The sequence below is a fragment of the Mercurialis annua genome, linkage group LG1-X (assembly GCF_937616625.2).
Source record: "Mercurialis annua linkage group LG1-X, ddMerAnnu1.2, whole genome shotgun sequence".
NCBI lineage: Eukaryota > Viridiplantae > Streptophyta > Magnoliopsida > Malpighiales > Euphorbiaceae > Mercurialis > Mercurialis annua.
The window spans coordinates 12986347-13058435 of NC_065570.1; the positions used below are offsets into that span (position 1 = coordinate 12986347).

At 34.4% G+C, this 72089-nt stretch overlaps 4 protein-coding genes and 1 long non-coding RNA gene across 6 annotated transcripts in view; 2 read left to right on the top strand and 3 right to left on the bottom strand.

Annotated features, from left to right (window-relative positions):
* The first annotated feature begins 14249 nt into the window (after positions 1–14249).
* On the top strand, positions 14250–19714 carry LOC126665342 (SNF1-related protein kinase regulatory subunit beta-2-like). Its single transcript, XM_050358111.2, has 4 exons — positions 14250–14875; positions 15567–15742; positions 15844–16006; positions 19137–19714. The coding sequence occupies exons 1-4, from the start codon at positions 14624–14626 to the stop codon at positions 19461–19463; spliced, it is 918 nt and encodes a 305-aa protein (XP_050214068.1). The 5' UTR covers positions 14250–14623; the 3' UTR covers positions 19464–19714.
* Positions 19715–24254: 4540 nt separating this feature from the next.
* Positions 24255–28022, bottom strand: LOC126662487 (oligopeptide transporter 3). Its single transcript, XM_050356352.1, has 6 exons — positions 27433–28022; positions 27118–27215; positions 25892–26461; positions 25556–25811; positions 25294–25476; positions 24255–25197 (listed from the first exon to the last, which is right to left on the bottom strand). Exons 1-6 carry the CDS (start codon positions 27940–27942, stop codon positions 24580–24582), a joined length of 2235 nt encoding a protein of 744 aa, XP_050212309.1. The 5' UTR covers positions 27943–28022; the 3' UTR covers positions 24255–24579.
* A 16005-nt stretch (positions 28023–44027) lies between these two features.
* Positions 44028–44957, top strand: LOC126665147 (uncharacterized). Its single transcript, XM_050357860.1, has one exon. It carries the CDS (start codon positions 44028–44030, stop codon positions 44955–44957), a length of 930 nt encoding a protein of 309 aa, XP_050213817.1.
* Positions 44958–67414: 22457 nt separating this feature from the next.
* LOC126682375 (uncharacterized) lies at positions 67415–69065 on the bottom strand. Of its 2 annotated transcripts, XR_007641442.2 has the most exons (5): positions 68972–69065; positions 68825–68890; positions 68053–68635; positions 67787–67937; positions 67415–67490 (listed from the first exon to the last, which is right to left on the bottom strand). It is a non-coding gene; the product is annotated as an uncharacterized LOC126682375 (long non-coding RNA). The 2 variants fall into 2 exon arrangements; XR_008790027.1 differs by lacking the exon at positions 67415–67490 and having other exon boundaries at positions 67528–67937; positions 68583–68635.
* Positions 69066–71023: 1958 nt separating this feature from the next.
* The window catches only part of LOC126666148 (heavy metal-associated isoprenylated plant protein 7-like), a 4687-nt gene continuing 3621 nt past the window's right edge, over positions 71024–72089 (bottom strand). Inside the window, exons 4-5 of the mRNA XM_050359139.2 lie at positions 71720–71810; positions 71024–71463 (exon numbers count right to left, since the gene is read on the bottom strand). Of these exons, the coding sequence (XP_050215096.1) occupies positions 71132–71463; positions 71720–71810 (423 nt within the window). The 3' untranslated portion in view covers positions 71024–71131. The remainder of the gene's footprint in view (positions 71464–71719; positions 71811–72089) is intronic.

Consider the following 72089-nt stretch of genomic DNA (forward strand, 5'->3'; position numbering starts at 1 on the left):
TGATCGGCACATCGTCAACTTGAACCACCTTCGTAACATGCGGATTGTCAAGCGATTTTCCGCTTCGAAACTCAATCGCTTTTACTTTATCTTTTAGATTTGATTCTGTTGTAGATGGTAGACCACCTTAAGCTATATTTTGAATCAAAATAGCCAATTGAGAAATTTGCGTTTCAAGACGGTGGTTGACGGCGGCTTGATTTTGGAAAGCGGTTCTCATCTCCTCAATTAATTCGTCAATCTTGCTTCCTTCATCCACATTCCAATTTTGCTGAAAATCCGGTGATTGTTGTGGTTTATTGTCAAAGTTGGAATTGAAATCCCATTCGTTTTGATGTGGGTGATAACTTGAATTTAAGTTCAAATTTTCATTGAAGTTCTCCTAAGTATCGTTCCAACCATAAGTTTCACTAGCTTGCCATTGATCGCCCATATAGTTGGCATGTCCATTCCAATCTGGATAGAGTACATGACAGTCAGCTCGAGTATGACCAAAATCCCCACAAATTTCACAGTTATTCTGAAAATTTTGGTACTGCATATAATTTTGATTCCATGCCATTACTCCTTCCAGAATAGGTACACAAAAAAAATTGAAGATAAACCAACAAATATCAAACTTCCTTCACACCCAAAAACAAGAACACCCCACGTAAAATCCAATAAATACAAAATAAAAAACAAAAAATAAAGGCTAACACAATCAAGAATATAATACTCTTAATTTATTAAGTACGCAATTGTCCCCGGCAACGGCGCCAAAAACTTGTTGGCAAATAATCGCAAGTGTACGATATCACGCAAGTAATATAACTTGGAAGACCAAGTATCGATCCCATAGAGACAATGCACTTAATCACTAATTTCAAATATTCTTTAATCGGCTAGCTAGAAAAATCAATAGGGTTTTGTAATCTAATTAAACTAATATAAACTGAAAACAAATAATAAAATATGATTTAAAATAATAAGATTAAAAAGTTCAAGGATTGATAGTCCCAAATAAATAAAATTATGGAATAGGATTTCTTAGTGATTTTATCGCGAATCGAGCTATTCTAAAGCACTGAATCCCGCCCTCTCAAGCCTCAAAGATCCGAATAAAATCACAACCTAATTAACTAACCAATTATTAACTCGCTCTCACGATATTAAAACTGAATTAAATAATCAAATTGTAATTATGAAGCAAACTCAACGACTACCTAAATTCCAGCCCGCTCTCACGGTGTTTTCCTCTAAGTTCTTAATTACCTATGTCTATTTAATTAACAATCTCTCAATTAGTTAATTAAACACAAACTCATGAACTAAGTAGCTAATATAATCCAAGCAATAAGATTAATAATTAAGACACGAATTAACACTAATCCAAGTAATTACCAATTTATAAGTTCATATCAACCCTCGAACAAGGGTTTTAGTTACATATATTAAAACTGAAACAAAACAAGAAGGATGATGAAGAAGAAAACATAATTAAACAATAAATACCGGAGTTGTCAATTCGGAAAGAATCGTCTTGATTAAGCTTGAAATCTTCAACAATCATCTTGCAGAAACTAATTATAAACTACTTATAAACTTCTGGAAAAAAACTAAACTAAAAGCTATTTAATAAAAACTAAATTATAACTAATGTAATCTAATGTCTAATCTATTTATCGATTGATTATCTAATGATATTAAAATGCCTTTATATAGTGGAGGTAGTCCATGAATAATAAAATAACTCCAAATACAAGTCGGAATTGGATTAGGAGTTGTGATGAAGTTGAAATAGGAGAAGAATCCAATTCAGACACTCATTCAGCCCTTTTTTGCATGTCTCGTTCGAAATAATTCATGGTACGTTCGAAATAAGTCCATTCCCGTTCGAAATAATGGTTTCTCGTTCGAGAAATTGGCAAGTTTGCCTTGGTACGTTCGTACCTCCAATTCTCGTTCGAGACACAATTTCAGCTGCAAAACTATTAACTTCAAAACTTCATAACTCGATGTAGAAAACTCCAAATGGGTCGGTTCTTGAACCGCTGGAAATTTTAGGATGTCTACTTTATTTCTTATGAAGAACATAAAGTCATTTGAAGTTATTAACTGCTCCAAAATTGCCAATGAATGCGTCGGGGTCAGATTTTTATGTGTGCAAATGTGCTCTCTTCATTCCCAAGCTTCACGACTTCGATCTAATCCACAATTTATACTCTTTATTGCTCAAAATGCTCCATAATCACTAAATAATCCTTGAAACACTAACACACACTATAAAGCATAAAAACACTAAATAATGTATGAATAATACGATAAAAGCGATTAAAGACGCTTAGAAACGACTCGTAATATAGAAGTAATTTTAGTCTTATCAGCGGGTTTTGAGAAATAGAAGCAAGGCGATAGGATGGTCGAATCATGACATCAAAGTGATTAATCCATTGATCTGCATGCATAAGATTAGATTGGAGAAGGAACATCGCCCTAGTGTTCAAGGACAAAGAAGACTCAACCCGAACATGAAGGAGGTTGTGCGGGCTGAAGTGATTATGCTTCTTGACGCAGGAATCATCTATCCTACCTCTGATAGCGCATGGGTGAGTCCTGTGCGAGTTGTACCGAAGAAAGGAGGCACAACCGTGGTCAAGAATGACAACAATGAGCTGATTCCGACAAGGATGGTCACCGTGTTGGAGGGTATGTATCGATTATCGCAAAATGAACGCGACCACATGTAAGGACCACTTTCCCTTACCTTTCATTGATCAGATGTTAGAGCGTTTAGTTGGACATCAATATTATTGCTTTCTAGATGGCTATTCGGGTTACTATCAATAGATCCTGAACATCAGGATTATACGACATTTACGTGTCCGTATGGCACTTTTGCATATCGCCGAATGCCATTTGGTTTATGTAATGCTCCAGGTACTTTTCAGAGATGCATGATGGCTATATTCTCTGACATGGTAGAGAAGATTATTGAGGTTTTTATGGACGATTTTTCTATATTTGGCTCTTCCTTTGACGTTTGTTTATCCAATTTAGACAGGGTATTAGAGCGTTGTGAAGAGACCAATTTAGTTCAGAATTGGGAAAAATGCCATTTTATGGTACAAAGTGGAATCGTCCTTGGGCATAAAATTTCAGCTGCAGGTATTGAGGTTGACTAAGTGAAAGTGGAGGTAATAGAGAAGTTGCCACCTCCAAACTCAGTGAGGGCAGTAAGGAGTTTTCTGGGTCATGCAGGTTTTTATAGACGTTTCATTAAAGACTTTTCAAAAATTGCTAAACCTCTTTGTGATTTGTTGATCAAAGATGTTACTTTTCACTTTAATGAAAGTTGTCTTGTTGCTTATAACACATTAAAGAAAGCTCTTATTTCTGCCCCTATTATTGTTTCTCCTGATTGGTCACTCCCTTTTGAATTAATGTGTGACACAAGTGACTTTGCTATTGGCGCTGTTTTAGGATAGAGAAAAGATAAAAAGTCACATGTAATATACTATGCGAGTAAGGTTCTCGATAATGCTCATATAAATTATGCCACTACTGAGAAGGAATTTTTAGCTGTGGTTTATGCATTTGACAAGTTTCGTTCTTATCTAGTAGGTTCAAAGGTGATAGTGTACACGGATCACTCCGTGATTAAGTATCTCATTTCTAAACAAGATGCTAAGCCACGATTGATTCGATGGGTTCTTCTTTTGTATGATATTTAATTTCGAAATTCGGGATAAGAAGGGCTCCGAGAATGTTGTAGCTGATCATCTCTCTAGATTGGAAAATGGGAAGCTTAGTAAGGAGGAAACGGTTAATGATGACTTTTCGGATGAACAATTATGGGCAGCCCAGGAACTTGAGGTACCATGGTTTGCTGATATTGTGAATTATTTGGTATCTAACATTGTTCCACAGGAGTTCTCCTACCATCAAAAGAAACGATTTCTAGCTGAGGTAAAATACTACATATGGGAGGAATCGTTACTTTTTCGAAGATGTGCTAATGGAATCATACAACGATGTATACCAGAGGAAGAGATGATTCCAATTCTGCAGGAATGTCATTCTTCTCCTTATGGTGGACATCATGGCGGATTTAAAACGTCAGCAAAAGTGCTACAAAGTGGATTTTATTGGCCAACACTCTTCAAGGATGGAAGGAGCTTTGTATTGGCGTGTGATAAATGTCAGAGGACTGGAAACATTGGCCGGAGAAACGAGATACCTCAGACAGGCATCGTAGAAATTTTTGACGTATGGGGTATTGATTTTATGGGTCCCTTCCCACCATCTTTTAGAAATCAATACATTCTCGTAGCAGTCGATTATGTTTCAAAATGGGTTGTTGCTGTTGCATTAAAAGATAATACTGCTAGTAGTGTAGTCAAGTTCATGAAGAAACACATCTTTTCAAACTATGGGGTTCCTAGAGTCATGATTAGCGATAATGGTGTCCATTTTCAGAATCATCAATTCAGAAATCTTATGAATAAATATGGATGCCAACATAAGACTAGTACCCCTTATCACCCACAAACTAGTGGGAAAGTAGAAATATCTAATAGGGAACTTAAGTTAATTCTTGAGAAAACTGTTAGTGCTTCTAGGAAAGATTGGTCTCTTAAGCTTGACGATGTACTATGGGCGTACCGAACAGCGTTTAAGACACCTCTAGGAATGTCACCGTATAGGCTAGTATTTAGTAAACCTTGTCATCTTCCGGTAGAGTTAGAGCACCGTGCTTATTGGGCCGTAAAAAAGCTTAATTATGACTTGAAAACTGCCGGAGAAAAACGTTTGCTACAACTTAGTGAGCTTGATGAGATTAGACGTGATTCTTTTGAGAATGCACGAATTTATAAAGAGCGAACTAGAGCGTGGCATGACAAGCATATCATTCGGAAAGAATTTAAAAGCGGGCAAAAAGTGCTTTTTATGTAACTTTCGCTTTAAGTTTTTTCCAAAAAAGTTGAAATCATGATGGTCCAGACCGTTCATTATCACCCGAGTATTCCCTCATGGTGCAATCGAGATTGAAGGTAAGGATAATCAGCTCATTAAGGTAAATGGTCAACGACTTAAACCTTATCTTGAAAGTGGGCAAATTGAAAAAGCGTTTTCTGTGCTTTTTGATGCTTGATAGGCATCTAACTGAGTCTAGCTAAAGACGTTAAACATAGCGCTAATTGGGAGGCAACCCAATATTTTCATCTGCAATTGTTTTGTTTTTGTTTTATTTTGTTTAATAAATTTCTTTTATTTAGTTGTTTTTTTTAGTGTCGTAGCCGATTGCAGGTAAGTAGCGTATTTATCCTATTACTTTTTCAATTCAGTAAACTGTAAGTGTAAGGGAATCTAACTGTTTTTGAATTCTGAATTTTTTTTTAATTTAACCCTTGACCGGACCTGTGATCGGACCTGCCAGCAGATCCGGCCACAAGACCGGCTGGTTCGTAATTGAATACAGGGAGTGAACCGGACCTGTGACCGGACCTGCCCAGCAGATCCGGCCATAGGACCGGCCCACTTCTTGCCTGTCCAGCAGGTCAGCCGGATCTCCAGCCGGACCTGCCCAGTAGGTCCAGGTCCGGTTCGTAGATCCGGTCATGACCATAATTTTTTAAAGAAAATTATCATTTCAGTTTCATTAAAACTCACAAAAACCAATTTCTCCCCTCACTCAACAGCAAAAATCTCCTCTCTTCTTCCATAAGCACTCATCTTCTTCCCTCACCCTCTAACCTCCATTCTTTTTCACAAAATAGCTTATAATCCATCCAAATTCTCGAAAGAACACCAATAAACTTAACAATTTTACCTACAACCACCTCCAATCATCCTATCTCTACCTTTTCTCCAAATTAAAAACCTTAAACCCTAATCGCATTAATCCGAAAATTTGAGAAATTTTTCTCAAATTTGGAGCTTTATTTTTCTTGTATTTTGGTTTAGGCGGAGTTTCTCTTCTTTTAAGGTATGTTGCTCTTCATGGGTTGGTGATTATTGCTCTTAATTGCATATATTGTTTATGTTATTTGGTTGTTCATGAAATTGATGCACTATTTTAGATGTTTAGGCTATTTTTGATGATTTGTAGATTGAATGATTGTTGGTTAGGATTAATCTTGCAATTGTTGTACCTTAAGTGTGAAATTTGTTTATTTTTGCTTAATTCCTAGTATTAAGTAATGTATCAAATTCAATTACATTGCATGATTAATGGTTAATTAGAGATGTTGGAATTGGTTGTTTTAATCTATTTTATTCAATTGCAATTGTTGTTGTGAATTAGAATAATCTAGTTTTGCTCAATTATGTTTTAATCTCTAGGATTAACTATTGAATGGTTTTGGTTAACACTCTAATTTGGTGCATTTGTTTAAGACTTTTCCATGAGAAATTTGTTTATTTTTTTCAGCTTAAACAATTGCACGAACTTTATTGCATTTGAGTAATTACCATTTAAAATTCATTTAGTTGAGAAGTTGTGATGGTGGTGTAATGTTGTTTTGTGCCTAGTTGCGTTGGCTTGTTTTTAATTGTCTATGCGGATAATTTTGAAATTAAGGGCTGCTGAATTTTTGGTGTTTGTGTGTTTAATATAGATGCTAATTTGAGAGTATTATTTTACTTTATGTTGGCAGCTATGAGCGGTGCTAGAAGCAAGCGTAGTGCAGCTACATCACGCGCCGGAGCTACAAAACGCCGTGTCCGTACATCAGCCACCGCATCTTATGATCAGTCAAAGTTCACATTAGCTGACAACGCAAAGTGGTATGATCAGAGGAAGGAGAACAATCTAGTGATGGAGAAAACCATATCACCGCATGTGGATAGATTGTTCCACATATCTGAAGCTTTCAGAGTTCTTGGTTGGGAAAAATTGGTTCAGTTGCAACACCCTTGCTATCCGACTTTGGTTAAAGAGTTTTATGCCAACACCACGGATAAAGAGTCAAGTAGCAATACTAGGATCTTTACTGAGGTTCGCGGAGTGGAAATTGACATAGAAGCTGCTCACATTTCTGAGCTTTTGGGCATTCCTGCACATGGTGAGGTATTTTCAGTTCTTCATCACACTGTGGAATGTGAGACAACTTGGTCAGTTAATGAAGCCGTGGATAGGCTAGGATTGCGATGGAAATCCGCGAGAGGTAAATCACTACTTTATGCTAAGTATTTGACCATTCGGCAGCGATTGATCGCATACTTACTAAGTTTCAATGTCATGCCGCGAGCTGGAGGGTAGAATGAGGTTAGACACACTGATGTCTACTTTATGGATAAAATGATCAATGGGCTAGAAAATTTATCAGGAGTTCAGCTTGGACAATTGATAATTCAAGGCATCCGTGACGTTCTCCGCTCTGATAAGCAAGATAAAGCCTTTGTGTTTCCTATTATCATTAGTATAATTATTGCTTATTACACGAAAGTTTTTCTGAGGGGGTGCAATCCATCGAGATACCGCAGTGTTTAAATTGTGAATCCTTGTACTACATGGGCTTTAGAAAATTTGAAGGTGTTTGGAGGAATTTACAGCTCAACCCGCTTCCACAAGGAGCGCAGCCAGACTCCAAAAGAGTTAGTTGTTTGGATAGCGATGAACCGGCTGCCCCGGGAAATCAATTACCGGCTGCCCCGGGAAATCAAGTGCCGGCTGCCCCGAAAATTCAAGACGAAGCAGCTCATACTGTGCTTCCACCACCTACTATTCCAGAACCCGCAGCTACTTCCTCTCGTCCTAAGCGATCCTTACTACAGAAGATTTTGGGGATTTGTAGGAATGTAGAAAAGGATGTGGTATCCATCAAGGAACAACTTAAGAGGAACACTGAAACCATCGAGAAGACCAATTTCGATGTTGCACTGATTCGAGCTCGACTTGAGGCACAGGATGCCCGCCCAACTCAGGAGCAGCCCTCTGACTAACATGCTACCTCTGCTTGATTCAGCTACTGTTTGTTTTTCTTTTCTTTTAATTTTATTTTCTTTCTTTATTTTTATTTCTGTTCATTAGTTAGTTTTTATTTTATTTTGTTTTTGACTTTTATCTTGTGGTTTGTACTAGTCTGACGTATTCACTCTGTTTGTGCGATTTTTGTTAATGACACTGTTGGACTTCTTCTTCCTTTATTTAGTTGCAGCATACATTAATAGCATACAGGAACTCTCGCCGTTAATACGCCAAGTCAGAGGAGTTTTCTGTTTTCTAGTTGCTTGAATTTAATTTCATTTATTTTGCATTTTGAGGGCAATCTGCAATTAAGTGTGGGGGAGAGTAAATTTGGCATTATTCTTTTATTTAATCTTTTAGTTAGTTTTAGCTTGTCCTTCAGATCGTATTAGTTGTACGTTCTATGATAAGTTGATTACCTTTGAATTATCACTAGAGTCAAGTGACCAAATCTCACCTACAGAATTGTTTGAGATTCACCAACTTAGGTTATTTTTGATTAATAGCTTGTGCGATGATTTACTGACATGAAGTTGTCTTTTTTTAAGGTATTGAAAGTGGTTGAAAGCTAAAAGTTTATTTATTTAATTAACCTTTGTAAATCTTTTAAACTTTAATGTGAACCGAAAGTAGATGAGAATGAGTGTTGGTATGAATTATAGTTGCTTCAGAAAGGTGAGATGGAGCGTAAAACGCACTCACCAAAAAAAAAATCTTTGAATCACTCGGACATAAAAGAAATTACTATTCCGCTAATTTTGACTCTAGGAACATAATTGTTTAAACTTTTAGTGGTCAAGGTTATGAATAGGGCTTATAGCCACTTGAAATTGTGATTAAGCAAAGTACACCGTTGATATTTGCGTTTTCTAGTTGATGTATTTTTGGTGGAAAAGCTAGATGACATTTCAAGTAGATGGAGTGTTCAATTGAAAAGAAATTAAGAGTGGAATGGAGCGTAAAACGCACCCACTAAAGAGATGGAGCGTAAAACGCACTCAAAAAGAAAAAAAATTAGAACCTTTCTTCATACTTTTACTCATGTTTTTTCAATTTTTAGTTCATATTTTAGTTTACTAGATTTACTTAGTTTAATTATTCGAATAAATAAAGGCTTGGGATATTTTCTTCAATTGTTTTAGTAGGTCATCTAATCATCGTATGTAGTGAATGATTTTTGTAATTTGGTTGGTGTTGTTAACTTTTCTTTAAGTGGTTTTTGATTACTGGATCTCTTGCTATGATTCTTAGGTGTATTGATGTGTTATAGAACGGGCTAAATTCAGTTTGCTTGAGGACAAGCAAAAGCTCAAGTGTGGGGAAAATTGATAAACTATAATTTTACGTGTTTTGTTGCGAATATTTTAATTTAATTGTTATGGGATTACGTAAATTATGGTTTGATTATACCCTGATTCGTTGAGTTTGTTAAACTTTCTTTAGGAGCAAGCAATTGCATAATAGAGAGCCGAATGGATCGAAATTGCAGCAGAATTTGTCATTTCAGAGTCGACTTTACCTCCCAGCCGGACTTAACCAGCAGAACCGGCCAAGGAGACAATTTGGAGACCCAGCCGGACCTACCGGCCGGACCTGCCCAGTAGAATCGGCTGGAGGTTCGGTCCACTCACTGCCGAGAGCCTGAAGTCAGCCGGACCTGCAGCTTGACCTGCTTGCAGAACCGGTCAGCAGGTTCGGTCATGCACTAAAAAATCAGTCCGTTTTTGTTAGGTTTCCTTGAGACTTGGGGACTATAAAAGACAAAAGGAGAAGCTGAGTTAGGGTTCGATATTTACACAACTCAGAGACCTTGGAAGCAACCACAAGGAGGAAAAAGACCGAATTGGAGATTGAAGCAAGGATTCTTAACGATCGAAGGAAGGAATCAACTGACGATTGATCTAACCTGGAATCTAAAGAGTTTTTCCTTATTCTCTTCTTAATGAACTCTTTTAATTTTTTTTTGCGTTTCAATCTCAGATTATGTGTAACTAAACTTTTACATTAGAGCTAGGGTTGTAGTTTAATTATGGGATTCATTGTTAGTTTATGTATTGAAGTTTTATATTAGCAAGAGATTGATTAATATCGTGTTTTCAGTAATTAATTCTTGTGTTCATCGTTGTTTGATTGTTTGGCCATCAATTGAACTTTATCTAGAATTTATGTGAAATATTGAGAGATGAAACATAAATTATGATCTAGAATTAATTCGCATAACTATCGCAGGATAGAGATATACCTACGGATTTGTGTATGACAAATAGGTTGTAATCCTTCATCATTCGATTAAATTAGGGTTTGGATTGAGAAATTAAACTCACTTTAATTGAATTTGCTTTCTTGATTCGAGAGAATATTAAAGCAATTTTGAATACCGTCATTGAATCACATCAATTCCATAGACGACAATGTATCTTATGATTAAGTGAAATCCCGAAACTCTAGTGTTCTTCGCCATTAATTTATCTTTATATCTTAATTTCTGTTGTTCTATTTACTTTAGTTAATTAGTTTAAACAAATTCAATTCAAATTTATAATTGTCTTAGCTATAATTAATACAAATAATAGTTGATCTGTTGTCTCTGTGGATACGACCTTATTTGCTACGATTACATTCTGTATACTTGCAGGAGTTGCATTTTTAGCTATTAGCTCACTTCCGTTTCGAGAACGAGTTCTAAACAAAAAACAATTTCGGTTAAAAATACGAAATTCACGTTTTTCATAAAAACTGCAAAAATACTTATCCGGGACGCGTCTAGACTCTAGGAAAAAATCTAAAAACTTTAAAACTCTTTTCCATCATAAAATCTTTTCAAATCAGCCCTCAAGACTCCAAAATCACTATTTGGCCAAAGTTCTAAAACCCCCTAGATTTATTGAAAATTGCCAAACACGCTCTTCAAGGCAAAACCATTTAAAAAAAAATTCAAATTCCTCTATAAAATATTCTGATAAAGCATTTTATTAAAACAGCACCCTAAGGAAAGAAAGTCAGATTTGGAAAAATTACCGTTTAGACCTTTAAATTGTCAAAAAGTGCAATTTGATCCCTAAACTCGAATTTTGTCTAAAACACACCAATTTAATCAAACATACATAGTCAGCCCTCATATAAATTCCAGCAACATAAAACATGTCAAAACGTAGGGAAACTATAATGGTCCTCAAACTTGATCAAACATGGCAATTTAGGCCTTAATCATAATTATAATGCCAAAATCATATGAACGAAGGATCAAACATGTAATTTGGCTCAAGACATGAAATTTACAAATTTAACAACATATCAACTACCACATGCATGTCCATAAAATTGACCAAAACTCACCTTAAACATACAAATTTATGAATCTATCAATTTGATCATCCATATCCATTTTAATCATCTAACAACTCTTTCTAATCATGTATGTTAATTGAAATCATGGAATCAATTATCAAACCAAAATGCATGTCAATATTTAGCTTTTCATTATCCAAAATTTCTACAAAACTCAAAAATTAAACACACTTAAGAGCCCATCATCAAGACATCACCAAAATTACAAATCCTATTAAGAGTTTGTAGACATACCTATAACCCTAACCTTGAAGAAATGAGAGAGATATTGAACTTTGAAGCTCAGACAATTTTTAAAGGGAAAATGGTCATTTATGCCCCTAACGTTTGCCTCAAGGATCAAGCAAGCTCTTAACGTTTAAAAAGGTTCAAATATGCCCCCAACGTCTTAAAAAGTGAACAACCAGACCCCCATTTTGACTTATAAATGAAACGTTGGGGGCCTGATTGTCAAAATCGGAGGGCCTGATTGTTCATTTTTCAAGACGTTGAGGGCATATTTGAACCTTTTCGGACATTGAGGGCTTGCTTGATCCTGAAGGCAAACCTTAAGGGCATAAATGACCCTTTTTCCATTTTTAAAAGGCCAACTAACTAAAAAAGGCCAAATTTTTTATGAAAGTTCCACAAAAGTCTAAGCCTTTTAATTTTATCCAATTTTTCATGAAATGCATGATTTTGTTTCAATTTTGTCCAGATATACAATTTTCCTTATGTGGCGGTGATGTGTGGCAATGCCATAGCAGCGCCACATAGGCGCCACATAAGCAAAAATTACATAATTGGACAAAATTAAAACGAAATCATGCGTTTCAGAACAAATCGGATATAATTGAAATATTTGAATTTTTGTGAAACTTTCATAAAAAATTTGGTCTTTTTTTAATCATTTGGCCTTTTTAAAATTAAAATCCCTCTTAATCTTTGGTTTAATTCAACATGCAATCACCAATTTTTGATGATGGAGATAAGGTTTGGAAGCTTTGATCATCAACTTAGGCTTATGTTTGAGGTTTTAGGGTTTTCTAGAGAGATAAGTGAAGTCTAGTGAGAGATCATAAAACATGAGTTACACTTCGAGCGGGGTGTATTTATTGACTTGACGCGACAGACAATCGTCAGTCATAGACGATCGTCTGTGACATGCAAACGGTCGTTTGCTTGCTCGTTTAGAGCACACAGAATTCAACATAATATAGAAGATCGTCTGTCCTAAATAGACGACAGTCTGTCTTCAATAGACGATCGTTTAGGACCTCCTAACGACGATCCCAACGGTCGAAAACTTAATAAACATCTTAGGAACATATTTCAAGATGAACCCGATCCAATGGTTCAATTGGGAGAAATCTAAATTTAACTAAACCATGCTAGATTCTAAAAACACACGAATAACATTCGCCGATAAAATGATTAAAAACTTACCAACTAAGTCATAACCAACACACTCACCAAACCACATCATCAAATAAACAATTACCTAAATAAAATCAAACACGTGGACAAAAAGAACACGTACACAATCAGAAATTAATCAGAAATCTCCGCGAAACTGCCGGAAAAGAACCTGGGATATTACAATGTACTTTAACGTTCGGATATAATAGGTGTTCTACCAATCTATCTACTCTTTGGAAGCAAAAAGAGAGAAAAGTATAATTAATATTAAAGAATTTATTTTTTAAAAAAATTACAAAAATTAACAAATTTGTTAATTTTGATTTAAAATACACTCCATCCAAAATAAAGACGAAAAAAACTAATCAAAAATAGTCTATTTAAAAGAAGGAATTATTTTCCAAATACCTGTTTTAGGTAAAGTATTTACACCATTTTAGCACATTTTTTCCTCTTATCCTACATTACCTAATAAACTAATTTATTTATCGAAAATCCCCACTATATAAAGAAGTCTTATCTCATTTTAGGTTAAATTTTTACATAACCACCTTTTTTTCTCTCTTCTCTCTCTTTTTCTCTCTTCTTTTATTCTTCTTTTCTTCTTCTTTTTCATTTGATTTTCAGTTTATCTCCTCCGATTACTTTTCCGTTCGTCTTTCCGGTCGCGCTTCTGTTCGTCTACTTCCGATGGATTTCTCGTCGTTTCCAGTCGTTTTTCCATTCGCGCTAGTCCGTTCGTCTTTTCAGTTCGCGCTATGGATTTCTCGACTCGTTTTTAGATTTGTGGAATTTTTTAGGTTTTTTTAATGATTTAAATATTTTGTAAATAAATTATTGTAGATCTATAATTTTTTGTTTATAAAATTGTTCTGTTATTCATATAATTATTTATTTTGTCTTCTCTTACTCATAGGTTTGTTTATTGCTACTGATTTTGTAAAAAAAATATTGATTTATTGTGCATTTGTAATAACTTTATAATATCTTTACGTTTTAGTGTAGTTTTGGTGTATTAATGGTGTATTTCTGCCGTTTTTAGTATATTTATGGTGCATATACAGTATTTATGGTGTATTTGCAGTGTTTATGGTGTATTTACAGTGTTTCATGGTTAAACCACAAAAACACTACAAAATGCCATAAATACACTACTTATATACTACTTATACACTATATATACACTTATTTTACACTATATAAACACCATAAAAGCACTATATATACACTACTGTTATACTATAAAAAATAAAATAAAAAATTTTAAGAAAAAAATCTATAAAAAATAAAAATAAACACTATATATACACTAATCTTACACAATATAAAATAACTGCCAGTCGGTTCGGTTGACCGAACCGAAAATAAAAAACGAAAAAATTATTTATGAAATTAAAAAAAAGATATTTTTCGTAAATGAAAAAAGTCAGAAAAGAAAAGTTAAAACTTGTAATGTAAAGTTGTAAATAAAATGGCACAACATATATTTCGGAAAATTATCACACAAAAAAATTAAAAAAGAAACAAATAAATATATTGAGCAATCTGATTGGCCCACCGCCACCACCACTTCCATCACCACCGCACCCCACACTCACCACCTTTCATTTCTCTCATTACATCCCATTTTCCAAACTCGTCGGAGCAAAACAAAAAACTTTATTCTTACTTTTGCATTTCTTTTTATTTCTATTAATTTTGCTATACACAATTTTTTGTTTATTTTTACCATGCTATGAATACTATCCACATATACCCATCTACACTTTCATTAGGTTTTTCCATGAATTCTCCAAATTTTTAATCCTTTTACCCGATTCATTGATGGGCGGTCACTAATTCACTCTCTCATTAATGGGTGTTGGTTAAATAATTAAACTGATTAATAATTGGAAGTGGGCGGTTTAATAATTGTTATATTTTGGAATGGGAAATGTGAGTGGAAGAGGGGGAGAGGAAGATGATGAAATAGGAATTAGTGATGATAATAGTCCATTGAGTGGTGGCGGGGGTGGAGTTTTAGTTGATGAAGAAGGCGGCGGCGGCGGCGAAGGTGGTGGTGGTGGTGGTATGGTAGTACAAGATGGGTACCTTCCACCTCCTCCTCCAGAGTTGATGGGACAGTCCCCTCCTCATAGCCCTAGAGCCACTCACTCTCCTCTCATGTTCACTCCTCAGGTGATGCTGGATTGCCTAAATTTCTTGTATTTTTATATCATGTTGTTGCTAATAGTACAGTTTTTTGATAATTTTTGTGTTGGTTGTTAATGATATGTTTGGTTCAATTAAATTTTACAAATTTTTGTGGAATTATGGTTTATTTAGCAACTCTTTTAGTTTTAAACTATGCTGAGTTTGTTGTGTTTATGTCAAATGAATTAGTTAATGACTTTCTTTGCAAATTAAATGAATTGTAGAATGTAATTGAACCAGTAAAATGTAAAGGATTCCAATCTGAGAAATCACAGTTAAAGATTTGTTATAAATGTTTGCTTATCTTGGTGTGGCATTGCCTATATGGTTTGGAGCTTCAATTTGTGGTATATAGTTGTTGATTAGATATTTGTGGTTACCTTTCTTAAGCATTTGATTGCTCTTTCCATCATTGTGGAATTGTTTTTCGAATTTTGACATTATCGGTTTTAAATTTGATGGGATAAAATCTGTCGCAGGATAGAGCTTGCTTTATTAAATGTTAATGGAATTATATCTTGAGAGTTATTTCATTTGATCTTGGTACTATCATTTGTATGCTCTGTTCACAGCTCATAATTTTCTTTTGTTAAGCTAGCTTGTTTGCCTTTTCTGTTATCAATAGATCTATGTAAATTGTTGTATTTGACGGAACTTTAGTGCTTACCTTTTTTAGGTCCCCGTGGTTCCGCTACAAAGACCGGATGAGATTCAAATACCGAGCAATTCTTGGAATGAAACGACAGGGTTCGAGGAAACATGTGATGAGCAAGGAATACCAACTATGTTTACATGGACCTATGGTGGCAAGGAAGTAGATGTTGAGGGATCGTGGGATGACTGGAAACTGAGGTAGTAGAAATTGATTGCTGCTTAACGTTTTGTCTTTGATTTTGTTGCATTAGCAACTTCTTGTCAAGTACATTGACGATATGTTTCTGTTTTGTTGTCAGGATTCCCTTGCAGAGGTCTGGTAAAGACTATACCATAATGAAAGTTCTGCCATCTGGGGTTTACCAATACAGGTTCATTGTTGATGGACAGTGGAGGTACATCCCTGACTTGCCTTGGGCCCAAGATGATACTGGAAATGCTTACAACATTTTGGATTTGCAGGTAAACATGAACTTACTTTTATATTGGATTGATGAGCCAGAATTATAGGTTTCATTTCTATATCAGAAACAAATTAATGATGATGAAAATTCTATTGATACATCATACATGTAACTGCTTCTGATTATGTTCAATTTCTTTAAGGAACCCTTGGTTTGACCTTTAGAGAGACCATAATGCTTTAGTTAATAACCATAACATAATGATGAATTTTATATTTAAAAAATGTACGAAATTGTGTGGATTTGTTGGTCATAACCTTTAAAATTATTATCACAATTGCTGATACGTCTACTATACCAACCCAACTATAAATCCTATAAACCTAAACATGTGGTTTCTAGATGGCTGAAAATCAATTGAATTTGAAAAATGGCTATAATTGAAAGCTAAAAATGCAAAATAGGGTAAAACTGACAATTTTCAAGTGTTTGGTTAGAATTGACCGCATGCACAAATGTTTTTAATTTTAATCATTTAGCCTATAGTCAACCCTATTTAATAAATTTAACTTTAACTTGCCTCGATTTCTTAAGTTAAGTTTCTTGAATATACAAATATTTACCATTTAGAGCTTGATGGAAAGTTGGCATGTATTTCCTTATAGCTTTATACATTGGCACTCTTATTTGCATTCCCTTGTTTCTAATAAGAAAAGGATTTATTTTCAGAACTATAAAATACCTGCTATTAATGCACATGTGGGCTTTAGAGTTGTCTTTTTTATATGGATATGCTGTAACTGTCTATTTAAATGATGACTTTTGGTGCTTCTTTGACTTCAACATGGTATGATTTCCAGTATGTAAATCTCTTAGTTCTGTGCTCTCGAGCTTATGTGAGAGTGACCTCACGAAAAATTATTTTGCATCTATCTAACCCATGATTTTATCTTCTTTACATACTAGTTAGAGACCTAAAGAGTGCTTAAGTATTTCTGTTGTACCGGTCAATATAAACATATGCTTTATCATGTGTAAGCTTTGTTGAAAATGGTTGTGGTTGGAAGTTGAAAATTTGTTTTATAAATTGTAGTCTGAATTTGGACAGCAGGAGCTATGTTCAGTAATAAGATAATCGTTTTGAGGCAAAGATTGCGTTTTTTTTTTCAATTATCAGTTTAAGATTGCTTTTCAATATTTCTATTAGCTTTTATAGAACTTCTGTTTATGTCACTGCATTTTATAATTCAGTTGGTCCATATTTTTGTTGCTTTTTATCGGCTAATCACCTGTAAAACTACCGACCTTTCAATTTTTTTTCAATAACACTCTCACCTTGTAAAAACTTCAATAGCACTCTATTTCGTATTTTTACGTTTCAATAGCACCCTAAATTGAAAAAAATAGATAATTTTATTATTATAAGAATTAAATTTTATAAAATAACTAAATAAAAGGATCATTTTATACTTTTTTCTAGTTGAACAAATACTAATAAATCCCCTAACTTAAAAAACATTCAAACAAACCCTCTTCTTCACTAATTTTTTTTAAATAAAAGATAAAAAAAAATATCAAAACTAATCTCTCCTAGAACCTCAATCCGCCATCTCGGACCCAATCTTCTTCCATGGGAGGACGAGCTGTTCTCGACCTCCCATGGAGGACGAGCAGATCTCGTCCTCCGTGGGAGGATGAGCTGTTCTCGTCCTCCCATGGAGGACGAGTTCTTGAGGAAGAACATCAGTTCTTCCTCAAGAACAAGGAAGAACTGCTGTTCTTCCTCAAGAACAGCTCAACAAGCTCCGCCGGCGTTGGAAACAGCGGCAACAAGCTCCAGCGAAGAAATATCGGGTCCTAATGGAGCCTGTATAATGCCATATTCAATACCCAGAAATCCTCTCCAACCCATTTATTTTGAAGACTTTGTAAATATTGTAATTTTTGTGGGTTTGATCTGAATTTATAGATGCTGGCAAACAGAGGTAGACGAAGATGAATTGTCTTCATCTGGCTGCCGCCATTCTAGTGAATAAAATATGATAATTGTAGTGATAAAATTAAATTTGTAAATCACGAACAACTTAAATGATTGATTAAGGCAAGGCAATTACAGTACAATATGCATACATATGCAATGATGAATTGGCTTAAAATAATAATATAAAAATTTTAAAAACATTATAATTTGTAAACTAATAAAAGTTTATTATAATATTATAGCAATAAATTGACTTAAAATATCGATATTTACTATATATATTTTATATATTTTTTATGTCAGAATTAAGTATAACATTTAATATTATTTAGAATATATGGTAAATATAAAGGATTTGGTTTGACTTTTATCCAAATGAAAAGAGTTCAATTTAATGCTTTAGGGTGCTATTGAAACGTAAAAATACGAAATAGAGTGCTATTGAAGTTTTTACAAGGTGAGAGTGTTATTGAAAAAAAATTGAAAGGTCGGTAGTTTTACAGGTGATTAGCCCTTTTTATCTAATCATCTAATCAATTAATTGCTCATGTAAGCTTTTGTCTACTTCGTGTAGTTTTTTGTTTCAACAGCACTTTTTCGCTACTATTGAATGTCTTTGCTCAACATAATTTTCTATGCTGCAATTCTATATAAAAAACACTTCTGTGTGTTAATTAGCATAGTATATATCGTTTCTTGGGCTCAAATGCTAATTTTATGGTCTTGAAAGAAAGAATGCTACTACTCCCCGCATATGAAACTTTATGACACCTACTTGTCATAATTTGTTTAGTTTTTGTCATTGCCTCTGTAGATTACATGAGTAGCTTGTTCGAAAAAATCGGCTAAACATTTTAGATATATGACTAGCTCGTTTTTGAATGTCTAGGAACAGTTACACGCTTGTAATTGTGCTGGTGTGTATTTAATTTGAACCAAACGAAATCGAACCAAACATTTAATTGTTTTAAACTGCACTGAACCAATTTTATACGATTTAATATGTTTCAAACCGAACCAAGTTGGTTTTGTTGGTTCAGTTTGTACGTAAAAGTGAATTGAAATTCTTTTACTTCCAAAACTATACCGAACCAAATCAACAAATATTATTATGATTCAAACCGAAATAGATGAAATTCATTGGTTCAGTCATCAATTTAGTTTATGCACATCCTAAAACAATTTAGTAAAATGATCTTTTATGCAGGACTTTGTTCCAGAGGACCTTGAGAGTATATCCGGTTTCGAACCCCCTCAGTCTCCTGAGGCGAGTTACAGCAATTTGCAGCTTGAAAACGACGATTTTGCAAAGGAGCCGCCGTTTGTTCCTCCACACTTGCAGATGACACTACTCAATATGCCATCATCTTACATGGAAATACCACCTACTTTATCAAGACCTCAACATGTGGTGCTTAACCATCTTTACATCCAGAAAGGGAAGAGCGGTCCTGCGGTGGTGGCACTTGGTTCAACACATCGGTTTGTATCCAAGTATGTGACAGTAGTGCTCTATAAGTCTTTGCAGAGGTAATTACTTACGTTTACATCTAAATGAGCTTATGGTCTATAGTCCCGGAATGTAGTAAACACGCGCAGTCGGATCGAGTAAGCGTGGGATAGTCATCCTAAAGGAACTCAAAAATAGAATGTAATTTTCACATAACATAGAGAAAATGCTTGGTAACCATTGATTAGGCATTTCTGTCTACTTGTTTTGGTTGTCATGTGTAGAAATTGTTACAAGACTGAAATGTTTAAAAGTTGATAGATTTAATTTCCTTAGTAGGCTTATCACTAGTTCTGGTAAGTTCCTTTTTAGTTTCTTTTGCTTGTTTTTATGAAACCAAAAGCATATGATAAAACTTCATTTTATCACAGTTCCTTTCCTTCTCATGTAATAAGAAATTCACTTATAAAAGAAAAAGATCACCTGGCCCTCAATGGAATCAAACAATTTATAGATGGTTTGATTTTTGTCCAAAATTCCTCTATTTTGATATGCAACTATAGCTGAAAAAAAAAAAAAACTGCTTTGTGTGCAAAATTATATAGTTTGTATTTTTTTTTCTGTTCCAACTGTTTTGTGAGTGTTCTGTTTGTCACTTTTCAATTTTTACACATTGAGGATACATTAAATGTGATATTTAAATTGTCTTTTATATCCTTTATTTTTTATTTCAAAACTATGATAGAGTCAAACACATTACTAATTTTTAGGCCAAATCCATCATAAAATCCTATGCTATTTAGTTTTTATTTCACTTGGTTCTTAATAAACTTTTTATATTTAAGTAGTCTTTTGACTATTTATTTTGTGTACTTAGTCTTTTTACAGATGAAACTAAAAAAAAATCGTTGTTTTAATTGCATGAAGCGATGGCGTTTACCTAGAAATCTCATTAATATTGAAGGTAAAAAACAATATTTGTTAATAATATTAAAATGATAATCTTTTTGAAATATTAAAAAGTATAAATGTGATAAATAGTATGGGAAAGTATTTTACTATTGAAGAAAGCATTTGTCATTAAAGTAAGTAAATAAAGTAGGGAAACCTACACAAGATCTACTTTGACGTGATCTTTTCAAAAAATACTTGTTCTAAAATAATTGTCCATTTTATTTTGTTCCAAATATTTGTATATTTTTAGTAATCCACAATTTAAAATTAAATTTTTTGTGTTGGTTTTATTTGAAATTCACTATTTACTGTAAATAAATATATTAGTCATAATAATTAATTAGGGGAAGTTTAGTAAGGGTATAATAAAAAAAATGAAAGTAATTTGTTAAAATTTAGAATATTAATTGTGTTTAAAGAGTAAAGTAGACAATTGTTTTGATACGAAAGGAGTATATGTTTTTAGACTTTCAAACATACTAACTTGTTTTCAATATTTACATTTACAACCTAAAAATTTGAACCAACGCTCTTCTTTCTCTTCTTCTTCTCCATTAATTTTATTTTTCAAAATCTCTCCCATCGATATACAGATCTTTCTTATCGTTGTTGTTACTATTGTTGTCGTCGTTCAGCCATCTTTTTTTTTTAGATTTGAAATTAACCGTCGTTGTTGCAAATATTGTTTTTTTTTTCAAATTTAAAATTATCTTCTTGTTATCATCATTTATATTTGTCATATCGTCGTTGTTTGTTATCGTCGTTCTTTTTTTTTTTCGTTTCAGATCTACAAATTATTTCATAGTTTTTTCTTTTTTTCCTATTGTTTTTACTGTACACGATTTTCACAATTAATATGTATAGACAAATCATCTTTAAGATATAATATTTCTTTTATATATTACATTAACAATTTGGAGTTATATTGTGTTACATCTATATTTTTATTGTGTTTTGTTGTGTTTTTGCGTCTTTTAATTTTGAACTACGACTTGATTTTCAGAAAAATTATTGCATAAACTTAGTCTAATACGTCATTGATAGACCGAGTCAATCATATTATAACATGTCATTAAAATGATGACATTATTGTAATACCACTGTTAAAAAGTGTAAAAAATAACTAACAAAATTACAATAATGTCATCATTTTAATGACGTGTTTTAATATGACTGGCTCAGTCTATAAATGATGTGGTAAACTAAGTTTATATAATAATTTCTCTTGATTTCCAATCTATCTCTTTTTATTTCTATATTCTATTTCTATCTTCTATTCTATATAGATGGAAAATTTAAAAATCATCATATAATAATTTAAAAATTGCAATAAAAAAGAAAGAGAGGTTTGTGATGATATTTAAATTTTTTATACTAAGTAATCTAATATGATGATTGATTGCTGAATAATTATAATGTTACAATATGGTACGCATGTTGATTTCGTTTTGATATTCAACTAACATTTGATTGATATTGTTAATATGTATTGAGATAGTATTTGGTCGATGAATTGACGAAAAAGACGACACTTCAAAAAAATTAAAATCATATTGAGACTTGCCTGCACGGGTTTGGTTTAATGTCTAAATTTCAGCCATCTGGGCGCTAAAAGGTCGCGGGTTCGAACTCTGACTACACCCTTTTTTAATATGGAGTGATTGAGGTTGAATTGCTGGCCATTATAGCCGGAATTACCAGGAATGTGGGATTGCGGGCGGTCCATATCCCGAAATTTGACAATGATATTGAGTTCCGGCTCAGAAGAGAGTTTTCGCCACAAAAAAATATACAGTTACATTTTTTGGTTGATTTGACAAAAAAGATGGCACTATATAAAGAAAATTAAAATATTAAAAATTTAATATCTAGTACATAATAAATGTTGAATAATTATAAGCAACACATCAGTACAAAATAATCAAAGAAAATTTTGGAAAACAGAAGTTAGTGTAAACAAAATTAATAAATTCAAATTATCCGGTTTATCATATTTTTAGTTGCTTTTTGTTCGATTTCTAACCACCCATCATCAATGTGAATCGTAACAGTCCTAACAGGAGGTGGACTCCATCTAGGTTGTGAACGCGGAGAGAGACTTTTATATCGGTCTTGTAGGGTAAACTTGAGTTTGAGTCCATTAGTATTTCATGGAATTGCATAGTTACACCATAGAATACAGAGTTAATTACTTATAAAATCATAACCTTTGCATCAAGTTTTAAAAATAACTTTACTTTTAAAACGCGTTAATCAGACCATCTCCAACGGCACACCAAATTGCCAATTTGGTGTGCAAATTCTCTCCAACAGTACTCTATATCCAACTCTATTATAGTGTACCTTATTTTTTCACTCTATATATAGAGTTACTCTATTATAGTGTATTTTAAAATAGAGTACTATTGGAGAACAAAATAGAGACTGGTTTTTTATTTTATTATAAATTTCATTATTAAACATTTGTTAATTTTTATTACAATATAGTCCAAATTAGAAATGTTCAATTTAATTAGAAATTTAAATATATAACATTAAGTAATTTTTTTGTATTAATTAATTGAACTTTTTATAAATAAAATATATTTAATGTTTTTTATTATTTAATATTTTTAAAATTAGTAAACATAATTAAAAATACATATATAAACATATTTAGAAAATATATTATTAAAATTAATAATATATTTTATTATAAATAAATATATGAATATATTTTGTAAGTGTTGAATAGTTTATGGGTGTAAGTGTAAAATGTTTAAAATTTTATTATTTAGGAATATGCTGAGAATATTCTTTTAGAGTTAAAAATAGAGTTAGTTGTTGGAGATGAAACACTGTAGCAGTGTAGTTTTAGTGTAAAAATTACACTATTTTGAGGGTTATTGTTGGAGATGCCCTCACAGACACCACTTTTTCGATGAAATTTCGCTGACTTGGACATTTGATGGATCTGCCACGTGTCTTTCTAGCCAGCAAAAATACCAGTAAAAATCGCCGATGTTATTTTTGAAAATAAATAAAAGGTGGTGTCTGTGATTAACACGTTTTAAAGGTCATTTTAACTTTGAATTATAGTGCAAAAGTCGTGATTTTATATGTAATTAACCTAAAATAAATACAACATAATCATCAAAAAATCCTCCACCTTTCAGCCCCTTTCAATTGCACCCCGACGTTATAATTTTGTCCGATCACTCATATTCACACCTTTGGTTTCCAATTCCACCCTTAAAATCAAATTGGATTCTTTTGCACTAGGAAAGAATTCATAAAACCCTTACAAAGTACTAATTTGAACTCTTTTCCGCACAAAAAATAAAAAATGAATGAGTTATTTGAACTTTTTCAGATTGGAGAAGAGAACAATTTAGTACTTGAGGGTGAAATTGAAATACAAAGGTGCGAATTTAGGTGAATTGGACTAAAAGGTGGGGTATTTTTTTTATGATGAAGCCAATAAAAGCCCCAACATGTAAAAAGGAGAAGGATCTGTTGGTCTTGTTCAATGTCACAAATTGCAAGCTGGATCCAATCTTTGAAGGTCCTCCATGTAAAAGCAGTTATAGACGGACCTCGACGAAACCAACACCCTTGAGCAAATGGACATTGTAAAAAAAGATGTTCAATTGACTCTAATGCATTTTCACAAAGCGGACAAACATCTTCTTTCGGAACTTGACGTTTAACCAACATGAAACGAGTTGCCAGACAACCGACACAGGCTTTCCAAATTAGATGACAAATTTTAAAAGGAGCTCGAACTTGCCAAATTTGATTCTAGATCGGGGAGGAAATGCCACGGGCGTGTTCTACAAGATGACAGTAGGCTGACTGTAATGAATACACTCCTCTAGTATCAGATTTCCATATCCAAATATCATAAATGTCTCCATATGATATTGTTACAATAGTATGACATTAACAAGAAAGATCATCGCTTTCACATTGATTCAATAGCTATTTAAGAAGCATGTTTAAATATACAATTTCCTCCCCGATTTAAACATCAATTTGTCCCTTGAACTTGTTCATTTTTATCAATTAACCTAAATTTTTTGTCAGCTAAAATCGATACATTTGATCTAACCGATAAACATTGACAAGCTCAAGGGACTAATTGATAAAAAAATTACTTTTGGTATGAATGGCTCATCCCATGCAAATATAGGGAGCGAGTCGATATTTAAGCCTTTCCTCCCCCTACTGGAATTAAGCAATTCTACCTCCTTTTACTACCAAATGACTAAGTAAAGACAGGGCATCCTTCAACTATAATTCCGGGAGCCGTCGGACACGTAGCTAACGGACAGTGATCGATTTCCGTTCCCCACCAGTTCAATGTTTTGCCTGCATTTTGCAATGCAAAGAACAATAGTACACCCATGAAAGCAGTACCAGCATCCAATGCTGCAGATAGCACATAATTATATTTCTGCCACCAGCGTTTGTGATATCGGAAAACGAAGTAGTTGAAGATCGTTCCTGTGACAAGCCAGCTTGCTATGTTGGTGGGAGTTGCGGGTGGCATTCCGGCGAAACCATATGATATAACTGGTATGTTTATCAATGGTATCCATTTCTTTTCGGGGAACATTTTACTTAGTATCCAAATAGGTACTGGCAAGAAAGCTCCAATGAGGAATAACCATACCAGATTCCTGTACAATCCTCCAGGACCAAAGAGTCGTCTCGGTCCGATGAGGCCCCAAATAACGGAAGCATCGAAAGTGACTCGGTATTTGGGACATGTCCAAGTACTTTCAGGATGGAGTGATTCGATATCACAAATGTTGTCGATATTTTCCAACATCCACCATGCAACTGCAAGATTAACTGTCCCAGCTACCAGAGTTCCTACCAACTGATATATAAACAACACCAGATTATGAACATTCCAAACGAAAACAAACATGTCAAATGCTCAAAGTTCAGAGTTTTTAAGCTGTAGTACTAGTACCTGAGCTACATACATGCACCGCGGTGGTATTTTCATGTAATGACCGAGTTTAAGGTCAGACAAGAAGGAAAGAGCATGGATGGTGCTAATTCTTCCATAAATCTTGAAAAGCAAGTTGGCAATGGGTTTTCCTGGCAGGATATACCCAATTATGAACTGTGCAATTATGTCATATCCAGGTTGCTGCATTGCAGACACAAGAACATTATGAATCCGAAACTCAAACATGTCTAATTTTCAATGAAATAGTTTATAATCGTACCTGGTTTGTAGTCGCTTGAATGACCCCGATAGGAAGAGTAACAATCCAAGCCAAGAAAAAGGCAAAGAGCATAGCCCACCAAGGCAGCTGCACATCTTTTTTCCACACAAATGACATCAATAACGAGAGCGCCATGCTGCCTATCAAGAGAATCAAAAACCACCACTCAGGCACTTGCTTGTAAGTTTTCATCAATTTTGCATGAATGTCCAGTTTTGCATTCTTCATTGCCGACTTGCTCTGCCTCCAAATATCACTGCATAATACAAATCAACAATGTCATTGTTCAAGATTACATTCACATAAATGAAAGCTTGAAGTTAGGAAGCAGCTCACCTTCCATTAAACAAAGCCACATGAGTGAGAGTTGCCGTAAACCTTGCAAACCCTGATCCAATCGACAGGGCGAACAGAGGGCTGAGATACAGCTTACTATAACTATCATAAGCAGCAATATTAAGCTCATAATCCGGTGTCAGGATCTTTGTGGTATCATACTTGTGTCCACTATTAGTAAACAGCTGATTTGAAAACAACGGATACTTGCGAGCATCAAACGTATCAAACTTCCAATAACATAGAGGCACTATTATGTAGATGAACATGACAAAGCCAACTCCAACATTGAGAATGGATGACCAGGGTGCTACCAGGGGGCTGCCATGGTATGCGGTAATCCCTGCCCAATCCAGCGTAAACGCTCCAAGTCCAAGCCCATGGTAACCCGATCCTATTTGTTGCGCAGTGATGCTGTGAGGCCATGCCCAGCACACCCATGAGAAGAATGTCAATATCGGGAACAAGTAGCCGGGGAGTGCATAATAAAGAAAGCTTGCTGTCATCACTAAAAGGAAGAATCGCATCCGAGTCATGCCTTTGCTTTTCACCTCCTTTTCATGGAGTGCTCTGAAGAGACAAAATGAGATAAATCACAAAATAGATACTCTTTTTGTTTCATGCTCATATGTCATTAAAACCATAGTCTACTTTAGCTTAACTTAATCAATAATTTACATAAGATGTTACTTTTATGGTTCATAGACAATTTTTTAATGCCTCTAATCTAGAATTAGGCCGTGTTTCCTTTCGGAACATTATATCTATAAGGACAAGCATATCAGCAAATGAACTTAATGCCATTAGAATAGTCTAAAAGTTTACTAAATTATTCTAAAAACCAAGGATAGATTCATCAAGTAGTTTACATATTATACCAAAACATGACAAGAATTATGGAGATGCTATGTCCAGACTTACTATTTGTTTCCCATCTGCATCATCTTTGAACAACAGACAGTGATTGAATATGTTAAAAGATTAAAGTAATGGATGCCATTCTTTCTAAAGATTTGAATTGTTTGAAAGAGAATAAAGTGTTCAATTAACAAGAATTAATTAATAATCAACCAAATTCAACCAACTAGTTGTTTTATCATCTCGAGGCCCAAATTAAACAAAAGTCTCCAACACTATAAGGACAAAAACCTCAAGTTTTATTTTCCTACAACTACAATTTTCTCATCAACCAAACAGAAAGTGAGGAGATGGGAGGAAAAACAGACCTAAACAGAGAAACCTGAGCAAGATTTGCAGGCCACCACATCTCAACTGGATCAACCAGATATCTCCTCAGCATTCCAGCCCATCCATACCCAACTAGCTGCAAATCATATCCAAAAACATTAAACTTCAAATCCTCAATATAAAAACACAAAAAGTACCCAAAAAATGAATAATTCAAAGCGCTGGACAGCATTCTGTCAAACTCGTGGGTTTTCCGACCAGCGCTTCCCCTTCCCCTTCCCAATTATAAAACAAAAATGACATCAAATCTCAAAAATTTACGACTCAAGTAAAAAAAGAAAAAACAAACACACCTGAGTAGTCAATACAATAAGAAGAGCACAAAGAAAATTCAAACTCTGCTTATAATAAGCCTTCATAACAGTAATAGCACCAATAGAATAAGCATCACCACCGCCATAGGAAACACCACAGTTAGCAAAAATAGTAACGATGACATGCTCCTTAATATTAAACGGGCCAGGATTCAAACTGAAACCCCAACCCAAGACCTTAAACTCTCTACTGGGCAAAGCTCTAGCCATAAACTTGCCAATGGGGAGAACACCAATTTGCATGAGAATGGCTGAGATAATGAGTGGCTGAGTACGGTAAGTGAAAAAAGTGTTGAGAAATATTAGAAGAACGCATGCAAGTAAACCAAGAAACCATGCACGAAATGTCAGCACTGGTAGAGTTGGATCGTCTGTTTCCGGTACTACTAATGCAACTTCCTCTACTGGACATCGTTCATGATCATCATCTTCTTGATGATCATTAGCCCCATTTTCACCATTTTTGTGGATTTGGGGTTTGCTTGCCATAGATTAGTGATCCAGGTTCTTTGTTTTTTTTTGTTATCTGCAGAGAAATAATTCTATACTTTCTATTGGAAAGCGTAATGAACAAAGACAGTGTGAGCTTTGTTATATAAGCGGACAGAGATTGTATTGTAATGTTCTGTAATAGATTATTTTTTTAATGACAAGAATGCCCTTGTTAAAATGTGTTAATTACGAATTTGGTGTTTTTTCTATTTTTAAGTCTACGCTTGGTCTTTTCGGAATGTATGATGGTTATTCTTCAAAGAGAAATTAAATGCTTATGACTATTATATCCTTGTTCTTTGTTTGCTGGTTTTCTTTGTTATGCCTATAATACCCTTGTTGTTTTTTTAGTACACTTTTTCTGTTTTAGAGTGATTTTAATACTGAATTTAATTTTATTTGTGTATTAGTCCATCCTTTTAAAATGATAGGAGTTTTGTTGATTTTACATGAATTTAAATAATTAATTTTTATAATTAGAATGATATACTTTTACTATGATACTCTTATAATTCAATGGCTCTTTCTACATATAAAAAATAATTAGAATGGATTTTAAAAGAAATTAAGCTTATTATTATCAGATGAAATGAACATTAGTTTTTGGATTATTTGATTTCTTATGTTAATCAATAACATCCAAAAAAGTTGTCTATCTTTTTTATTTTATGGAGAAAAGCTATCAATCTTTAAATATATCTTGGAGTATTTGCCTTAACCAAATTAGGGAGAATATTAAAGGATTGAGAGCAATTCTAAATTTCTAAATATAATGACCATACAACACATTCACAACTTTTAATTATTCAATAACAAATATATGTATTCTTATCATTTAAGAATAAAATTATCTTTTCTTTTTATGATTATTATACTAGAAAAGGATGCATAAAATATGAGATTCCCATATTAAATTATCACATCCTACAATTAAATTAAGGCCTAATCACTCAAAAACCTCTCACCTTTAAATTTTTTTTCAATTCCACCCGGACGTTGAAAATTTGTCAATTTTACCCACTTTTGAATTTTCCGTTTTCAATTGTACCCCAATATTTTAATTTTTATTAATTTTTTTACTTAAATGATGAAATCATTCAATTAATTAAATCTAAACATGAAATTAAATTCTTTTTTATTCAAAAAAAGTACAAATAAGTCCTTTATTTTTAAAAACTAACTAAAAACCATAATCAAATTAACACTAATTTAAATTCTTAATTAATTTAACTAAATTTAAATAAATTTTAAAAATATACAATTAATATATGCGAGACATGGAGAATGTTTTAAACAAATTTTCAAACGCAAAAGACGTTAATTTAATTTTTCAGGGTACAATTGAAACACAAAAATGCAAAATAGGGTAAAATTGACAAATTTTTAACGTCGGGGTATGATTGGAAAGGGGCTAAAAGGTTGGGGTTTTTTAAGACATTATGCCTTAAATTAAATACATAAAACATAAAGTTTTATTATTTTTGATATTAGATCAAGTTTAGTTAGATAAATGATAATGTACTTGTAGAGCTAGTTTAACACAAACTTTTGAAACAATTCTTAATTTGTTTACATTTCCTAAAATTCTTCTTATTACTACAATTATTGTTATTAGAAAAGTATTAATAACAATAATTATTGGAGTATTTTTCATTTATGGACAAAACACTGAAGGGTCCAATTGAAGCATTGATTCTATTGCATGTGATAGAGATGTCGGGTTTCTGGTATCCAGTCATATAAGAGCATCTCCAATGCACTCTCTAAATATATCAAACTCTTTAATTTAGAGAGTTTCATGCAAAATTTGAAGTCCAATGGACTCTCCACAATTTAAATTTAAAGAAGAGAGTGAGTTTGGCTCTCCACATGTGGAGAGTCAAATTCACTCTTTACTTCTTATCTTTTTAATAAAATTTGAAATTCAAAATATATAAATTATCTTTTTGTTTTTAAAAATATGTGTTTTGATTTTATTTTAATATAAAAAATTATAAAAATGAAAATTGTAATAATAAAAGTAAATATAATAATTAAATAAATTAATACTAATTGAATAAAACGTTATATTTAAAGAGTCTATTGGAGTAAAATTAAAAAATGTGTTCTTTATATGCAAGATGCTCTCTATCTTATAAAATATGCTCTTTAAAATAGAGAGTATCATTGAAGATGCTCTAATAGAAGCCAAATATGTCTGTATTACATTTAGTTTTCTAGCTTTCACTTTTAGTAGTAGTAACTTTTAAAATACTTACCTCAGAAAACAAATTTATGCAGCTTCGATATATAATTTGTTTATGAGAAAAATCTGATTTTAAAAATATTTAAATCAGTTCATATTATAACATTTAATTTGTGAAAAATATAAAAAATATATATTTTAAAAAACACTCATATTTTAACCCCTATTTAATTACTATTTTCTTACCTTATAAAGTCGTCAATTTTTTCCACAGTTCTACCTTCTATTTTTAGTTGTACTCTATTTTGTAAAATGAGCTCTTTTTCATTTAATTTTTTTTAAAAAAAATCTTGTAAATAATTTATTTGAATATATTTTCTTTGCTTGAAAAATTCAAAATGAATGACTTATTTGAACTTTTATCAAACGAAAAAATATTAATTTAATATTTATAGGTACAATTGAAAGTGAAAGGTGCAGATTTGACCAAAATTAATAATTTTACAACATCAAGAATATAATTAAATGGAAAAAGGATTAAATATGTCATACATATTTAGCCTGAAAATCAAGTTGGCCCTCTATATTTAGAAAATTGCTAAAACACACTTAACGTTTTAAAAAAAATTCAAATAAGCCCCTCCTTCTATCACCATCTGAAAATTTGCAAATCCTTACTTAACTGTAATCTGATGTGGTTTTTGAATCTTAGGCTGTTCAAATATGCCCTCAGTGTTTGACAATGTGGTTCAAATATGCCCTTAAATAATGAAAGGGATGAAATATATACCCTCCATATATGAAAAAGTTCAAATATACCTTTTATATATGAATAGGTTCAAATACGCCCTTCATTTATGAATAGGTTCAAATATCACCAGTAAGGGAGAGAAAAATTATCGATCGACCACATTAACCGACCAAACTGATGACTTACGGTCGGTTTGATTTTAAGTTTGGGATTAATCGGTTAAGTTTTAATAAAAAATGTAGATTTTTAATATGTTTGGTTCGATTTGGGATTTAAATTATCCAAATAAATTAACCGAATAAGCGAAATTTTAATTTTTTTTAATTTTTTGTTGTGTTTTCGTCAGTTTTGAGTTTCAATTATTCTATCCAAATTAACTGAATGAGATGTCCTACTAAAATCTTGAAAAATTTGTCTCGTATCAAAGGAATTTATTATCACTTGACTCCGTCCTAAATTGATAGGCACTATTTCAATTTTCTTTGTCCCAAATTATAGGAACTAGATATTTATCTTATTAAGTAATTATCAAACATATCCTTATTAATTATAGAGAATATCTTGAAAGACAACAAAAGTCACTAAAAGACAAACATTGCCACCATATTAAATAAGGGCAATTATGGTACTCCCTCCGTCCCGTTTAAGAAGGGACAAATGAGTTTTGCACAAAGATTAATAAAATAAGACAATATTTTATTTTGTCATGTCTATCTCTATTAATTAGTATAGTTTTTTCTAATAATAGAATAAATGTATTGTAAATTGAGTTGCATTTAATGCATATTAAAATAATTAAAGGGATAAAAGTGGAAGTTCGATATAATTGGCACAGAAAACATGATATGACCTTCTTAGAAGGGACAAATAAAAATAGAATATGTCCCTTCTTAAACGGGACAGATGAAGTATTTTTTTATGTATTAACTCATTTTATCTAGAGAACTTAAATTTCTTAATATCTGTGTTTGTCCTGAACTGACTATCAATTTGGGACAAAATCGAGTAGATTCTAAGAAACATCCAATCACTTTCGAGGTCGATTCGATTTTAAAGTTTAAAATTTAAAACTTAATTCAAACTCGACAAAATATCATTTTAGAATCTCGAGTTCAAACTTGATAGAATAATGAAACTCGAGCTCGATTCGACTTTATTATTTGTATAAATATTTAAAAAATAATTATATTTTGACAAAATAAAGATACTATTGTGTTTATATATATAATAATAAAGAATAAAAAAATTTACAAAAGCTTGACTAGACCCGCGGGCTTATCGAGCAGAGTATTTTGATACTCAAATTAAATTTGAACTTTTCTAAACATGACGGAAATATTTTAACTTTTTTATACATAAATGGCACATTTGAATCTTTTTGTGCATGAAGGGCATGTTTGAAACACGTGCCAAACATTAAGAGCATATTTGAACCACCTCAAGTTCAATAAGCCACGTCAGATTTAACCTAAACAAGAATTGACGGTTTTTAGAACAGTGTTAAGAGTGGCTTGTTTAAGCTGTTTTTTAAATGTTAAGTATGTTATAGCACCTTTCTAGACATAGAGGGCTAATATGTTCCTCAGGCCAAATAGGGAGGGCGACGACAACTGGTTATTGTGGGTTAAGTTTAATTTAATTAGGATTAGATTTAATTTAATTAGGATTAATTGTATTTTATTAATTTTAATTAATAGTGGATTAGCCAATTAGGTGTATAATTAAGGCTTTAACTAATTAAGGTTATAATTAGGTTATAATTAAAATTTTAATTATAATTAATTAAGTTAATTAAATAATTAAGAAATTCACTTTCCAAAGGGGCTTTTTGATACGAAAACGCAAGTTTTGAGTTTATTTGTACCAAAAGCGGCGATATTGACTTATTTAATATTTCGTGTCAAGTTGAGGGGGTGATTTGATCTTTTGTTCAATAAAGAGAAGCAAATTTGTGTATTAACGATTATATGTTTTAGGGTTAATGTCATAAAAATTCACCAACTTTACACGTTTTCTCAATTTAATCACGTTCTTTAAAACTTCTAATAAATATACACCAACTTTCATTTTTTCCAAATTCATATACGGTGCTGACGTATCACTTATTCATTGGTTAAAAATGACATACACCTCAGCAAATTGCACCAATGAATGAGTGTCACGTCAGCACCGTGTATGAATTTGAGAAAAAAATGAAAGTTGGTGTATGTTTATGAAAAATTTAAAAAAAAACGTGATTAAATTGAAAAAACATGTAAAATTGGTGAATTTTTATGACATTACTCCTATGTTTTATCTACAAATTAATCAACCACTTTTTAATTTTAGAAAAAGAGGACAAAATGCACAATAAAAAAAGCAAAAATAAATAAATTCATGGGTATTATATTAATTGGATATTTTAGTAATTAACTCAAATGAAAGGCCAATTTGTTAAAACAAAAATGATTAGGAACGGGCAATTTAGTAAAATTAGATCGTATTATTAATCTTGGAAAGTGCGAAAATAATGCAAAAACTTTACAAAAAAAGAGATGTAATGATATAATTGGAGAATGTAATAATAGGTATTGCTGCTACCGTTGCTTTTCTCATGCTTGTGAAAATCATCTGCTTCTAAATGACTGACACACTTTTGTATCTGTCCTGGCATTTGCCACGTTGGCATTCCACGTGTTACATCTGTGGGTCCCACATTCTTCTTTGCAACTGGACCCTATCTCGCCCGGGGATGTTTCCACGTAGGACAAAAGCTCGTGTTTTGCTCATGTTTTCCTTCAATGCGACAATATCCGGTGGGTTCCACGTGGCATATCAAAGCTCCTTCTAATTTGCCTTATCTTTTCTAATTCACACTTCTTTTTCTATTTCTTGCATTTATTATAACCGCTAATTGAGAATTATTTATGACACCTTTTTTGAAATTTTCCTTTTTTATCTAAAATTTGATACTCCCTCCGTCCCATTTTAGAAGTCCCATTTGACTTTACACACAGATTAAGAAAACATTAATTATTCTTGTCTTTTCATGTTTTTTCATGTTTTACCCCTATTAATGATAGTGGAATTTTCCATAAAACTCTTTTAAGATAACTAAAATAAGGGTAAAATAGGGTATTCAATGGAAAAGTATTCTAAAAATAGTAATGGGACTTTTTAAATGGGACATCTCAAAATAGAATATGAGACTTTTTAAACGGGACGGAGGGAGTAGTGTATTTTTTTATAAAATCTAGAAATAGAGTTATAATTAAGGAGTTGCACTGAACTATTATAACGAAAATGAAGAGAAATTTTTAGATAGACCGAGTATATCACGTCATCCGTAAACTAAACCGCTCATAATACAACACCTCATTAAAATTAGGGCAATATCGTAATATCACCATTAAAATTTGAATGCATTTATTGCATAATTATTACGATATTGCCATCATTTTAATGACGTGTTGCATTATGAGTGGGTTAGTTTACGGATGACGTGGTAGACTCTGTCTAACTAAAAATTTCTCCGAAAATGAGATTTCGAAAAAAAAGTTTGACTCTTTTTTATCAGCAAAATTAAATTTGAGAATATCTAAATGTAAGTAAACTATATTTACTAAAACATATAAAAGCGGAATGAGCGATCTGCAAACCTAATGTGCTCGGTTCACTCAATCTTATGACAATCTGATGACTTGAACTACAATAAAGTCGGCACTTATCAGTACTAAAATTATCTTTTACGCTAACTAGTAGTATATCTCACTCAATTATGGACTTATAACATAATATACATCAAAACAAGAAATCCAAGTCCGTGCTATATTATAATCAGATTGTATATTATCAACAAACATCTAATGAAAATATAAATACAAATTATTATCGATATACAGAAAATATACTGAATACACGGTGACACCAATTTAGCTTGGCATTGACGCTAGGTCAGTGGCCTCAACATCAAATCAACAAAAAATATGTTTTTCACTTTTGGACCCCGATCTGATCCTGATTCGATTCAAAAATATTAACCACATATTTATATAATGGTCTAGAATTTACTTCTTAAAATTACAGGTAATGTATATTTATGTACTTTTTTTAAACAATTTTCATATCTAACATAGACAATCTTGAGGTTTAAAATATTTATTACTTTGAATAAATTCATATATGAAATGGGTTTTAATGATATTGCTTACTATATTTTAAATGTATGTTCGGATCCAATTTTAAAAGATTTAGAACTCATAAATTGCATTGTCGACTAATAAAGAATAATAATCATCCAATTAATTTCGTATCAATCAAACACGTACAAATCATAAGATTGCCATCAATATGCAATAGTGGTTGTATTAGGCATTTAAGACGGTAAACTTATAAAATTAATTTTACTCGTTACTTGGTAAAAATCCAGAATCAAATGTTTATTTAAAAAATAATGTTTTTCTTATTTTCTTGATGAATTAATGATAGTTCATATGTCACTTTAATTGTTTAATGCACATTTTCAGATATTTTTAGTGTTTATTAGATTTTTCAGATTATTGTTATTAGAGATTATATACGTTATCTTTTATAATATACTAATAGATTAATAATATTACTAAGTGACTCTTACAAAAGTATCTAAAATTTTATAAATATTTACAAAATAGGTGTTATATTTTTTTATTTATAAAATTACCGAGTTAACTTAAAAATATTTGCAGAAATACCAAATAATAAAAATTAATTACAAAAATACAGTATGTATAATGTTGGTGTAATTTCAGTATATTTAAACTCATGAACCGAAAAATTTAAAAACACCATTTGGTTTAATATTGATACCGAACCGACTTTCTGAACCGAAACCAAACCGATATACAAAATTCGGGTCGGTTAAATGCTATGACAATTCCGGTTTGGTTTAGTAAATTGAAAAAATCCGGTTTCTAATAATCGGTTCGGTTTCATTCATTAGATTATCGAAGAAACCAAAAAACCGATTAAGTAAAAATGATGTGTTTTATTTATCATATAGAGTGCGGCGTACTTTTTACCTTTACCGTAATTATATATATACACCTTATTTGTTTTGTTGGCCGCTATTTTATAAAGTTAACCTAATCCACCTTCTCTTCCTCTCTCAACCCTAAAATCATTTTCTTATCATATTAACTCTAACCTAGCCGACCTTTTCTATTTCTGTATAAATTCTAAAATTTTCTTCTTACCAAATGAACTCTAATCTAGCCCACTATTTCTTCATTTCAATCTTCTCTCTTCGGTTACTCTTATTTATGGTTCAAATAATTGCAGCAGTTGCAGTTTTGTATGTTTATCAAAAGAAGATTTCTTCTGCATGTGATCTATTATATTAAAAATGATTATAATTTTAAGTTTTGTTTATGAATTTCTTTGCAAAAAAATCTTTAATCTGTATCTGCTGGATTTTATGTTTAGCTTTACCTGTAAACAAAAAAGTTATGAGATATATTTAAATATACAAAACTGATTTATAAAACCGACAACCGAACCGAACCGAGTAAAATTTTCGGTATTATAAAAATTCAGTTTTAAGGATAAATAGCAATGGTTCGGTTTCAGTTTTACAGGTACCGATAACCGACCGATTTCTCTTGTTACACTCCCGAACCGAACCGAAATACCATTTGCATACCCCTAACCGTGACGCCAAGTTGAGATGGCCGAAACATAATCTTGAGATGACATCGATGCCATATCAGTCTAGTAGAGGCATAATTGTAAGTTTAAGTTTCAAATTAATTTTTCATATAAAAATACAACAAAAAGGTCAAAAGCGGTTTGTGAGTGGAGCGTGGTTCGGGGGCCGCTCGCCCAGACTTATAGCTAACTTCTTGATATGGAAATGGTTTGAAAATGGAGTCGCCATCTAATTTAACTATAAAATGCCTTTTATACCGACTAGATAACCTTATTCTCTTATGGGTAAGATTATCGTGCATCAGACCAAAAGACTGGGTTCGTGGACCTCCCCAAGACTCATGTGCTTGGCTTATCAGTTACTGGCTTTATTTACCGGACATATTCATTTTATTCTCATCTCAGGATACAATTATCAGTCCACATGATATAATACTGGAAATGTAAACAAGTCTGAAAGTGCGTAAACAGATAGACTCGAATAGGACTTGATATGGACTAGTCATGCAAAGAAAGTAGAAGGTTCCTAAGGATACATCTAAATCTGGCGATTTCTAACAAATAATAGAAGTTTGAGTGGTCTAGATTGATTACATGCACAAAGCCTAAACCGGAAGTTTAAGTTTGATTGATTTTATTAGGTGATCTTGAATGCCCTATACAACCATTTACTACTTTTTCGTGATAGTTCTGAGATGTCTAAACTATTGGTTGGAACTGATTTGATATAGCTAATTGAACATGGTTAGTCCTTTAGCCTGTTAAAACTAGATTTGGCATGCTTTTTGGAAAGCGTAGACATTGCAAACGTACTCACGGGCAGTTGGTATGCATATAAGGTGAGGAATACTTTTAAACCTCGTTGATTTTTAATTCCCTGGCACTCGCGCAGGTTCGACTGTAGGTGTGGTCAGAACTAGTTCTCGGTCAGAACATGGAAATTGTCTATCTCGTGGATACGGTTCTATCAGATTAGACCAGGATCGATTCCGTGTTTGGGTGATCCTTGAACTCTACCTGGATGTGGCTGGATTTGCCGGTTGTGGGCTCATGGGCCCCATTTTTACTTTATGTTACAACACTGGACTTTGAGGTCCAGATTACATCCGGTCTGACCCGTTACAGTGCATATAATTAAAGGACATGATATTCCCTACGCCTGGGTTCAAACTGGACCTAATTCTAAACCCAAATGAGCGGAAACGGAAGTCGAGCGCGAAAGGAGCTAAAGCCGGAAGCGAAAGAAATGAATCCCTCCCCTTCTGAAGAGGTGTCTCAATTCGAGACACCCCACTTATATGGGTGTCTCGAATTGAGACACAAAGATTCAAGAAACAGATTGCTTAGCAATCTGTGTCTCGAATCGAGACACACCTATAAGTAGTGTGTCTCGATTCGAGACAAGGGTTAATAGGATGCTCGAAATTTTCTTGGTTTCTTTCCCTATTGGGCCAAACATTCTAGATGGGTTGTATTTTTATTCCCTATTTTGGGTAGTACTATATAAGGATACCTTATTTCCCTTTTTAGGGTTATGCACTAGATTTAGATTTTTAGCCCCCATTTCCTTTTACTATTCTCAGCTTTTTGAATTACACTAGTTCTTAGTGCTATTTTGAGTTTTATGTTATGGATTGAAGATTATTATTATTAATAGAAGATTGTTGGTTTCTTATTATTGTTCTTCATTATCTCTTTTATGCTTGGATCTTCGATTATTGCAAGGTAATTAATCTCTAAAATATGATTACTCCTAATGCTTACTTATTAGTTATTGCTATGATGTTTGTGATGAGTAGCTAAATCCTTAGTTTAGGGGTTGTTGATGAAGTTTGGTTGTGATTAGTTGACTAGGGTTTGATTTGGGTATTAGGGTTTGTAGTGATTTGTATGCTTAATGCCTAGGATAGATTGATCTCCTAATCCTAGGTTAAGAGGGTAATTAATTAGGCGAGAGTCACTTAATAACCCGGAATTAGCAAATCACTTAATTAGGGTTTAATCACGCGAGAGCGGTTTAGGGCTTAATCGGTTTTAGGTTAAACTTCGTGATTGGATTAAATTTGTATAATCGAAATCTAATTACGCGAGAGCGATTTAGATTTCGGGGTATTAATTTAATTACAATTAGTTCTAATTGCGGATTCGAGAGAGCGGATTAGGCACTTTTGAAAACTTGACCCGAACTAATTACCAAATCAACCCCGGTTAGCTAGAACGTTTCAAATCGATTTAACAACCTCTAAACGCCTTTTACCCATTGTTTTATCCCGTTTATTAATTAATTGCTTTAGTTTTTAATTGCTTCAAGTGTTAATTTCACTAGTTTAAAATTCCGTAATCATTACTATAATTCCAATTGATCGTTGCTTTCCGAATTGAATTTCCAAATACATGTTCGCTCACTTTTAACCTCTTGTCTTCGTGGGATCGATTCCGTATTTCCGGATTACTACAAGTTAGTATTTTTGCTAACAAGTTTTTGGCGCCGTTGCCGGGGACAAGGTTGCGTTTAATTGATTGAAAGTATTGTGAAATTCGGTCGAGTTAGCGTTATTTTCTGTTTTTGGTTTATTGTTATTAATTATCTTTCGGGGTTTACACTCGGTTTTCTTGTTTTTGTTTGTGTAGGGAATTTGATTTTCGTGTATGCACAATACGCGACGAGCAAATCTACCACTAGAACCGTTCCAAGATAACCTCGGTAATTACGAAAGAGGTGTAAGAAGAAGAGCCCGTATACCCGAAGTTATGAATAACGAGGGAAACAATTATGATGAAGAGGGGAGGTTCAATCCTCTAATGGATGGAGGAGAACAACAATATCCACCCGCTCCTCCATTAGGGAATGTGAACCGACCAAGGCAACAAGACCACCCAAGGGATGATCGACCCCAAGCGCACGCACAAGTGCCAAACCAACAAAGACAAACCTTGGGCGAGTTTTTCTTGCCGGATGTGGACAATGCAACTTTTGGATGCTTCGCAATGCCGGTTCAAGCGGCAACTTTTGAGATCAAGCCGAGTACCATTCAACTTTTGGAAAATCGTTGTGCCTTCTTTGGGTTGAGTCATGAGGATCCTAATGAGCATATCGCCAAGTTTTTGGGTGTTCTAAACACATTCAAGCTTCATGGGATAACGGCGGACCAAATTAAACTTCGGATGTTCCCTTTTTCCTTGAGGGACAAGGCTAGCATTTGGTTGCATTCTCTACCTAATGAGTCCATTCACAATTGGAGAGAGTTGGCTCAAGCCTTCCTTAACAAATATTTCCCTCATGGCAAGACTACAAAGTTGACTAAAGACATACTTGAGTTTGTCCAATTTGAAGGAGAATCACTTCATGAGGCATGGGAGCGGTTCAAGGATTTACAACGAAGTGTACCCCATCATCGGCTCAATAGAGAGCATGTTATACAAATCTTCTATGATGGGACAAATGTCACTACCCGAGCTACTATCGATGCGGCTTCGGGGGGTTCGCTTATGCAAAAGACCTATGAGGAAGCCCTTGAATTGGTGGAGAAATTGGCCGTGGTTAGTAGTACTTGGGGTCCTATGGAAAGAAGAGCGCCACCTACTCAAAAGTCACTCATGACTCTTGATCAAGTGAGGGAGATGGAGTCCATAAAAGCCGCAAATGCTTCGCTTCAAGCTCAAGTGGATGCTCTCAAGAAACAAGTCGCTCCTATGCAAAGAAACGCTCCGGTGGCTTATGTTCAAGTAGGTTGTGAATTTTGTGGTGATTTTGGCCATTCGGGAGGAGAGTGCCTAGTTACGGGTCAAGCCTTGAGTGAGCAAGTCAACTACATCGGGGGACAAAGGCAAGCTAATGACCCCTACTCTAACACCTACAACCCCGGATGGAGGAATCATCCAAACTTCGGGTGGAGAAATCAAGAAGGTCAAGGCAATGCTCAAGGGCCTAATCAAGCGGGTCCAAGCTTCCAAGGTGGAAATAGACCTCCCCAACAAGGAAATTACCATCACAATCAAGGTCATGGCAACAATGCAGGTGCTAGACCTCAACATCCTCCCGGGTTTCAACCTCAAAGAAACATGGATGAAGGGAATATGCTTGCTAAGTTGATGGATGGGCTTAGAGAGATGAAGCAACTTCAAAAGAATCAAGCCGCCACTAATCAAATGCTTGAGACTCAAATCTCTCAACTTGCTATCAATCTTCAAGGTAGACCACAAGGGGGATTGCCATCTACTACGGAGAACAATCCTAGAGAACATGTTAAGGCGGTAGAGCTCCGAAGCGGGAGAAACCTTGAGAAATCCAATGGAAAGAGGCAAGTTGTCGAGGAGGATGAGCCTCAAGTGGTAATTGACATAGCAAGTTCAAGTCAAGAGTTGCCAAAGGAATGTGAGGAAGTGGTTGTCGAGGTTGAAGAGCCCTATGTGAGGCCACCACCACCGCCACCGTTCGTACCACCGGTTCCATTCCCAAGCCGGTTAAGGAAAGCTCAAGGGAACGAAAAATTTCACAAGTTCCTTGAGATTTTCAAGAAATTGCAAATCAATCTAAGCTTGGCGGATGCACTTCGGGAGATGCCCCAATATGCAAAATTCTTGAAAGACATAATTATGAACAAGCGTAGTTGGGAGCAAGGTGGGACAATACCGCTCACGGAGCATTGTAGTTCCATAATCCAAAGCAATTTACCGACAAAGCTTAAAGATCCAGGGAGTTTTTCTATACCTTGCACCATAGGAAATATGAATGCTATAAATTGTTTGTGTGATCTTGGGGCAAGTATTAACTTGATGCCATTGTTTCTTTTTAGGTCATTATTTGGTGATCAACCGGTAAAGCGCACCTCGATGGTATTGCAACTTGCCGATCACTCTCTCAAAAATCCGTATGGGATAGTGGAAGACGTACTCGTTAAAGTGGATAAATTCATCTTTCCGGTGGATTTTGTGATCTTAGACTATGCGGTGGATAAAGAATGTCCTATGATTCTCGGTCGCCCTTTTATGAACACCGGGCGTGCTCTCATCGATGTTCATGCCGGCAAGCTCACCTTGAGAATTGATGAGGAAAGTGTGGAGTTTGATATGAAGAGAGTGATGCGAAATGCCATCGAGGAGGAAGATTACATGAGAATCGATTTGGTTGATGAACTTGTAAGGAATACTCTTGAAGCGAGTATGGAAGAGTTTAATCAAGACGGAGTGACGAAAAATCAATTTCTGGGTTCCCTACATGAGTGTCTCGAATCGAGACACCCAACTAAAGAGAGTGTCTCGAATCGAGACACTAATGAAAAGGGAGCAGAAGCTCCCTATGGTTTTGTCTCGATTCGAGACAGTCCCATAAGTAGACTGTCTCGAATCGAGCCAAGAGCAAAAGAAGGGGAACCACATTTTTCTGAAATTTCGAAAGTCACCTTCCATTCCGATAATCCGAGTGATGAGTATTCCGAGGAGGATGAACCTAAGCCGGAGAATTTGAACAAGAGTAGTGGTGTGACTCCACCATCTTTCGAGGTGCCACCACAAGTTGAGTTGAAGCCACTTCCATCTCATCTCCGGTATACCTTTGTTGGGGAGAATGAGACTTTGCCAATAATCATCTCGAACAAGCTTTCTAAGGAACAAGAGAGGAGGGTGGTGCAAGTGGTGAAGGAGCATGTATTAGCAATAGGGTGGCAAATCTCCGACATTCGTGGAATAAGTCCGCAAATTGTTATGCATAAGATCAACCTTGAAGATGGGTCGAAGAAGTCAACTCAAAGACAACGAAGACTAAATCCGAATATGAAGGAGGTGGTCCACAAAGAAATTATAAAGCTCCTCGACGCCGGAATAATCTACCCTATTTCGGATAGTGAGTGGGTAAGCCCAATTCAATGTGTCCCTAAGAAGGGCGGTATGACAATGGTGGAGAATGAAAAAGGAGAGCAAATATCCACAAGGACGGTAACCGGTTGGCGAGTATGCATCGATTATCGGAAGCTCAACGAGGTAACCCGAAAGGATCACTTTCCGCTACTATTTATCGATCAAATGTTAGAAAGGGTAGCGGGACACAAATTTTATTGCTTCCTTGATGGGTACTCCGGTTACAATCAAATATTAATTCTCCCGGAAGATCAAGAGAAGACGACCTTCTCATGCCCCTACGGTACCTTTGCATATCGGCGAATGCCCTTCGGACTATGCAACGCACCCGCCACATTTCAAAGATGTATGACCTCAATCTTTAACGACATGATTGAGGATATTATGGAGGTGTTCATAGACGATTTCTCCGTGTTTGGCGATTCGTTCGATGGTTGTTTAGCGAACTTAAGGCGGGTTTTAGCAAGATGTGTTGAGACAAACTTGGTGCTAAATTGGGAAAAGTGCCACTTTATGGTGGACAAAGGCATTGTACTCGGGCATAGGATATCGGAAGCGGGAATTGAAGTGGATAGGGCAAAGACGGCGGTTATTGAAAAATTAGTCGCTCCAGCTACGGTCAAAGGAGTTCGGGCATTTTTAGGCCATGCGGGTTTTTACCGGCGATTCATTAAGGACTTTTCATCTATTGCACGGCCTTTGACGAGATTGCTAGTTAAAGATGCGCCGTTTGAATTCACAGAGGAATGTCAAGGTGCTTTTGAGAAGCTTAAGGAGGCACTTGTGACCGCGCCAATTATATCGTCTCCGGATTGGAGCTTGCCCTTTGAGCTCATGTGTGATGCGAGTGACCAAGCTTTAGGGTGTGTTTTGGGTCAAAGGAAGGATAAGAAGGTCCACGTGATTTACTACGCGAGCCGGACTATGGCGGGAGCTCAACTCAATTATACCACCACCGAAAAAGAGATGTTGGCGGTGGTATTTGCTTTAGACAAGTTTCGGCAATATTTGCTCGGATCAAAGGCCATCATTTATACCGATCATGCCGCCTTGAGATATCTTTTTGCTAAGCAAGACGCAAAACCAAGGCTTATTCGATGGATTCTTTTAATGCAAGAGTTTGATGTAGAAATCCGAGACAAAAAAGGAACGGAGAACGTTGTGGCGGATCACCTATCACGGTTAGAAGTTCCGGAACCTATTCCAATTGGTGTCGATATTAATGAACGGTTCCCGGATGAAATGTTGATGGTAATCTCGGAAGTGGAGACACCTTGGTATGCGGATATAGCTAATTACTTGTCTTCAAATGTCATGCCACCGGATCTATCGCACCATCAAAAGAAGAAATTTTTGAGTGATGTGAAACGTTTTTTGTGGGATGAGCCGTATCTTTTCAAGATATGTGGTGATGGGATGATTCGAAGGTGTGTATCTTTGAAGGAAGTGATGCCAATTTTGAGCCATTGTCATGAGGCGGATTACGCCGGGCATTATGGGGCGTCAAGGACCGCGGCTAGAGTTCTAGAAAGTGGGTTCTTTTGGCCTACCCTATTTCGCGATGCCAAGGAGTTTGTGGGGCATTGTGATCGTTGTCAATGAGTAGGGAACATTTCCAAACGAGATGAGATGCCATTGACCTCAATCCAAGAAGTAGAGATCTTTGATGTGTGGGGCATAGATTTCATGGGGCCATTTCCGATGTCTCATGGAAATCTTTTTATCTTGGTTTGTGTGGATTACGTATCAAAATGGGTAGAAGCGGAGGCTTTACCTACAAACGATGCCAAGGTAGTGGTGAAGTTTCTCAAGCGTCTAATTAACCGATTTGGGACTCCAAGGGTTATCATTAGTGATGGGGGGTCGCATTTTTGCAACCGGCAATTTGAAGTTTTGATGAAAAGGTACAATGTGTACCACCGAGTTGCTGCCCCCTATCATCCTCAAACAAGTGGCCAAGTGGAGGTATCGAATCGTGAATTGAAGAGGATTTTAGAGAAGACAGTAAATGGGACAAGAAAGGATTGGTTCCTCAAGTTGGATGACGCCTTATGGGCCTACCGCACGGCATTTAAGACACCTCTCGGTATGTCGCCTTATCGAATTGTGTATGGTAAAGGGTGTCACTTGCCGGTTGAATTAGAACACAAGGCCTATTGGGCAATTAAAAAGTTGAATTATGACTTCAAGGCGGCCGGTGAGAAGCGCTTGTTGCGACTTAATGAGTTAGATGAATTTCGACTTGATGCTTACGAGAATGCCAAGCTTTATAAAGAAAGAACGAAGAAATGGCATGACGCTCACATCTCACCCAAGACATTTGAAGTTGGAGCTTTTGTGTTGCTTTATAATTCAAGGTTGCGGTTGTTTCCGGGAAAATTAAAATCTCGGTGGAGTGGTCCGTATAAGATCCGGCACGTGGCGGTTCATGGAGCAATAGAATTAGAAAATCAAAAGGGACAGACGTTCAAGGTCAACGGAAACCGTTGCAAGCCCTACTTGGGACCTTTGACGGGTCAAATAGATGACAAGATCTATCTTGCTCCCCCTTCAACTTAAGTGCCACGGATTGACGGTCGAGCTTTCGACCTTAAACAAGCGCACTTGGGAGGCAATCCCAAGAGGTTTGAATTTTAATGCTTTTAGTTGTTGTTTTTGTTTTACAATTACCTTAAGTTTAGTTTTCTTTTGTAATTGTTGATGATTTGGCGTATTTCATATGATTGTTATGTTCGAGATAATGCGTGGTATGTTCGGTTTTTTGATGTGTAGGAGTTCGGTGAAGCGATTCTTAAGAAAAATCAAGGTTCCCTAAGAAAGGAAAAACAGAATAATCTGTTTTCCCTTGTCTCGAATCGAGACAAGCTTCTTAGGAAGTTGTCTCGATTCGAGACAAAAGAAGCAGATTATTCTGCTTCTCTTTTCTTGGTGTCTCGAATCGAGACACCTATTTAACAAGGGTGTCTCGATTCTAGACACTTGACTTAAGGGGGAACTTTGAAATTTTCTCATTGGCTCTTATTTTCTTCACATGGATTGATGATGTGGCACGATCCTAACCCTTCAAGATTCAAATTTTTGACATGGATCACCAACTTCCAACACATCTTGGCCCTTCAATCCATAGCTATGAATTTAGCCATAAAAAGGACTCCATCACTTCATCTTCTCCACCATTCCATACCTAAATTAGAAAACCTCCATATCCAAAAGCTTCTTTCTCTTTCATCAAGCCAAATCTTCAAGAAGCCCTAGCCATCATTCAATCTACCCAAATTCAATTCCAAACACATTTCCGAACACCCTTTACGCCACTCTAGCCATGTCACGAGTTACACGATCAAAGAAGACCGTCGCGCAAACTTCGAACCCACCACCACCGGAGGTTGAACCAACGCTAGGGACCTTCCGTTCCAATCGTAATAAAAGTGCTTCCGGGTCCAACATTTTCGGAGTTAACACTCCGGGGGCTCTTCGACACCGTTTTGATACGCCTTTTGATATCCGTACCGAGGCGGAAGGGAATGTGTTCAAGAGCCTTAAAAAGAAAGGTATTTCCGCTCCATACAAGATTTGTTGGGAGAGCATGACGAAGTTGGGAATCCATGGGATTGTAAAGCCCTATCTCGCTTGGTTGGATTTCACAAAAATGGAGGCTTCTCCACATGAGTATTGTGAGGACCTTACCTATGAGTTCTTCACCACGCTCAAACCATCACCAACAAGCGAGACAACTATCACTTTCCGGCTAGAAGGGAAAGAGCGGGAATACACGTTGGCCAACTTGATTGAAGATTTTTCGTTGTGGGATATGGGATTGAAGTTTATGCCGGAAGAATTTGATGACAATTTGGTTTGGAATGGGGCATCGGGTAAAGCGGTCTTTGATAGCCACAATGCGAAGCTCAATGAAGTGAGGGATATCGGTGCCGTAGTCTTGCTCAAATGGTATGCTCACTCCTATGTCGGGCGCCATGAGTCCAATAAGGTGACACGATCGGATTCGCTAATTCTCCGGGTACTCAAGGATGAAACCAACCCGGATGTGCAAGTTAATGTGGGCTACCGATTCATGAAAATTTTGTTAGAAGCTCCGGAGAAAAAGAAGAAACTCGGCCATGGTTGGTTTGTGATGCACTTAGCAAGAAAAGACCCCGAGTTTGATGAAAGCAAATACAAGTTGTTACCTCCAAAGATGATCGATGTGGATCATCTCTCGCATGGGGGCTATGCAAGGAAACAACGGGTTGTTGGAAAATACGTACAAGAGCATTGGGAAGACACCCATCCCGGCGAACCTTTCCCTAGAGCGGGTTGGAGTGAGCCAAGAGAAGAGCCCATACCGAGACGGCCAAAGGAGCAACCTAGAAGAAAAGATAAGCATATGGCCGGCACTAGTGCCGAAGGCGGGGAACAATTCGCTAGTGTTACGGAGGGAGTCCAATGGGAGCAACCGCTCCCATACGATTTCCAAGCGGATCAACGTGCTTTTATGGCGGAACAAAGAAGGATGTGGAAGAAGATGGAGTATAGGCAAGAAAGGATGCAACATCGCATGAGGAGGCATGAACAAAAGATACAAGAGTTTTACAATGCCCAAGGCGGTCCGCGTTTCCCGTCTCCTACACCTTCGCCGGAGCCACCCGAGTTCGATTGAACTCGAAGATTTGATTTCTTCAACTCTAACTCATGCAATTTTCCGTTTTATTTCATTGCCATGGGGACATAGCATAAAAATAGTGTGAGGAGGGGTTGTTGAAAATATGAATGCGTTAGAGTCTCGGTTTTATTGTTTTATTTTTGATGTTTGCGCATAGGAGTCTAGTTTGTTTGCTTTATGTTGTTTATTTTGAGTCACCTCGCACTAAATCGTTGGCTTGTGTATGTTGAAGCATGATTAGTGACCTTGGTGTATTTGTGAAATGAAAGTTTTATTCCCGATCAATGAAGTAGCAAGTGCATTTTTCTAGTTTAAATCAATCAAATGTGGATGTGTTTAATAAGATGCAAGTTGTATGACATGGTTCAATGAAATTCGAGTTAATTCCATGTTAATTGGTGTTGTGTTTTGACAAGTTGTAGTGCTTAATACGGATGCATGATGTGTGCTTTTAAATTGACAATTTGTGCCATTTTTGAAAATTTGAGTATGATTGGCATGTTTTCATAGGAATTAAGTTTTTGGCATGACACCCTTTTATTGAGTGATTATTGAGCCTATTTGTTGTTGTGAGTATTGATTGCATGCTAAATTCCTAGAACTTGCTTGGTGTCCGCTCAAAACTATAGAGGTTGAGTGTCAATGACTAGATGAGTATGGCATTAGGAATACCCCAAATTTTTGAACAAAATCACTTAAAAGCCTACCCTCTACCTTTAGAATCACCATTTTGAGCCTAAGCCTTTCCTTGTCAAACACAAATCACACAACTCCCTTTAACAACTTACCTCTTAAAACACCCAATTTGATTTGAATGACTTAATGATGAGAAAAATGCGACACTAGCTTGATGACTAGAAAGAAATGTGAAAGTGTTAAAAGAATAGAAATTTGCCTCGAGAAAAAGAAAATCAAAAGAAAGAAAGAATAAAAACAATATCAAGAAGAAAAAGAAAACAAAAGAAAAAGAGGAAAATGAAGAAAAGAAAAGAAAGAAAGAATAAACAAAGGCAATAAAAAAATTTTCAAAAGTTCACAAGTGTTGAAAATCCGAGCTCGGTCGAAAGTGTATTAGAGAAGAGTCGTTCAAATCAAGTTTTAGCCAAGCATCCAAATCTACCTACCCCTAACCCATAGCCAAGTTACAACCCTCACAAGTCCATATGATAGTTGTTGATTACCGAACTAAATAGTGGAGTTCGGGACTAAAAGTAAGCTTATGGTGAATAAGCACGATGTGAGTTTAATTGTTTACCTTAAACACTTGTGTGTTGGAGTGACATCTTGTGAGTTTCATTGTGCTTTGCTTGGTTTCTATGAGAATAATGCCATGATTTACCATTTCATTTTGGCCAATGTGTGCATGTCCCGTAGATGATTGTAACTCCGAATTTGCTTAAACACAAATGCCTTACCAATAGTATTCTCAATGTCATTGGACTATGTCATTATAATTGCATTCATCGTTGGTTGCATCGCTTACAATTGATAACACTAGAAGTTTGTCTTGTGCCTTCATTGGTTGGGAGTTCGTGTGTTGTCATGTGTTTACAATCACCAAGGTTGTTAATTGTTGTGGTTGATAGTGAGATTCATTTCTTGCTTGGGGACAAGCAAGGTTTTAGTGTGAGGAGGTTTGATAGGAGTAAAATACTCCTATCTTTAGGATGTCTTTTCGTATGCTTTTATGTGCTTTCACCCCACTTTTATATGGAATGGATTAGCTTATAGAGGGTGTTTATGTTTCATGGAATCAAGAGCATTACGAAGAGTTTTGAAGCCGGAATAATGGAAAATGAGCGGAAACGGAAGTCGAGCGCGAAAGGAGCTAAAGCCGGAAGCGAAAGAAATGAATCCCTCCCCTTCTGAAGAGGTGTCTCAATTCGAGACACCCCACTTATATGGGTGTCTCGAATTGAGACACAAAGATTCAAGAAACAGATTGCTTAGCAATCTGTGTCTCGAATCGAGACACACCTATAAGTTGTGTGTCTCGATTCGAGACAAGGGTTAACAGGATGCTCGAAATTTTCTTGGTTTCTTTCCCTATTGGGCCAAACATTCTAGATGGGTTGTATTTTTATTCCCTATTTTGGGTAGTACTATATAAGGATACCTTATTTCCCTTTTTAGGGTTATGCACTAGATTTAGATTTGTAGCCCCCATTTCCTTTTACTATTCTCAGATTTTTGAATTACACTAGTTCTTAGTGCTATTTTGAGTTTTATGTTATGGATTGAAGATTATTATTATTAATAGAAGATTGTTGGTTTCTTATTATTGTTCTTCATTATCTCTTTTATGCTTGGATCTTCGATTATTGCAAGGTAATTAATCTCTAAAATATGATTACTCCTAATGCTTACTTATTAGTTATTGCTATGATGTTTGTGATGAGTAGCTAAATCCTTAGTTTAGGGGTTGTTGATGAAGTTTGGTTGTGATTAGTTGACTAGGGTTTGATTTGGGTATTAGGGTTTGTAGTGATTTGTATGCTTAATGCCTAGGATAGATTGATCTCCTAATCCTAGGTTAAGAGGGTAATTAATTAGGCGAGAGTCACTTAATAACCCGGAATTAGCAAATCACTTAATTAGGGTTTAATCACGCGAGAGCGGTTTAGGGCTTAATCGGTTTTAGGTTAAACTTCGTGATTGGATTAAATTGGTATAATCGAAATCTAATTACGCGAGAGCGATTTAGATTTCGGGGTATTAATTTAATTACAATTAGTTCTAATTGCGGACTCGAGAGAGCGGATTAGGCACTTTTGAAAACTTGACCCGAACTAATTACCAAATCAACCCCGGTTAGCTAGAACGTTTCAAATCGATTTAACAACCTCTAAACGCCTTTTACCTATTGTTTTATCCCGTTTATTAATTAATTGCTTTAGTTTTTAATTGCTTCAAGTGTTAATTTCACTAGTTTAAAATTCCGTAATCATTACTATAATTCCAATTGATCGTTGCTTTCCGAATTGAATTTCCAAATACATATTCGCTCACTTTAAACCTCTTGTCTTCGTGGGATCGATTCCGTATTTCCGGATTACTACAAGTTAGTATTTTTGCTAACAGGAAGGAATTAAGATGATCAGATCCTTTTCTTTCCCTTTCTCGTTCCTAAACGGCGATAGTTACGGTTCGTCACGCGGTTTTCGTTTCTCGTCCGTTTTTGACGTTTAATAGCTCAAAACGATCGTATTTCGACGGGTAATCACGGTAAGCTTGACGTTTTATCGTTTTATCGGATATATTTTGAGTTATATCGATTCAAAGTTTTAGGCCACGAAACGATTTTATCGTTTTATCGAGTATAGGATTGATATATAGTGTCTTGAGCTTAGAATACGCGTTTTGGTTGAGTTTGGAGCGTTTTTACGTATATAGCAGGTCGGAAACCCCGGAAATCGATTCCGGGGGATCGTGCACGAGATCATGCACTTGTGGTACACGAACGTGTAACATCAATGGTGCACGAACGTGTACCATCAATGGTGCACGAACGTGTACCATCAATGGTGCACGACCGTGTACCAAGGTACACGACCGTGTACCAAGGTACACGACCGTGTACCAAGGTACACGAACGTGTACCATCAAGGTGCACGATCGTGTACCCCCCCATGCACGAACGTGCACCCTCCGATTCTCGCACCCCGATTCTTCGTACCTCGATTGAATTAGTTGAATTCGCGAGTAGAATCAGAAATCGAATAGTAATTGATCGATTAATGTGTATAGTTAACCTAATGAGGTTAAACGGGAATTGAATTAGAAATGATATACGATCCAGATACCGTTTATCGGAGTATTCATGAGAAGCACGACGATTAATGAAAGTAAAACGTGTCGAGTCTTGAGTCTAGAGTCAATCTTAGAATAGGATTCTAATACAAGTCAAATGTTTTAAAAATTGTTTTAGATCCGGCGAGGCAAGAAGCAGCTGGACCAGTAGTTCGGGAAGCTTGACTTTTCTAAGCCCCGACGTATTTTGGATAAGCGTTTTCTGTGAGTTATACGATTTGCTTTTAAAGTATTTATTTAAGCAAATATTTTATATTGCTTTATGTTTATTTGCATGATTGCGATGCGAATTCTTTTTATAAATTGCATATGCTCGATTTGAAACCAGTATTGATCTGATGGAACGTGCTACCTATTGGGCGACAATAGGACTGTGTGATCACCAGTTTTGATGTGACTCAGCTGGGAGCTGATGATGATTATGAAATTTACGATTGGGTACATGATCCTGATACGAGTGAGCACTCAGCTACGGTGTAGTCTGGAGTCCCCGTATCTAGTGGCTGGGCCACCAGCGAGTTGGACTCGTAATTTGATATTAATGATTGGGTTGCTTGATTGATGATTAATATGCTTGAGGATTAAGGTTTCAATCGGATCCTGTACTTGGCTGCATATGATTGATTACGGCTTTATGTTTTATTTGAATACTTATTAGTAAATGTATGAACTCACTTAGTATATCCCAATATACTGACCCCCTCACAGATTTCCTTTCAGGATAAAAACGCTTTGAAGCAACGAACTTCTATCCTACTTCCAGAAGTCTGTATTTTTGAGTATGTAGAGAAACAGTACTTTACTCCTAGAGCTGCATTAGATAAGTATTTTGCGAGTCAGCTTGTAGTGTATAGTTTTCTGTAAATATAACTTTAATGTTTTAAAGTTTTAAATGTTTACGCTTGCTGCGTTATATTTATTGTGAGTGCCAGAGGATATGTATACCTGGCATGTGTGCTTCTGCATGACACGTGTTTATGTTCGTCATGCATGACGTTTATGTTTCGCAAAAAATTATTTTACAATTTTAGGCTTGCTACGGGTTTCGGAGCAACCACTCCCATTCCCTAGCGCCGGTCTCGGCCCTGAGATTGGGTCGTGACATCTGGTTTACTCCGCAACTGGCTGGGAGTAGGTCTTCTCAATTGTCCTCAAGGTCGTCCATTGAGCCCACACTGCATGGTTTGCAACCCGTGGAATGGAGCTAAAAACTCTCAGCCATCCTGAGAATGATCCAACGGCTTGGAACTCTGGTAATTATTATGTCTGGTACTTCTCAGATTTGCAGAAGGGACAACACCCCCTTGGCTGTCCCAAGAGCCACCTAATTGCGTAGGTATCTGGTATTATCCTATTCGGAGCCTCTAAAATTTGTAGAGAAAACTTCATCCCCTTGGCCGTCCCAAGGGCCACCCTATTGCGTAAGTGCCTGGTTTCTGTAGTTATCCCACTACTAGCGGACATGTTTGAAGTTTATTTGAACTATTATAGATAGTGTCCGGGGTGTCTTCTTAATGCTAACTTCTCCTCTTTCTGGAGTCTGTAACATAGGGTTAGACCACGGCTATTGCATTCTGCATATACCAGATGGCGTGGCGATGTTTTTATATCATTGGCCGACATAATCCTATCTCTTGGGCAATTTTGTTATGTTTGATTCTCTGGGAATATTCGTGATTGGTCCTCTAGGGCGTCCATATTTCTTATTCCCATCCTTTGAGGCGTCTGTACTTTTGATTTTGTTTCTCTAGGGGTCTGTATTTCTGATTTTGGTCCTCTAGGGCGTTTGTATTCTTAATTTCCATCTGCTTGGGCGTCTGTATTTCTGATTTCTATCGTCCGAGGTGTTTGTATTTTTGGTTTCCACCGTTTGAGGTGTATGTATTTTTAGTTTCCACCGTCTAGGGTGTCTTTATTTTTGATTTCCATCGTCTGGGGTGTCCGTATCTCTGATTTCCATCTTCTAGGATAACTGTATTTCTGGTTCCCACCGTCTAGGGTGTTTGTATTTCGGATTTCCACTGTTTGGGTGTCTGTATCTTTGATTCCATTCTCTGGGGTGTCTGTATTTCTGGTTTTGCCTGCTGGAGAATTTTCTGTTTTTGTAATATGTCTTCTGTTGCTTGGAGAAATTTTCTAACATGACTCTCTATGATTTTGTCAGATTTTCCAAGGAATGCATGTTCCGTGTCCTCTAGAGTAATTTTCTAGCATACTCTTTAGGAATGTACTTTTCCGTCTTTTAGTGGCCTTGTGCTTTTTTAAGAGAGGAATTCCCTCATTTCTCATTTCTCTCTCTTTACTTTGCATTCTTTGTTCATTTTAGACTATGGAACCACCCTAGGGTTTTAGGGAACCATGTAGAGATCCTTACCGATAGTTTTTCCATCATGTTGCATTATTAGAGGAGGGCGAGGAGGTCCTACTCTTGCTGCATCTGGAGCAACATTTATGCGCCATGGCTCACTCCGAGGTGCGTTTTAGCTTGTAGATTGACATTTTTATTGCCTCCACGTATGAAATATTGTCAAAACTTGGTCGAAAGTGGGGTCAGACCCGAAAAAATTCATCCGCGGAGGAGGAGAGAGTGGCAAAAGTGCCGAGGTATAGTGGCGCCGCAACCACTATACTCGGGCGGTGCCGCCAGAATACACCTGCGGCACCGCCACTGAGACTAGCGCCGTAGTGATGGCGTTAATGCTTCTCTGGCACGCGTTCTCTAAGTTATATTTCTAGCTCTTCCGGTTTGATTTTTGATGAGTTTGACTCCCGCTTTGTTCCTTTTGTGTTTTCAGGATAGGGGTCTGTTTCGTACTTCTGGGGACTTTATCGACGCTCGTATCTGGTACAGTTATTTGCCCTCTGTTGTTCAGTCTCGAGTAGATGTTGCAGGCTTTGGCCGTTTTGCTAGTGCTTTGTTTACTACGACGATATGTGACAGTGCTTCTCTGCGTGCGCTAATGGACCGTTGGATGGACACCTCCCATACTTTTTACTTGCCGGTTGGGGAGCTGACCGTGACTCCTTTAGATTTTTTGCTTATCACAGTGATAGGCTTTGGAGGTCCGCCTGTGCCTTTTGGCGTCCTATGATCAGAGGGATGCGTACATCTTGGAGATACTGGGTTTTGTGTTGGAGATGAAGGGTCGTAATCTCCGCCATAGTGAGCTGTACGAGCGTTACCGGGATAGTATTCCCAGGACTAGTGACGAGGTTGATCTGATTGCCCGCGCTTTCATCTGCTATCTACTGGGGTCCATATTATTTTGTAGTTCAGGTGCGACTTTGTCTCTTTGTGTGCTGCCGACCTTGGAGGAATTAGATAAGGTCACGTCTTACGACTGGGGTCTGCTACTCTAGCCTATATGTACACTATCATGGACCGAGTGGTTCATTTGGATCCCGTCTTTCTAGGATGTGACCCGTTGTACATGTGAGTTATTTTACTGACCCATACTTGCATCGTATTTTTATTTTTGCCACCTTTATTCGGTTTTTGTTAGATCTGGGCCATCCATATGGGCATCTTGACTGTTTTTGGCACCCTTTCGGGCTTAGGGTTACCTCTACTGAGATTTTGGGACTTTTCTCGCACTTTGACGCAGAGTCAAATAGATGAGTGTAGAGGCTTGCTGAGCGAACTGGCGTTGATAAATATGAGTATTGAACTTTGTTCTTGAATTATTTTGTATCTGAATTGTGGCGTTGACCCGTATTACTGGTCGTAGGTGGATACCACTTGGAACACTCCACCCGGAGTTCGTTGGCCTCGGTGGGTATAGGGAGCTGCAGACAGGTCGGGCCTGCGTTATCTAATTCATGGCCCGAGTTGTCGATCTTGGTTTATGGGAAGCGTGTGCTCCATTGGTAGGCTAGCCCACGTACACGTATGGTCCCTGTTGGACCTCCTCTATCGATGTTGCATGGCAGGGACATGGTATAGCCTGCTCTTCGACCGGATCTGAGGGGTTTTCCGGCTACAAATTTCGTATCTACCCCTTAGTTGAGTTATTTGGACGACTTCGCAAAGTATCATCTTCTAGGGAGGCTGCCTTTGGTTGAGGCGCCTGTCATTCCGGGTGTTCATGCTCAGCGGGCGGCCACATGTATGTATTATTTTTGTTGCTTCTTTTTTTCTGGGTTTTTATATTTGCTTGAGTTTTTTCTTTCTGGTGTTCTCTTAGGGATAAGCTAGACGCGGGACTCGCTCTGTCCGTGCTAGGGTAGACGTTCCTGGGCTTATTGATCACATTAATTTAGAAGACATATCCGAAATAATTCATCTCAACATACGTACATAGAAGTCCATAGGATAAAGTGCTGGAAAGTAAGCAAATCTAGAAAACTTGAAATGGGAAATTTGGAAAGTATGTATGACACTCATATGACTCGATATGGACTGGCATGCGAGCACGTAACAATATAATTCTGGGACTTCTATCATGTAGCAGACAGAGGTGGATTTTATTCATTTTGCATGCACAAAGCTTAAAATAGATGTATATGTGAGATTGATTTCATTTATGTCATTTGAAATCCTATACAACCTCTAATCACATTTTCATGGCAGTCCTAAGATTTCTAAGTGATTTGTTAGATTTAAACCTAATTAACGTGGTTATCTTATTTAACTTATTAAATGGCAAATCTGGACATGCTTAGAAGGTGATAAACATTATAAACATGCTCATGTACAGTTGATATATATACAACATTAGAAATACTTTTAAACTGTGAATATTTAGAGCGTGCAGCTGCTTGTCATCTTTCTATCTATGCAATCGGATTATGGATCTGGGCAGAACATGGAAGTTCTTCCACTGGTAAATACCAGTCTATAGGTCTAAACGAAGGCCAATTTCGAGTTCAAGCGAACCTAAAATCAGGTATGGAAGTTGTTGGTCCGGCGGGCTTGAGCTTTGAAGCCCATGGTTACATGGCAGTCTACTGGATCTGACGTGGCAGGCTGATGCTGACTGGGTTGGGTCCGGAAAATTACAGAAATAAAATCGTACAACTATAACAAGCCTGTGGACTCAAACAAGCCCAATTCCGAGGTCAAACGATCTAGCGCCGGCGCTAGAAGGAGTGGCGGTGGCGTCACAATGATATGGAGGCGGCGAAAAGCTCGTCTGGGGAAGTTTTGACAACGGTTTGGGAAACCTGCAAAAACATCAAAAAATAGGCAAAATTTCATAGTTAGGGGTCTGGAATCATACATGTTCGAAATATATGTGCAAAAACAATAAAACACATCCTAGACATGTTTATAAGATTGAAAGTATGTCAATCATGGCAAATATGACATTTATGGAAGTTTATGGTAGTTATATTAAAACTAACTAATCATGCATCTTATCAATTCCAAATTAAACAGTCATGCATTTAAAAAGAATAAACATGTGATAGAACTAAAGTCGGGTCCTCTGAAATACCATTATTAGTCCTTGTTTCGTTTTTTGGCAATCCAGATGAAGAATATAGCTCTGGATTGATAAACAATAGTGCGTTCTTGAAAGATTAAAGCGTATTTAACTTGTTTAATTGACTATAATTGAGTATAGTTTAGGTGTTTTTTGTTGAGGTGGTTTGTCCAAATCTATAGAAATTTAGGGTTTTGTATTCTTTATTCGTACGGTATGCCACCGATCTGTCCCCCCTTAATTGGTGAGTCAAGGTTAGTTTATATAGGATTAGGATTAGGTCTAGGGTTATCTAGTGTTCAAGTTAAGTTAGGAGTATTCTATTGAGTGTTTAGATTAAGTTGAAGGTCTACTATAGATAATTAATCAATTAAATTCTTATTAAATGATAAGCGTCATGAAAAAGGCGGTTAAAAGGTTGTTTTAGTGTCTGAAAGTATAAAAAAGGACTTTCAGGACAATAGGATTTGAGTATGGTCAATTTAGTCTATTAACCGTATAAATTGACCCATAAACTTATATGTCAATGCAAATCGGACTTTTTTTTGTAGTCTTTTGGACTTTTATGGGCTATTTGTGGCTAATTACGCTTCAATCTTTTAAGTTTGTCAATGTGCACTGATTGCCCGCTTGAATTCCAACATGCGGTTTGTTAGCTCGTCACTGAGACGAGTTTCTCTGGAATTCATCATTGTACGCTTCAGTCCCTTATTAATTTTTTTATTTGTCCGAAAAATAAATGTTTACAACACTTTATCAATTAATCATTTGTAATTTATCACCAAAAATTATTGATCCCATATAAATGCAACAATATAAGATTTTTTTTGTGTCAACCTAAAATATTCTATATAAATCTATCTAAAATTCACGTTAAACCCACCTAAAATTCACATCACATGGAAACAATATAATAAAATCCATCATATTCTATTTATGTGCTATAATTTTTTAATTATGAGTTGACTAAAATGTAAAAATATTAAATTCACCAAAATCTATCTACGACTTGACGCTAATAGTGAATTTTGGTGGACTTTTGAAATACAATATTTTTATAAATGTGTTATTTCTGGATATTTTTTAATTTACTTCTTCAACGTCACTATATTTAAAATTAGAAATGGAAAAGGTGCTAAAATGTCCATAGTCTATAATTCGGTTCTCTTATAAACACCTCATGCATTTCAAAGTTCAATAATGACACTAACGTCTTGTAAATGCATCAAAAACACATAAAACAAATTCTAACTCCGTTTACATTTTTGTTTAGTGTCATCTGATTTTTGTACTTTTTTTTATGCGCTTTCAAGACGTTAGAGTCATTTTTAAAATTAGAAATATATGATGTACATGAGATGCGGGCTGAACATTACAATTATTTTTGCAGCTTTTCCTTTTCAAAAAAGTTGCATAGGTTTGTGAAAATGCAAATTTCATTTCTTATTGATTTTCTATTTTATATAATTTTTTTTATAAAATTTACATTTATTACTTTTTTCTTTTAAATATTACAGTATTTTATTTTGAAAAATATCCTTATACTCTTGAAAACATTTTAAAATTTCATAAATTTTACTAAAATTTGAATTAATTGTAACTAATTCCATAAACTAGAATCATATAATCATATAATAAATTTCAAAATAAATCAAACACATATTTTGTGAATTCCAACTAAATTTCTTAAACCTTATAGAATGTATTTAGATTAAATACACTCTTAAATGAATTAATCTTAACATAGAAAATGAATTGTAAATTTAAATTGAATCTGAAAGAGATATAGATTATTTCTAATAGCATCACGACAACAAAAAATGGACTCCAAAAGAGAAAATAAAGATCTATGTAATAGTTAAATTGTTGGACCAATCTTTGAAAACAAAATGGAATTAGAATTTTGAAAGTCCCTTCTAAGGATTGATGCCCTAGTATAATCAGACAATAGTGTGTTAACTTATTTGAAATAGAATTAATTATATATAAAATCATTACTTTTATATAATTTTTAAAAATAATTCGATTTTTAAAATGTGTCAATTTAGGGCATCACCTTTCATTTCTTTTTAAAAACAACATGGGCACTGAATTGACACATTTTAAAATTCGAATTATTTTTAAAAATTCGTGTAAAAATGGTAATTTTATATGTAATTAACCCTTTGAAATATTCATGTAAAATTTTCTGAATCTTTATTTTCAAAATTAATTTAAAAATAAGATTAAGGTTTTATTAAGTTTTCGACATACGAAAAAAGATAAAAATAATCTAAATGTATAAACAAAAAACTAAGACGGCCTTTAGTTGAGGACTAGGAATAAAAATGAGAATATGAATGAAAATGAAAAGAAATGGAAGGAATGATTTTTTTTTAAATATGTTGTTTGATTTAATAAATTAAGTTAGAAATGACAATGAAATTAGTAGGCATGAGTGTAAAAACCAAACCAAACTGAATTTAATTTTGTTTTGATATTAAAAAATTATTTGTAAATCGGTCCGGTTTTGAGTTTAATTTGTTTTGTTAAATTATAATATAAACCATATTTAAAACCAAATCCAACCAATAAGTCCGGTTTGGTAAGAAAAAATTAAATCCTTAAAATTTTAATTCGGTTTGTTTATGAAAAATAGAAAATTTTGGTTAAGTTTGGTTCAATTTTTGTTTTTAAAAAAAGATTTGATTTTGCATGATATTATTAAAAATATCGGTTTTTTTAGTTTGGTTGAGCTTTGGACATAATGTTTTCAGTTAACTTATAATATAAACAAAACCAAGATAATTGAATTAAACTATAAAATTGTACTGAATTTGTTTCGATTTTATATTATAAAAATTCAGCTGCTCAGTTTAGTTCGAAATCGGACATAATATTTTTAAAGTTTAAAAATAAACCACAACATAATAGTCGAACCAAATAAAAAATCCGACCGAAAGGACATGTTTGTTTCAGTTTAAAAAATTAATTCCCTGCGATTTGATATTTAAAAATATAATTTTCACTGCATTTTGGTTTTAGATATTAATTTTTTTAGTTAAGTTCCAGTACAAAGCCAAATCAAAATAATCGAGTTAAAAAAAGGACTGAAATGAAAGATATGTTTTTGTTTGAAAAAATTTATGTCCTTAAAATTTGGATTCGGTGTTAAAATAAGAAAAAAAAATTAGATTTATTTCAACTTGAATGAATAAACACTATTAGAAATGAAAATTAATTTTAATTTTTTAAAAAAATTTATTAATATAAATAACTAATAAACTATAAAAGGAATTAAAAAAATTCCTTTTTATTATTAGAAGTTTTCTATAATATAATGAATATCATTTTTAAAAAAATATTTTATAATTATATATTAATCATATTTAGTTAAATTTTAATTTAATTTTTGTAAGAATAGAAAATTCATTTAAGGAAATAATTAATTCCTATTCAAAGAGTAATTATATTTCTATTTTTAATTAAAAAAACAATTAAAATCATCTTTTAACCAACTAAAAGCGCCATAAAAGTATAATACAAAGCAATATAGTGGAGCATTCACTTTATACTTTAGCCTCATTGTCCGTGGTACCAATCCGTTAGTGCTTTATGATTCGATGGAATAAGACCCAACAGTTCCCATTGACCTTTCGTGTGTTCGGCCTGAACCCCTAAATTCACCGGTGCCCTTGTGGTCCATCTGCCCTCTTATCTTTAGTCAGCCACCAACCTATAAATAGCTTGTGACCAATTAAATTGTCAATTACTATTCCCACTATAGCATATCTCATTTTTCCTTTTTTTCTTTCCTCTTTCTTTTTTTTTTCTTGTTTTTTTCTTTTCTCTCTCATTTTTCTCTTTCTTCCTTCTCATTTTTCCTTTTTTCTCTTTCTTCTTTTTCTCTCTCTTCTTCTTTTTCTTCCTCTTCATCTTTCCTCTGCAACTTTTTTTTTCTTCGTCTTTTTCGAATCTGCTTTTTCTATTTTCCACATTATACAAATGAACTCTAAGATAAACAAATTTGAATAAAAAAAAAGTTTAAGAGATAATATGATGGTGGTAGATGAGAAAGTTCTTCTTCTTTTTCTATTTTTTGTTCTATGTTGTTTTAAATTATTGTAGCATCGTTTTTTGGAATTTTATATAACTTTTTTTGAAAAAATCGTAATGTTCTTCATTAATGATATTGTGACCTGGTTTTCAAATGTTTTAAATTAATTTTGAAACTGTGTTCTCGAAACTGTTTTATACTGTTCGAAACCTTTGTAAACGGTTTGAAACTGTTATTTTTTAAACTGTTTGAAAGCGTTTTTTAGAAACTGTATTAAACTGTTTGAAACTGCAATTGAAATTGTATTTGAAACCGTTTGAAACTGTTTTTAATAGATTTTTAATGAGAACAAATAAATTAATAATTTACAGTTTTCTTTGTTTTTGGAGAAAGTTATGATCGTTAGATTTGAATTCGAAGTGAAATTTGAAACTATTTGATTACGAATTAAAAATTCGAGCGGATCGAAATTAAATTTGAAAGTCACAATAAATTTTTAAAAAGTAATGATAGAATTAGAAAAATCAATTTGTTGAATTGTTATGAGTTGAAGATTTTAAATTTAATTGTTGATTTGTTATTATTTTTTTCACTTTAAATGAGCTGAAGAAGAGAAGAAGAATAAGAAACTACGGATAAAACATGTTAGGTATAAGTGGAGTATAAAAAATAAAGCGCAGAGTAAAAACATAAGTGGCTGACACGCTTGGGGTATGTAAATCAAGTTAGAATTTTAGGGTTACCAAATGCTAATATTTTTCTAATATAGGTAATTAGCTAATTCTCTCTTTCTTTTTTACAACATGATTCCTTTCATGTATCACATCATTAACAACTATCATAATTATGTAATTATCACAAATTTTTAAAATGGTCCTATGATGTTTTTAATATTTTTTTTTGTTATTGTACATCCAAAAAAATATGTGTACGTAATGAAAAACAAAATAAAAAAGATATATAAATTTATTAAGAGTTTAATAAAAATATTGAATATAGCATAATAAATGGTCAGAAAAATAATCACTAGGAGATATCTTCAAGAGCCATATTTTCAGTGTGTTTTTGAAAAAGCTTTGAATGTAGTCATTTCATAAATATGTATACAATCATATCATTTATGCATAAATTATTAAGTGACAAACATTCCTCTTCTAACGTATTGTTTCATTGATAGATATTTAAGGTCCGTGTATTTTTCTCCCTTATATATTTTGAAAAATTGGATTGTGGCGTTATTATCACAGTAAAAAGTCAAACGCTTAGAGATAAAACTCAAAGCCCCAAACTGAGAGACAAAATTTTCCAACCATACTCCCTGATTTGCATCCTCAAAACATGCCACATATTCATCTTTCATAATAGATATATGAATAAAGGATCATTTTACCTTCTCAATTTGGCACAAAGTATCAAAAAAGTCTAAAACTGGAAAACCGGATCACTTTTACCCTGAACTTGGCAAAACCGGCTCAAGAACCCCCTATGCAGACGTAGCACCATAATTGGAGAGTGAGTTTCTAATTAGTCATATTTAAATGTTAATTTATTATAATTAAACTCTAATTAAGTTAGAGGCCATTTTGAACATTGTTTCAATTTTTTTTTAAAAAAAAAATCCGGCGAGGAGCCTCCTCGCTGGAAAAAAGAGCTGATGCTCCTCAGAAGAGGGGCAACTTCTCCTTGGGTTTCTTCTTGTTTTGGCGAGGAGCATGCCAAATGAACAGATCCATCTAGAACTGTTCATCAAAAAAATGATGAACATACCACTATTCATCACTTTCATTAAGTGATGAACAAATGGGTCTATTTTTGCAATTTTGTGATGAACAGACCGATCGGGTCTATTATGGAGTATTGATTTTTGGTTCCGAGAGGTAAATTATTTTGTCGTGTATAAAAGTTATTTTTAACGATTTTTAATTTTATAAAATTATGGATATTTATATAAATTAAATAAAAAAATTAATTTTTTTTGTGTTAAAAATTCAAAATTAGGGGGTTAATTTGTTATATATAATTTTAAATTAAAGGGATTAAACGTTTTTGTTTAAATAATTAGGTATTAATTTAAAATGTTAAAAAAAGTAGAACCATTTTAAACCTTTTTCCATCAAAAACCACCATTCAAAACCGGAGAGTGTGTCTCACTTTTTTAGGTGAGAGTGGGGAGGGAGATTTTTGTTCCAATTTTTCCAAGTTCATGGTAAAACTAATTATTTTTTCCTACTTTAAACTTTTTTGATATTTTGTGCCAATTTGAGGGGGTAAAGTGATCGTTTATTCATAGACATATATAGCAACCCAGATTTATGGCTTTTCCGTATATATTGCACCTCTAGATAAGAGGTACACATGGCCAAAAGTGCAATGTCTAGAATCTAAACATCCACCAAAATCTGCATTAAAAATCCAACAATCTGTAGATGTATTGACTTTCTATATGTGAGCATATAATTCTTGTTCTCTTTTAGTATCTCAAGGCTTTATTTGCAGCTATCCAATGAGCGAGTCTTGGGTTACTCTGATATATGCCTAACATTCCAACTGCAAGGTTAATATCGGGTTTCGTGTAAACTTGTTATTAGTGATATGCACTAGGTCAATCATGTTTGACCATGTTTTGACTTTATCATTTTATTATTTATTGATTGACAGTTTTTATCATTTTATATTAATGATTAAAATACTTGAATGGTTAATTCTTTCTAAGGTCATCAAGTATGTGACTTGATAGTAGAACCCTTAGGTTTTATAAAAGAATTATATACCATCTATCCCTAGTCTTAATAGAACATTGAGACTAGTATGATGTTGACTGATGATTATGTTTTACTAATCATGTATATGAGATATTAAGTCAAATCATAGGTGCTATTTGAGAAATAAGGCACTGGATGACCCACTATAAGAATACTACATAGATCACTGTCATAAGTAATTCTCATTACAGTTCTATTAATATAATCCTTTGACCTTGAAATCATCATGGATTTCTACATAGCTATTTCATATTTTGATACAGTCTTACATTATCTTTAACAGGATAATGGAATAGATTGTCATTGGATATGAAAGTAACTATATGAGAAATGTGAGTGACTGAGAAGGAATTTGTCCCTCATTTATTTGAATAAGATATCTATGTGCCCTTTGAAGAAGAAGAAGATAGACTAAAGGAAATGCATGGCCATGCTTAATGAATTGATAAAGAGTTATCATTTTCAGTCTACTTAGAGTCAAGAAACTAATGATTGAATATTATAAGGATGACAGGACTATGTCTTATATTCAATTTGGATATCGAGAGACAAAGGGATTAAAATATTATTGTAAATGGTTAAATCGAATTGTCGATGTTCGTATAACTCGGGTAGTCATAATGTCTTGCTAGAGGCCACTAATGACTTGTGGGCTGAAATATGGATTTCGGGCCTACTGCCAACGTTATATGAACCTACAGGGTCGCACACTAAGAACAGGCCCAAAACAGTTATGGGTTGTACAAGCCCAATGTGATTAAGTGATTAATTATATATATATATATATATATATATATATATATATATATATATATATATATATATATATATATATATATATATATATATATATATATATATATATATATATATATATATATATATATATATATATATATATATATATATATATATATATATATATATATATATATATATATATATATTAATAAATATATATTAATTCGAAATTTAAGGATAAGTGTTTTTCTTAATTTATTATTTTAAAGATAATAAATATAATAATTAATATATATATGAATGATTATCAAAAAAATGAGTTTTTGATAAACATAAACTTGTAAGAGTTGCAATGAGATTGAAATACGAATTTGTCTCAAACCATAGTGTTGTTGTATGGCTATAAATACACATTAAGAAATTGGTTTGAGAATTACGAAATTCATGATTTACTAAATCACTAAAATTCGAAATTGCTTGTGAAGCAATAGTGCTAGCACACAAGCACTAGTTTTGGCTAAGGTCTGTTCGTGTGGATACTCGTAGAGGACGCATTCTTTTGAAGGCGCTTCTAATCCGAGGCCAGGTATCACCAAAGTGAACCACCTCCTTCCTTCCTACATTGCTGTTGAATTCGACATACAAGTAAATATTAATTCTGTTGTTAATCTATTTATTCGAATTATATGGATCTTGGTTTGGGTTTTAGATAAAAAAATTGAAATTCCGCTGCGTTATGAACCTAGAAAATCCAACACTTGTATATACATCAAACTCCCAACAAGTGAAGAATAAAGATAACTTTCCATTATTTTACGTTCCAATTCATTCCACGCACATTGATCAAGATCAAGTTTATGTCCTTTATGCAATGGAACAACACTAGAAGAACATGCCATTATGCCGAATCTTTCTAGAACTTTATCATTATATTCTTTATGAGATAGTCCTATAATTCCAAGTGATCTATCATAAAATATCTCTATTCTAATTACATAGGACGACTCGCCAATATCATTCAATTCAAAGTTTTCTAATAAGTAGCGTTTAATCTCATGTAACAGGCCAAGTCACTACTGCAATCGACATATTGTAACAAAACTATGAACGTACTTCCACTGATATTGAGGCATATACATAATCAAGAATGTTTTCCTTAAAATTAAAAACTGTAGCAGTTTCATGAAACTTTAGATACCATTGCCTTGAGGCTTTTTTCAGTTCATAAAGTTATTTCTTAAGTTTGCAGACCACGTTTTTCCGACCTTCGATAATGAAGCCATCAGGTTATGTCATGTAAAATTCTTCTTGCAAGTCTCCATTAAGAAAGACGGTTTTTACATGAATTTAATGTAACTCGAGATCATAATGAGCTACTAATGTCAATATAATTCTAAGAGAGTCTTTCCTAGACACAAGGGAAAACGTCTCAATATAACCAATACCTTCTTTTTGATTTTTGGCTATCAAGTCTAACTTTATGACATTCGATATTTCCATTAAAGTAGGGTTTTGTTTTGAATACCCATTTACACCTGACTTGCTTGTGTCCCATAGACAATTAAACAACGTTGCATACTTCATTTTCAGCCATATATTTTAGTTCATCTTTCATGGCATCGATCCACTTGTTAGAATTAACGTCTTTAAGAGCTTGTTTGTATGAAATAAGATCTTTAACAATCCCAATATCAAATTATGCTTGATAAAGTACATAATCATTGGAAATAGTTGATCTTCTCTCGTAAGTTGATTTTCTTAATACTGATTCCTCTAGTGCTCCCGTCATATGATCGTTATTGGCAATAATATAATTATGGAGTTGTTGCTCTCTATTTAGGTATTCCTCACTGTCTAACTGTTTGGAAACTCGGAGATTCCCAACATCTTTCAAATTTGAGGGTAAAAGGATAGTTATAAAACATTGAAAACATGGGAAGAATCAGGTACAATTTTGGGATCTGAGATCAGAAAACACGGTTAGAAAAACTCCTCGAAAGGGTGTTCCGAGAACTCACTCCGAATCTCAAGTAAGTATTTGGTGAAGAAGAAGAAGAGTATAATAAAAAGAGATATTAGAGATAAAAAAAGGTATACTTTATAGTTTAATGATAATATAGTTTATATAGTGTACTCTTCTTCTTCACTCGTGCTTCCTGTGGTGAGGTGTTCCTTTATACTATAGGATGAGCTGGTCTTTTCAGTTATTTTGGTGCTCAAAATACGGATGGCGCGGTATATGTATGTTCTCTTGTTTGAGAATTTTTAGTGGTCCCCTTGGCTAACATGGCCTTTCTTTCTACTTGTATAAGTTTATAATCTTTATACCTTAATTCCAGTTAGTCTTATTGTGACTATGAACCAGGATGAGATAAAAGGCAACTCTGGGATAGGAGAAGCTCCATCCAGGATTAGAATTTTGGTGGGCCTATGAAATCTTAATACTTTATTGGTTCAGCCTTCCCTCTTCTTGAACCAATTTGTTAGCCAACTCATTCACCATATATATTTTTTTTAATGGCGTTATACAAAATTTGAAAAGGTCCATGCTAAGAAGGTAAAAAATTAGGATAAATTAAACGAGAAAAAAATCGTCCACCATCTTTTTCAAATTCTTTAGCTGTGCTGCAAGGTTTGTCATCTCAATGACATGATCAAATGTATTGAAAGTGTGCCATCAAAATTCATGCTCGTAAGATCTGCCATAACTTTCTTCCCAAGAAATATGTCTGCAGTGTCATAGCCAACACCACCAAAGTACACACATTGTGAATGAGTGCTGCAGCTTGATTAATCCAGCAACAAGTTGCAAGAACTTGAGGAATCCAGCACAGCTATTTTTGAAGCTGTGTTACCATCAAACTTTTAATCAACTGATATAAAATTATTCATACAGATCTGACTCGTTAGATTAGTCAGCACCAATTTAGTGTGATCAAATAGTGGATCGTTAAATAAAACAAATTCATTAGACAAAACCTTTATAAAATTTGGTATAATTTTCATTTTATGGGTATTCTTTTAGTTTGAACTAAATCAAACTAAATCATTTTTTTAAAATTTAACCAAATTGAAATTTGTATACATTTAACTAAACAAAACCAAATTTAGTTTCAAAAAAAAAAGGCTTAATGGCAAAAAAAATCCAAACCTTTACGACTTGTTGCAATTATATCCAAACCTTTGAATTTTTGCAATAATATCCAAGTTGCATTATTTTGTTGCAATAATATCCAAATTGCACTTTTTATGTGATTTTTTTTTGAGTTTTTTTGCCATTTTTGGGGACTTTTACTATATTATTATACATCAAAACATAATAATATCCTAATATCTTAATTGTAAACAACAAATTTAGCCATCAATTTGACTATTATTGCTACAGAAAATGCAATTTGGATATTATTGCAAAAATTAAAAGGTTTGGATATAATTGCAACAAGTCGTAAAGGTTTGGGTTTTTTTTGCCATTAGGCCAAAAAAAAAAAAAAACCAAATTTAAAAATTTAAAATATTTCAAAACCGCGAGCTGATTTGATTCAGTATATTGTATTTGGTTCGATATGCGTAAATTCCTTATAGATATTGCTTAATATATTAGGCTAAATCATGGTCAATTTTTCCTCCGCCGTTACATTCATGTAATGATCCCCAATCAACCTGAAATAGATTGCATTGCACAAATATCACAATAATAAGGCAACTCGTATGCATATGGATTGTCATATGCTTTCCATTCCATTATGAAAAGTAAAAGTCAATTCAAATATATATATGATTGGGAAAGATTATTATTCAGCGACATTGAAGATGAATGTACAGGCAAAAACTATTCCCGAAGCCCTCAATACTTTTAACTTAATCCAAATGATTTACATGTGCGTAAGTGTAATCAAGCAAACCCCTAATCATGAGCATAACAAGAATTTCCAAGTTAGGTGAAGTAAGAGACTTACTCAACAGTGATAAAGAGATTCAGTTCTTTGATAACAGTTCAATGTCAGCTCCAACTTCAGCAATATTGACTTCTTTAGAAGCCTTGGCAATTTTTGCTATGTTCAGAACATCAAAGTAGATTGCAATTTGTTTGACCATGCCATCAAACATCTGTTTCGGGAATGACAACAAAATATCATTATACATGTAAATTACAAAAATATTATAATATGTGACGACACATAATACATGACAACAAATAGAAGTTCCAAGTAGCTTTGTGCACCTTTAATAGTCACATGTTCCTTATTCCTACAATTCCAGTACCATAGTATTCATCATCCATTAAAGAGAAACAAAAACAGTAACCTAATAGCAACAGAGAGATCAGGGAATGAGCGGCGTATCAGTTTCGGCGTCGGAAGGGAGCAGAGGCGTTGGCGCCATTATCGGTGTCGGCAGCGTTGTATTGGCGTAGGCGTCAGCATCGACGTCGGAAGCGAGCGGCAGCGTTAGCATCGGGATCAGCATCTCTCTCCCTTTTTCTTTTTTTTAGGAATTAGGGTTGCAATAAAAGAGGGGCCGCTAGTTTTAGTATTCTCTTACTTCTGCCTAACTAATTATTTGATCATGGAAACAAAAATTCAATTAAATTGCTATCATTTTGTTATGACTCTTCCATTTTGCTATTTTTTAGAAGCCCTAGAAAGCTTTTTATACTCTGTTAGCATGAGGATCAGAATTATGAAATAAATAGAGGCTTTATGGATGCACATTAAAAAGTCATTTAGTTGTACTGAGAACAAAAGAATTTACCCATTCTAAATGTTGTGCTGTAATGCTTGTGACATTTCCGGAGTATATACCGCCTAACACATACAGAATCCAAGTAGAGAAAATCATCAGTTACCATTTAAGCATAAATTCACTTGCATTGATTAATGCAAGTTAGCGAGTGACCATTTGTTGAACTGGAGCACTTATAAAGCAAGAAAGAGGATAAGCAACTCACAAGCATACACTCGCAGACAAAATTAGAAACAAACAAGAGTGGGTACCTTGGTAACCATGTCAAGAAACATGCCTGAGCGTACAGGAAGTGGTTTTCGTCTTGTTACACTTGGCTATGAAGCGTAATATGATTCAGGTTAAAGAACAAGTAAATAAAGCAAAGGGAAAGAGAAATCAAAATTCATTTCAATCACCTGGACTCAAACATCAGCGAAATCGAACGCACCTTTCCTGCAATTCCGTTTGAACTACTTTCAACCCTAGTGTTCCTCTTTATTAGCACTAGCTTGATTAAAAAGTTCACCTGCACTAACTAGGTACATAATCATGGCACTGAAAAGTCCATAAACAAGCTTTCGGACAATGTTAGAACATAATTGAATGTTAGAACATAATTGAATTGAAGGACACCATTTCGTACTCTCAAACCATAAACAATATGCATACATAATGTTTTAGATGAATGTAATGACACCAACTTTACTTGTTGGCTATATGCTACTTAAAACGAATCAGTTTGTAGAAGCATTCTTGACAAAACTATCTTCCTTAGCTTTTTGCTAGCAGAGTAAAAAAGGTCACAATAATCACAATCAACACTCGATAAAATTAAAACAGTTTGAATTTTCACAAATCCAACAAATCATTTTCCTCATTTTTCTCGCCATATATCCGCGAGATCAGAAACCTTTCAAGACAAACTAAAATCTACAGCACAACACAACAAAATTCACTTGCAATTATGTAAGAAACAATTACCAAGGCCATTAAAGTTTGAAGATACTTGTACAAACTATATAGTCTGCAATGGCAAATTCACCATCTAATCAACATTAGAAGTAAACATCACATTAATTGCACCTTATAGCTTATCCTACAATCAGAACAATGTGCTAGAAAAGAGGACATGGATGAAGAAGGACCAGCCAAGAGATTAGCAGGTATTAATTCTTTTAAATTCAACAATACAATTATTACCTGAACAGAATCAGCGCTAACACTATTATTATTAAACCAACAAATAATACTAACACTAAGCTGAAGCTCCTGAATTGCGAAGTTCACAAACCAAATTTTATGATGTTTTCACTGACTACTGATTTGCTAATTGAATTGCAAAGTTCATACAACTTGATTTCAGATATTGATTGCAAATGCAGATTTATGAATATGCTTGTTAATCAAAATGTAAAATCGTTTGATTAATTAGGGTTTTACCTACAAATTGTGATGACATATGCTTGTTAATCAAACTGTAAAATTGCTCCTTGAAATAGACATAGATAACTGCAAAAATGAAAGAACAACAAAATCAATATCAAATGATTGAAAACATAAAAAATAATAAAATAATAAAAGCTAGAAGCAGAAATAGCTATACCAGTTGATGGAGTAAAAACCAGTGTAGAAATCCTAGTAGTAAAGAGCACTAAAATTATAAGAATATAGCGATGTGGATTGCAAATATTTGTATGGAAACTTGGAGCGTTGGCGTTGGCAGCAATGAGCGCCGGGGTTCGCATCGTCAGCGAGCGGAGGGGTTATCGTCAGCGAACGGCGGCATTTGCGTCATGAACGAGCGGCGCGATTCGCGCCGTCAGCAAGCGGCGGCATTCGCGGCGACAGTGAGTGGCGCGGTTCTCGTCGGCACTGACAGTTTCTTATCCCATTTCTATCTCATATTTAGGTTAGGTTTTGGGCTTCAATTTGTTTCTCCCATCCTTCCATCTAGAAAACCTAAGTTTGGTCCTTTGTAATATTATCAGTTTATGAAGACACATGCTAAAATTAAACATAAATCTCTTAAAAGCCATCAACAAACATTTAAAAATAATTTTTCGAGAATTTTATAAAAATTGGGTAAGTGATTTTGAGCCTTTTTAATAAAAAAATTATTGTCTTCTAAAAGAAATGACTATAAAAAAAAAAAGTTTTACCCCTTTTAATCAAAATTGTAATTATTTGTTTTTTTTTTAGAAATTTGTATTTAAGATAAGGCAACAATTTAGAAGTGTTGCTAGATTAATTCAAACTGTTGTATTTTCTTAATCTAATGCAACTGTTTTCTATATATGTTGCCTTATGTTGTAAATTTTTAAATTTTGTTGATTTCTTTGCAACGGTTTTTAACCGTAGCCTTTCTGTTGCCTTATATGTACTATTGCAACAGTATCGATAGTGTTGCTATGCTAGTGTTGCTGAAAGTCACTTATGTGGTAGTGATACATGTTTAAACGATTCGGTAGTTATGCGAATATCTTATTAGCATATATTCATCATAAGTTACATATATAGAAAATTGCATGGGTAGCTTAGCTACAAGCTAGAGAGGTTCATACAACAATTTTAATGAGTCACATAACAAAGCAAGCATTAGGGTTCTCATCGCTGAACATTTGAGGTGCATAAGCATACTCCAAGTAAACTTTAGATGGCCAAATTTCACTTTTTTTGATCATCATATCATTAATTTTCTTATCATCTTCTTCTTTCTTTTCTCCTTCGTCGTCGGGTTTCTTTTCCGCCTCTTTTTTCTCTTCGTCTTTCTTAGTTTCCTCGTCTTTTACTATTATTGATGCTTGTTTTTTGGTCTTCTTGTATACATCAGCCACAAGCTTCGCCGGATCGACCACGCCTTTTACTATTATCTGACTATTCCCTAAGTCTGTCTCCACTGATTCAACACCTATAATGGAAAACACCTTTAATTTTAATTCACTACAGTTAAATGTAGCTTGACCAAGGCTGGTTAAGTACTGAAGTTGTTGCAGCCTAGGTAGCACGGACAAAGACACGGGAAAATGGAACACTTGAACACGGACTGTGTTTTTTTCTAAGGTTTTATATGTGAAAATGAAGTTTTGTGTTCGACATATTGAGTGTTCGAAACGGGACACGTAGATTGAATAAAGTGTCCGTATTGCAGTGGAAAAAAGACATACCTTGAATCTTCCGAATTCGCTTTTGTAGAACTTGAGCACATGCTTCACAGTGCATTCTAACGTTCAATACAACGGTTACAACAGCAGGAGGCTGCACGCCACCAAAAATTGCATTTGCTCGTCAGATGTTAACAATTAAATAAGTGTGACAGTCAAAATTCAATTATTCAATCTCTTGAATGCATAGGATTATAGGATCTATAAACATTTTTATTTACAACATATAAATATGTATATCATTTTGTTTTGTTAGGTGACTGAAATTTTGAATGTGCTTCTTTAATTTTCATTTGATTTTTTCTAAATTTTAAAATTGTACATTCATTTTGTATGGTGTGATTTATCCAATTGTTATGATAAACTTCAATCT

Bases quoted from the DNA above. Each gene is read 5' to 3' on its own strand.
- LOC126665342 (XM_050358111.2), top strand. From the start codon at position 14,624: ATGGGAAATGTGAGTGGAAGAGGGGGAGAGGAAGATGATGAAATAGGA. The intron at 14,876-15,566 runs GTGATGCTGGAT...TACCTTTTTTAG, and splicing joins CTCTCATGTTCACTCCTCAG to GTCCCCGTGGTTCCGCTACA. The intron at 15,743-15,843 runs GTAGTAGAAATT...TTTTGTTGTCAG, and splicing joins TGGGATGACTGGAAACTGAG to GATTCCCTTGCAGAGGTCTG.
- LOC126662487 (XM_050356352.1), bottom strand. From the start codon at position 27,942: ATGGCAAGCAAACCCCAAATCCACAAAAATGGTGAAAATGGGGCTAAT. The intron at 26,462-27,117 runs GTCTGTTTTTCC...TTGTCTCTTCAG, and splicing joins GCTCAGGTTTCTCTGTTTAG to AGCACTCCATGAAAAGGAGG. The intron at 25,477-25,555 runs GTACGATTATAA...TCTGCAATGCAG, and splicing joins TTCAAGCGACTACAAACCAG to CAACCTGGATATGACATAAT.
- LOC126665147 (XM_050357860.1), top strand. From the start codon at position 44,028: ATGCCATTGACCTCAATCCAAGAAGTAGAGATCTTTGATGTGTGGGGC.